The sequence below is a fragment of the Leptodactylus fuscus genome, chromosome 9, assembly GCF_031893055.1.
Source record: "Leptodactylus fuscus isolate aLepFus1 chromosome 9, aLepFus1.hap2, whole genome shotgun sequence".
Classification (NCBI taxonomy): Eukaryota; Metazoa; Chordata; class Amphibia; order Anura; family Leptodactylidae; genus Leptodactylus; species Leptodactylus fuscus.
The window spans coordinates 87,746,550-87,818,638 of NC_134273.1; the positions used below are offsets into that span (position 1 = coordinate 87,746,550).

The 72,089-nt window shown below is 44.5% G+C and overlaps 1 protein-coding gene across 1 annotated transcript; it reads right to left on the reverse strand.

Moving 5' to 3' along the window:
* Positions 1–366: 366 nt before the first annotated feature.
* Positions 367–47,778, reverse strand: LMCD1 (LIM and cysteine rich domains 1). Its single transcript, XM_075287691.1, has 6 exons — positions 47,696–47,778; positions 24,932–25,020; positions 17,815–18,070; positions 17,001–17,297; positions 16,559–16,774; positions 367–1,087 (listed from the first exon to the last, which is right to left on the reverse strand). Exons 1-6 carry the CDS (start codon positions 47,720–47,722, stop codon positions 926–928), a joined length of 1,047 nt encoding a protein of 348 aa, XP_075143792.1. The 5' UTR covers positions 47,723–47,778; the 3' UTR covers positions 367–925.
* Positions 47,779–72,089: the final 24,311 nt, after the last annotated feature.

A 72,089-nucleotide genomic window follows, 5' to 3' on the forward strand; every position in this document is an offset into this window, starting at 1 on the left:
CACGTTCCTCTAATACATAAAAAAAAATAATTAAGTAACTCTCAAATAGTTTCAATTCGGAAATCTCCCAAATGTCAATCACTCCCGTCTCCATAGTAACAGACTACAAACAAACCGTGCGTCCGATCCGGGAGCCGGGTCTTATTCTCCGCGGTGAATTATTACATCAAGGGCTGCGAAGACGGAAAGTTATACTGGACCTAAAAATGGGAAATCTAGAAATACATTTTTGATTCATTTCTATATTTCATAGGTTCGAAAATAATCTGTAGAATTTTATCATCTATGAAACATTGTAGCGAATACATATCCATAGAGATACGGAAACAATAACACATGAGCCGTCAGCGGCAGCCGACCACACGGGCTGGTTTTGTAGTCTGTTACCATAGAGGCACCTACATCTGTATAGAAGGTTTATGCACAAAATTGTAGGATTTGATTTTCTGCAGAAATTCTCAAACAAACGCTAATAACGCCGCGCCAATCCTTCCGGTCATATTAGTTATGTAGAAAGCTCCTCTGTCTTTGGCCAACACAAGGTCCCAGTTTTCGCCTTGTCTTTGGGATGTGTGTACACCCGCTGGTTACTTATGGTTGGCCTTGAGATGTTCATCTGGACTTGACACTTCGCGGCGCGCCGGCCGCACTAATAGCAAATATAACAATACAAAAATAAATACAACATCTGTTAGTTTTCCAGTATTCGGCAGTTACAGTCTGTAGTGACAGGCTGAGCAGTACAACGGACAGTCACAAGGATGACCGCAACGCCAGTGACAGCGCCGCACTATGAGATGTCATCTCTATGTTGTATCAATGCTGGAGACACCTGGAAAGTCCAGAGATGATGGTGGAAGAAGAAAACCGGGAACATCGAAAGAAACCGCTGATGGCCCCGAGGTCTGGAGGAAGAAACCTCGATCTAATGAGCGGCCCTGTCACTGCTGCAAGAGGTGCAGAGGAGAAGAGCGCGATCCAGAACCACAGGCTTATCAAGGAGCGACTGATCGCAACTCGTACAGGAAAAATGCTCCGAGTGCCAAGACTTCCCTCCATACTGCTGAAAGTGCTCCGAGAATATCATCTGCAAGGAAACACAGAAGGAGGCAGAAAGTGAATATTGTCCTTCAGATTCAGTATTATAGTAGTTATATTCTTGTACATAGGAGTAGTATTATAGTAGTTATATTCTTGTACATAGGAGTAGTATTATAGTAGTTATATTCTTGTACATAGGAGGTAGTATTATAGTAGTTATATTCTTGTACATAGGAGGTAGTATTATAGTAGTTATATTCTTGTACATAGGAGTAGTATTATAGTAGTTATATTCTTGTACATAGGAGTAGTATTATAGTAGTTATATTCTTGTACATAGGGGCAGTATTATAGTAGTTATATCCTTGTACATAGGAGTAGTATTATAGTAGTTATATTCTTGTACATAGGAGGTAGTATTATAGTAGTTATATTCTTGTACATAGGAGTAGTATTATAGTAGTTATATTCTTGTACATAGGAGTAGTATTATAGTAGTTATATTCTTGTACATAGGAGTAGTATTATAGTAGTTATATTCTTGTACATAGGAGTAGTATTATAGTAGTTATATTCTTGTAGATAGGAGGTAGTATTATAGTAGTTATATTCTTGTACATAGGAGCAGTATTATAGTAGTTATATTCTTGTACATAGTAGTAGTATTATAGTAGTTATATTCTTGTACATAGGAGTAGTATTATAGTAGTTATATTCTTGTACATAGGAGTAGTATTATAGTAGTTATATTCTTGTACATAGGAGGTAGTATTATAGTAGTTATATTCTTGTACATAGGAGTAGTATTATAGTAGTTATATTCTTGTAAATAGGAGTAGTATTATAGTAGTTATATTCTTGTACATAGGAGTAGTATTATAGTAGTTATATTCTTGTACATAGGAGGTAGTATTATAGTAGTTATATTCTTGTACATAGGAGTAGTATTATAGTAGTTATATTCTTGTACATAGGAGCAGTATTATAGTAGTTATATTCTTGTACATAGGAGTAGTATTATAGTAGTTATATTCTTGTACATATTAGCAGTATTATAGTAGTTATTAGAGATGAGCGAACACTAAAATGTTCGAGGTTCGAAATTCGATTCGAACAGCCGCTCAATGTTCGTGTGTTCGAACGGGTTTCGAACCCCATTATAGTCTATGGGGAACAGATACTCGTTAAGGGGGAAACCCAAATCCGTGTCTGGAGGGTCACCAAGTCCACTATGACACCCCAGGAAATGATGCCAACACCTCTGGAATCACACTGGGACAGCAGGGGAAGCATGTCTGGGGGCATCTAACACACCAAAGACCCTCTATTACCCCAACATCACAGCCTAACAACTACACACTTTACACACTCAATACCACCTCTCTGACAGTAGGAAAACACCTTGAAACATGTGTATTTGGCACTTGCAGTGAGGAGAGCTTGTCACCAGCAGTGAATTTGGCCCTTGTAGTAAGTTGAGGTTGGCACCAACATTTGTTTTGAAAATCAGGGTGGATTGAGCCTCTAACCAGCAGAGTTTGGGCAAATTCATGGTGGAGGGAGCCTCTAAAAACCCCAGTTTGGACCAATTCATGGTGGAGGGAGCCTCTAAAAACCCCAGTTTGGACCAATTCATGGTGGAGGGAGCCTCTAACCAGCCCAGTTTGGACCAATTAATGGTGGAGGGAGCCTCTAACCAGCCCAGTTTGGACCAATTAATGGTGGAGGGAGCCTCTAACCACCCCAGTTTGGACCAATTCATGGTGGAGGGAGCCTCTAACCAGCCCAGTTTGGACCAATTCATGGTGGAGGGAGCCTCTAAACAGCCCAGTTTGGGCAAATTCATGGTGGAGGGAGCCTCTAACCACCCCAGTTTGGACCAATTCATGGTGGAGGGAGCCTCTAAACAGCCAAGTTTGGACCAATTCATGGTGAAGGGAGCCTCTAAAAACCCGTTTGGACCAATTCATGGTGGAGGGAGCCTCTAACCAGCCCAGTTTGGGCAAATTCATGGTGGAGGGAGCCTCTAAACAGCCCAGTTTGGGCAAATTCATGGTGGAGGGAGCCTCTAACCAGCCCAGTTTGGACCAATTCATGGTGGAGGGAGCCTCTAACCAGCCCAGTTTGGGCAAATTCATGGTGGAGGGAGCCTCTAAACAGCCCAGTTTGGGCAAATTCATGGTGGAGGGAGCCTCTAACCAGCCCAGTTTGGACCAATTCATGGTGGAGGGAGCCTCTAACCAGCCCAGTTTGGGCAAATTCATGGTGGAGGGAGCCTCTAAACAGCCCAGTTTGGGCAAATTCATGGTGGAGGGAGCCTCTAACCAGCCCAGTTTGGACCAATTAATGGTGGAGGGAGCCTCTAAACAGCCAAGTTTTGGGAAATTCATGGTGGAGGGAGCCTCTAACCAGCCCAGTTTGGACCAATTCATGGTGGAGGGAGCCTCTAACCAGCCCAGTTTGGACCAATTCATGGTGGAGGGAGCCTCTAAACAGCCCAGTTTGGGCAAATTCATGGTGGAGGGAGCCTCTAAAAAACCCAGTTTGGACCAATTCATGGTGGAGGGAGCCTCTAATTAGCCCAGTTTGGACCAATTAATTGTGGAGGGAGCCTCTAACCAGCCCAGTTTGGACCAATTAATGGTGGAGGGAGCCTCTAACCACCCCAGTTTGGGCAAATTCATGGTGGAGGGAGCCTCTAACCAGCCCAGTTTGGACCAATTAATGGTGGAGGGAGCCTCTAAACAGCCAAGTTTTGGGAAATTCATGGTGGAGGGAGCCTCTAACCAGCCCAGTTTGGACCAATTCATGGTGGAGGGAGCCTCTAAACAGCCCAGTTTGGGCAAATTCATGGTGGAGGGAGCCTCTAACCAGCCAAGTTTGGACCAATTCATGGTGAAGGGAGCCTCTAAAAACCCGTTTGGACCAATTCATGGTGGAGGGAGCCTCTAACCAGCCCAGTTTGGGCAAATTCATGGTGGAGGGAGCCTCTAAACAGCCCAGTTTGGGCAAATTCATGGTGGAGGGAGCCTCTAACCAGCCCAGTTTGGACCAATTCATGGTGGAGGGAGCCTCTAACCAGCCCAGTTTGGGCAAATTCATGGTGGAGGGAGCCTCTAAACAGCCCAGTTTGGACCAATTAATGGTGGAGGGAGCCTCTAACCAGCCCAGTTTGGGCAAATTCATGGTGGAGGGAGCCTCTAAACAGCCCAGTTTGGGCAAATTCATGGTGGAGGGAGCCTCTAACCAGCCCAGTTTGGACCAATTCATGGTGGAGGGAGCCTCTAACCAGCCCAGTTTGGGCAAATTCATGGTGGAGGGAGCCTCTAAACAGCCCAGTTTGGGCAAATTCATGGTGGAGGGAGCCTCTAACCAGCCCAGTTTGGACCAATTAATGGTGGAGGGAGCCTCTAAACAGCCAAGTTTTGGGAAATTCATGGTGGAGGGAGCCTCTAACCAGCCCAGTTTGGACCAATTCATGGTGGAGGGAGCCTCTAAACAGCCCAGTTTGGGCAAATTCATGGTGGAGGGAGCCTCTAAACAGCCAAGTTTGGACCAATTCATGGTGAAGGGAGCCTCTAAAAACCCGTTTGGACCAATTCATGGTGGAGGGAGCCTCTAACCAGCCCAGTTTGGGCAAATTCATGGTGGAGGGAGCCTCTAAACAGCCCAGTTTGGGCAAATTCATGGTGGAGGGAGCCTCTAACCAGCCCAGTTTGGGCAAATTCATGGTGGAGGGAGCCTCTAAACAGCCCAGTTTGGGCAAATTCATGGTGGAGGGAGCCTCTAACCAGCCCAGTTTGGACCAATTAATGGTGGAGGGAGCCTCTAAACAGCCAAGTTTTGGGAAATTCATGGTGGAGGGAGCCTCTAACCAGCCCAGTTTGGACCAATTCATGGTGGAGGGAGCCTCTAACCAGCCCAGTTTGGACCAATTCATGGTGGAGGGAGCCTCTAAACAGCCCAGTTTGGGCAAATTCATGGTGGAGGGAGCCTCTAAAAAACCCAGTTTGGACCAATTCATGGTGGAGGGAGCCTCTAATTAGCCCAGTTTGGACCAATTAATTGTGGAGGGAGCCTCTAACCAGCCCAGTTTGGACCAATTAATGGTGGAGGGAGCCTCTAACCACCCCAGTTTGGGCAAATTCATGGTGGAGGGAGCCTCTAACCAGCCCAGTTTGGACCAATTAATGGTGGAGGGAGCCTCTAAACAGCCAAGTTTTGGGAAATTCATGGTGGAGGGAGCCTCTAACCAGCCCAGTTTGGACCAATTCATGGTGGAGGGAGCCTCTAAACAGCCCAGTTTGGGCAAATTCATGGTGGAGGGAGCCTCTAAAAAACCCAGTTTGGACCAATTCATGGTGGAGGGAGCCTCTAATTAGCCCAGTTTGGACCAATTAATTGTGGAGGGAGCCTCTAACCAGCCCAGTTTGGACCAATTCATGGTGGAGGGAGCCTCTAACCAGCCCAGTTTGGGCAAATTCATGGTGGAGGGAGCCTCTAAACAGCCCAGTTTGGGCAAATTCATGGTGGAGGGAGCCTCTAACCAGCCCAGTTTGGACCAATTAATGGTGGAGGGAGCCTCTAAACAGCCAAGTTTTGGGAAATTCATGGTGGAGGGAGCCTCTAACCAGCCCAGTTTGGACCAATTCATGGTGGAGGGAGCCTCTAAACAGCCCAGTTTGGGCAAATTCATGGTGGAGGGAGCCTCTAAACAGCCAAGTTTGGACCAATTCATGGTGAAGGGAGCCTCTAAAAACCCGTTTGGACCAATTCATGGTGGAGGGAGCCTCTAACCAGCCCAGTTTGGGCAAATTCATGGTGGAGGGAGCCTCTAAACAGCCCAGTTTGGGCAAATTCATGGTGGAGGGAGCCTCTAACCAGCCCAGTTTGGACCAATTCATGGTGGAGGGAGCCTCTAACCAGCCCAGTTTGGGCAAATTCATGGTGGAGGGAGCCTCTAAACAGCCCAGTTTGGGCAAATTCATGGTGGAGGGAGCCTCTAACCAGCCCAGTTTGGACCAATTAATGGTGGAGGGAGCCTCTAAACAGCCAAGTTTTGGGAAATTCATGGTGGAGGGAGCCTCTAACCAGCCCAGTTTGGACCAATTCATGGTGGAGGGAGCCTCTAACCAGCCCAGTTTGGACCAATTCATGGTGGAGGGAGCCTCTAAACAGCCCAGTTTGGGCAAATTCATGGTGGAGGGAGCCTCTAAAAAACCCAGTTTGGACCAATTCATGGTGGAGGGAGCCTCTAATTAGCCCAGTTTGGACCAATTAATTGTGGAGGGAGCCTCTAACCAGCCCAGTTTGGACCAATTAATGGTGGAGGGAGCCTCTAACCACCCCAGTTTGGGCAAATTCATGGTGGAGGGAGCCTCTAACCAGCCCAGTTTGGACCAATTAATGGTGGAGGGAGCCTCTAAACAGCCAAGTTTTGGGAAATTCATGGTGGAGGGAGCCTCTAACCAGCCCAGTTTGGACCAATTCATGGTGGAGGGAGCCTCTAAACAGCCCAGTTTGGGCAAATTCATGGTGGAGGGAGCCTCTAAAAAACCCAGTTTGGACCAATTCATGGTGGAGGGAGCCTCTAATTAGCCCAGTTTGGACCAATTAATTGTGGAGGGAGCCTCTAACCAGCCCAGTTTGGGCAAATTCATGGTGGAGGGAGCCTCTAACCAGCCCAGTTTGGACCAATTCATGGTGGAGGGAGCCTCTAACCAGCCCAGTTTGGACCAATTCATGGTGGAGGGAGCCTCTAAAAAACCCAGTTTGGACCAATTCATGGTGGAGGGAGCCTCTAAACAGCCCAGTTTGGGCAAATTCATGGTGGAAGGAGCCTCTAACCAGCAGAGTTGTGGGAAAGCAGGGTGGAGGGAGCCTCTAACCAGCAGAGTTGGTGGAAATCAGGGTGGAGGGAGCCTCTAACCAGCAGAGTTGGGGGAAATCATGTTGGAGGGAGCCTAGTATTAGCAGAATTGTGCAACGCTTATGGTGGATGAGTATGAGGATGCGGAGGAATTGGAGAGGTTGAGTACAGACATGGAGTTTCATGTTGGGGTGCTTTACACAGGTGGGCACAAAAATGAAGGCTCTATCCAGTGGTGGTTCATTTTTATCAAAGTGAGCCGGTCGGCACTCTCAGCTGACAGACGGGTGCGCTTGTCAGTGATGATGCCACCGGCTGCACTGAACACCCTCTCAGATAGGACGCTGGCGGCAGGACAGGACAGCACCTCCAAGGCATATAGGGCAAGTTCAAGCCACAGGTCCAACTTCGACACCCAATACGTGTAGGGCGCAGAGGGGTCGGAGAGGACAGGGCTGTGGTCGGAAAGGTATTCCCGCAACATGCGCCTATACTTCTCACGCCTGGTGACACTAGGACCCTCCGTGGCGGCACTTTGGCGAGGGGGTGCCATCAAGGTGTCCCAGACCTTAGACAGTGTGCCCCTCGTTTGTGTGGACCGGTGAGAACTTGGTTGCCTACTGGAGGAACTGCCCTCCCTGCCGCCAACGTCACATGCTGGAAACATCTCCATCATATTCTGCACCAATTGCCTGTGGCAAGCATTGATGCGATTGGCCCTCCCCTCTACCGGAATAAAAGACGAGATGTTGTTTTTATACCGGGGGTCAAGGATAGCAAAGATCCAGTACTGGTTGTCCTCCATGATTTTGACAATACGCTTGTCGGTTGTAAAGCACCCCAACATGAACTCAGCCATGTCTGCCACAGTGTTAGTTGGCATGACTCCTCTGGCCCCACCGGAAAGTTCAATCTCCATTTCCTCCTCATCCTCCATGTCTACCCATCCGCGCTGCAACAATGGGACGATTCGAAGTTGCCCGGAAGCCTCCTGTATCACCATCACATCATCGGACAACTCTTCTTCCTCCTCCTCCTCCTCCTCCTCCTCCTCCATTAAACGCAGTGAAGCGGACAGATGTGTGGACCTACTCTCCAGCTGTGACGGATCGGATGCTATCCCTAACTCCTCTGTGTGATCTGAGTTATCCCTGATGTCAATCAGGGATTCTCTCAGAACACACAAGAGCGGGATTGTAAGGCTCACCATCGCATCCTCAGAGCTCACCCTCCTTGTGGACTCCTCAAAGACCCGTAGGATGTCACAAAGGTCTCTCATCCATGGCCACTCATGGATGTGAAACTGAGGCAGCTGACTTTGTGGCACCCTAGGGTTTTGTAGCTGGTATTCCATCAAAGGTCTCTGCTGCTCAACCACTCTATTCAACATCTGAAACGTTGAGTTCCAGCGTGTGGGGACGTCGCACAAAAGCCGGTGTTGTGGCACATGCAGGCGTTGCTGGAGAGATTTTAAGCTAGCAGCGGCTACTGTCGACTTGCGAAAGTGGGCGCACATGCGCCGCACTTTCACCAGTAGCTCTGGAACATTGGGGTAGCTCTTTAGGAAACGTTGCACCACTAGGTTGAAGACGTGGGCCAGGCATGGAACATGTTGGAGTCCGGCAAGCTCCAGAGCTGCTACCAGGTTCCGGCCGTTATCACAAACGACCATGCCTGGGCCCAGGTGCAGCGGCTCAAACCATATTGCCGTCTCATCGAGGAGGGCATCCCTCACCTCGGAGGCAGTGTGCTGTCTGTCCCCCAAGCTGATCAGCTTCAGCACAGCCTGCTGACGTCTACCAACGCCAGTGCTGCAACGTTTCCAACTCGTAGCTGGGGTCAATCTAACAGCGGAGGAGGAGGCGGTGGCGGAGGAGGAGGCGGTAGAGGAGGAGGAGGAGGGGGGTGTTCTTCTCGTGTCCCTGCCAGGAATGTTAGGCGGGGAGACGAGGTACACCGGGCCAGTTTGGGAAGCAGTCCCAGCCTCAACTACATTCACCCAGTGTGCCGTCAGTGAAATGTAGCGTCCCTGTCCGCATGCACTTGTCCACGCGTCGGTGGTCAAGTGGACCTTTGTGCAAAGCGCGGAACTAAGGGCCCGCCTGATGTTGAGTGACACGTGCTGGTGCAAGGCGGGGACGGCACACCGGGAGAAGTAGTGACGGCTAGGGACGGCATAGCGAGGTGCCGCAGTTGCCATCAGGTCCAGGAAGGCGGGAGTTTCAACAAGCCGGAACGCCAACATCTCCTGGGCCAGCAGTTTAGCGATGTTGGCGTTCAAGGCTTGCGCGTGTGGGTGGTTAGCAGTGTATTTCTGCCGCCGCTCCAATGTCTGAGAGATGGTGGGTTGTTGTAAAGAAACGCCTGATGGTGCCTTTGATGGTGCAGGAGAAGGAGATAAGACAGGACCAGGGGAGGATGAGGTAGAAGTCAACAAAGTGGCGGAGGCAGATGAAGTGGTGTCCTGGCTCGTCCTCTGGAGTGCATCGCCAGCACAGTCAGCAGTGGCAGTGGCAGAGGCAGAGGCAGTGGCAGTGGCGTGAACGGCAGGCGGCCTTTGTCCTGCCGTTGCTGCCTGCCACTGATTCCAGTGCTTGGATTCCAAATGACGGCGCATTGAAGTGGTGGACAGGTTGCTCTTCTCAGAGCCCCTAATCAATTTCGAGAGGCAAATTGTGCAGACAACACTATATCTGTCCTCGGCGCATTCCTTGAAAAAACTCCACACCTTCGAGAAACGTGCCCTCGAGGTGGGAGTTTTTCGGGGCTGGGTACGAACTGGAACATCTTGGGAGATTCCGGGTGTGGCCTGGCTTCGCCTAAGCTGCTGACCTCTGCCTCTGCCTCTAGCTACCCTTTTTGGTGCTGCACCTGCCTCAACATCCACACTACTTTCCCCGCTTGACATCCCCCCTGTCCAGGTCGGGTCAGTGTCCTCATCATCCACCACTTCCTCTTCCAACTCCTGTCTCATCTCCTCCTCCCGCACAATGCGCCGGTCAACTGGATGCCCTGACGGCAACTGCGTCACATCATCGTCGATGAGGGTGGGTTGCTGGTCATCCACCACCAAATCGAACGGAGATGGAGGAGACTCTAGTGTTTGAGCATCTGGACACAGATGCTCCTCTGTTAGGTTCGTGGAATCGTGACGTGGAGAGGCAGGTTGAGGGACAATGAAAGGAGCGGAGAACAGCTCTGGGGAGCAGGGACAGTTTGGGTTATTGTTCTGTAAAGCTTCGGAATTTTGGGAGGAAGGAAGACAAGACTGTTGGGTAATAGGAGGAGAGGAGGCAGAGTCTGACTGGCTGCTGGACAATGTGCTGTAAGCGTTCTCTGACAGCCATTGCAAGACCTGTTCCTGGTTCTCGGGCCTACTAAGGTTTGTACCCTGCAGTTTAGTTAATGTGGCAAGCAACCCTGGCACTGTGGAGTGGCGCAATGCTTGCTGCCCCACAGGAGTAGGCACGGGACGCCCTGTGGCTTCACTGCTACCTTGCTCCCCAGAACCATTCCCCCGACCTCGCCCACGGCCTCGTCCACGTCCCTTTCCGGGAGCCTTGCGCATTTTGAATTCCTAGTTAGAAATTGGCACTGTATACCAGTAGTAAAAATTGTGGGTGCACGTAACCCCAATATATTCTTTGAATTCCCAGTCAGAAACTGGCACTATATGGCAGTAGCAAGAAATGAGGGTATTTGTATTCCCAATATACTCTTTGAATTCCCAGTCAGACAATGGCACTGTATACCAGTAGTAAAAATTGTGGGTGCACGTAACCCCAATATATTCTTTGAATTCCCAGTCAGAAACTGGCACTATATGGCAGTAGCAAGAAATGAGGGTATTTGTATTCCCAATATACTCTTTGAATTCCCAGTCAGACAATGGCACTGTATACCAGTAGTAAAAATTGTGGGTGCACGTAACCCCAATATATTCTTTGAATTCCCAGTCAGAAACTGGCACTATATGGCAGTAGCAAGAAATGAGGGTATTTGTATTCCCAATATACTCTTTGAATTCCCAGTCAGACAATGGCACTGTATACCAGTAGTAAAAATTGTGGGTGCACGTAACCCCAATATATTCTTTGAATTCCCAGTCAGAAACTGGCACTATATGGCAGTAGCAAGAAATGAGGGTATTTGTATTCCCAATATACTCTTTGAATTCCCAGTCAGACAATGGCACTGTATACCAGTAGTAAAAATTGTGGGTGCACGTAACCCCAATATATTCTTTGAATTCCCAGTCAGAAACTGGCACTATATGGCAGTAGCAAGAAATGAGGGTATTTGTATTCCCAATATACTCTTTGAATTCCCAGTCAGACAATGGCACTGTATACCAGTAGTAAAAATTGTGGGTGCACGTAACCCCAATATATTCTTTGAATTACCAGTCAGAAACTGGCACTATATGGCAGTAGCAAGAAATGAGGGTATTTGTATTCCCAATATATTCTTTGAATTCCCAGTCAGACAATGGCACTGTATACCAGTAGTAAAAATTGTGGGTGTATATAGCCCCAATTCTATTGCTAGGGGACTTGCAGGGTATTTCTGGGGTGAAGGTGGGGGGGCACACCGTTGGAACGGGTATCGGGGTATATATCGGGTATACGGGAATACACTGACAGTGTATTCCATTCAGGATCCTGGGAAAGCTGGGTTGCGGCGATTGAGCCCGTCAGTGCCACGTTACACTGACAAGCTTCTCCCTGGAATTTAGCTCTTACAAGAGCTGTTGGTTGTCTTCTCCTTCCTATCCTAGCCTGTCCCTGCCTACCCAGAATCTAAGCCCTAGCTAGCTGGACGGAAACCTCCGTCCTCGGTGAATTGCAAGCTCAGAATGACGCGAAGCTGGGCGTCGCTGTTCTTTTAAATTAGAGGTCACATGTTTTCGGCAGCCAATGGGTTTTGCCTACTTTTTTCAACGTCACCGGTGTCGTAGTTCCTGTCCCACCTACCCTGCGCTGTTATTGGAGCAAAAAAGGCGCCAGGGAAGGTGGGAGGGGAATCGAGTAATGGCGCACTTTACCACGCGGTGTTCGATTCGATTCGAACATGCCGAACAGCCTAATATCCGATCGAACATGAGTTCGATAGAACACTGTTCGCTCATCTCTAGTAGTTATATTCTTGTACATAGGAGCAGTATTATAGTAGTTATATTCTTGTACATAGGAGTAGTATTATAGTAGTTATATTCTTGTACATAGGAGGTAGTATTATAGTAGTTATATTCTTGTACATAGGAGTAGTATTATAGTAGTTATATTCTTGTACATAGGTGTAGTATTATAGTAGTTATATTCTTGTACATAGGAGCAGTATTATAGTAGTTATATTCTTGTACATAGGAGTAGTATTATAGTAGTTATATTCTTGTAAATAGGAGTAGTATTATAGTAGTTATATTCTTGTACATAGGAGTAGTATTATAGTAGTTATATTCTTGTAAATAGGAGTAGTATTATAGTAGTTATATTCTTGTACATAGGAGGTAGTATTATAGTAGTTATATTCTTGTACATAGGAGGTAGTATTATAGTAGTTATATTCTTGTACATAGGAGGTAGTATTATAGTAGTTATATTCTTGTACATAGGAGTAGTATTATAGTAGTTATATTCTTGTATATAGGAGTAGTATTATAGTAGTTATATTCTTGTACATAGGAGGTAGTATTATAGTAGTTATATTCTTGTACATAGGAGTAGTATTATAGTAGTTATATTCTTGTATATAGGAGTAGTATTATAGTAGTTATATTCTTGTAGATAGGAGGTAGTATTATAGTAGTTATATTCTTGTACATATTAGCAGTATTATAGTAGTTATATTCTTGTACATAGGAGCAGTATTATAGTAGTTATATTCTTGTACATAGGAGTAGTATTATAGTAGTTATATTCTTGTACATAGGAGGTAGTATTATAGTAGTTATATTCTTGTACATAGGAGTAGTATTATAGTAGTTATATTCTTGTACATAGGGGCAGTATTATAGTAGTTATATTCTTGTACATAGGAGCAGTATTATAGTAGTTATATTCTTGTACATAGGAGTAGTATTATAGTAGTTATATTCTTGTATATAGGAGTAGTATTATAGTAGTTATATTCTTGTGCATATTAGCAGTATTATAGTAGTTATATTCTTGTACATAGGAGCAGTATTATAGTAGTTATATTCTTGTACATAGGAGGTAGTATTATAGTAGTTATATTCTTGTACATAGGAGTAGTATTATAGTAGTTATATTCTTGTACATAGGAGTAGTATTATAGTAGTTATATTCTTGTACATAGGAGGTAGTATTATAGTAGTTATATTCTTGTACATAGGAGTAGTATTATAGTAATTATAGTCTTGTATATAGGAGTAGTATTATAGTAGTTATATTCTTGTACATAGGAGGTAATATTATAGTAGTTATATTCTTGTACATAGTAGCAGTATTATAGTAGTTATATTCTTGTACATAGGAGGTAGTATTATAGTAGTTATATTCTTGTACATAGGAGTAGTATTATAGTAGTTATATTCTTGTACATAGGAGTAGTATTATAGTAGTTATATTCTTGTACATAGGAGTAGTATTATAGTAGTTATATTCTTGTACATAGGAGTAGTATTATAGTAGTTATATTCTTGTACATAGGAGTAGTATTATAGTAGTTATATTCTTGTGTATAGGAGTAGTATTATAGTAGTTATATTCTTGTACATAGGAGTAGTATTATAGTAATTATATTCTTGTATATAGGAGTAGTATTATAGTAGTTATATTCTTGTACATAGGAGGTAGTATTATAGTAGTTATATTCTTGTACATAGTAGCAGTATTATAGTAGTTATATTCTTGTACATAGGAGGTACTATTATAGTAGTTATATTCTTGTACATAGGAGTAGTATTATAGTAGTTATATTCTTGTACATAGTAGCAGTATTATAGTAGTTATATTCTTGTACATAGGAGGTAGTATTATAGTAGTTATATTCTTGTACATAGGAGTAGTGTTATAGTAGTTATATTCTTGTACATAGGAGCAGTATTATAGTAGTTATATTCTTGTACATAGGAGTAGTATTATAGTAGTTATATTCTTGTACATAGGAGCAGTATTATAGTAGTTATATTCTTGTACATAGGAGTAGTGTTATAGTAGTTATATTCTTGTATATAGGAGATAGTATTATAGTAGTTATATTCTTGTACATAGGAGTAGTATTATAGTAGTTATATTCTTGTACATAGGAGCAGTATTATAGTAGTTATATTCTTGTACATAGGAGTAGTATTATAGTAATTATATTCTTGTACATAGGAGGTAGTATTATAGTAGTTATATTCTTGTACATAGGAGGTAGTATTATAGTAGTTATATTCTTGTACATAGGAGGTAGTATTATAGTAGTTATATTCTTGTACATAGGAGCAGTATTATAGTAGTTATATTCTTGTACATAGGAGCAGTATTATAGTAGTTATATTCTTGTACATAGGAGTAGTATTATAGTAATTATATTCTTGTACATAGGAGGTAGTATTATAGTAGTTATATTCTTGTACATAGGAGGTAGTATTATAGTAGTTATATACTTGTACATAGGAGTAGTATTATAGTAGTTATATTCTTGTACATAGGAGGTGGTATTATAGTAGTTATATTCTTGTACATAGTAGCAGTATTATAGTAGTTATATTCTTGTACATAGGAGGTAGTATTATAGTAGTTATATTCTTGTACATAGGAGTAGTATTATAGTAGTTATATTCTTGTACATAGTAGCAGTATTATAGTAGTTATATTCTTGTACATAGGAGGTAGTATTATAGTAGTTATATTCTTGTACATAGGAGTAGTATTATAGTAGTTATATTCTTGTATATAGGAGATAGTATTATAGTAGTTATATTCTTGTACATAGGAGCAGTATTATAGTAGTTATATTCTTGTACATAGGAGTAGTATTATAGTAATTATATTCTTGTACATAGGAGGTAGTATTATAGTAGTTATATTCTTGTACATAGGAGGTAGTATTATAGTAGTTATATTCTTGTACATAGGAGGTAGTATTATAGTAGTTATATTCTTGTACATAGGAGCAGTATTATAGTAGTTATATTCTTGTACATAGGAGCAGTATTATAGTAGTTATATTCTTGTACATAGGAGTAGTATTATAGTAATTATATTCTTGTACATAGGAGGTAGTATTATAGTAGTTATATTCTTGTACATAGGAGGTAGTATTATAGTAGTTATATTCTTGTACATAGGAGTAGTATTATAGTAGTTATATTCTTGTACATAGGAGGTGGTATTATAGTAGTTATATTCTTGTACATAGTAGCAGTATTATAGTAGTTATATTCTTGTACATAGGAGGTAGTATTATAGTAGTTATATTCTTGTACATAGGAGTAGTATTATAGTAGTTATATTCTTGTACATAGTAGCAGTATTATAGTAGTTATATTCTTGTACATAGGAGGTAGTATTATAGTAGTTATATTCTTGTACATAGGAGTAGTATTATAGTAGTTATATTCTTGTATATAGGAGATAGTATTATAGTAGTTATATTCTTGTACATAGGAGTAGTATTATAGTAGTTATATTCTTGTACATAGGAGGTAGTATTATAGTAGTTATATTCTTGTACATAGGAGCAGTATTATAGTAGTTATATTCTTGTACATAGGAGTAGTATTATAGTAGTTATATTCTTGTACATAGGAGTAGTATTATAGTAGTTATATTCTTGTACATAGGAGTAGTATTATAGTAGTTATATTCTTGTACATAGGAGTAGTATTATAGTAGTTATATTCTTGTACATAGGAGTAGTATTATAGTAGTTATATTCTTGTACATAGGAGGTAGTATTATAGTAGTTATCTTCTTGTACATAGGAGGTAGTATTATAGTAGTTATATTCTTGTACATAGGAGCAGTATTATAGTAGTTATATTCTTGTACATAGGAGTAGTATTATAGTAGTTATATTCTTGTATATAGGAGTAGTATTATAGTAGTTATATTCTTGTACATAGGAGTAGTATTATAGTAGTTATATTCTTGTACATAGGAGTAGTATTATAGTAGTTATATTCTTGTACATAGGAGTAGTATTATAGTAGTTATATTCTTGTACATAGGAGTAGTATTATAGTAGTTATATTCTTGTACATAGGAGGTAGTATTATAGTAGTTATCTTCTTGTACATAGGAGGTAGTATTATAGTAGTTATATTCTTGTACATAGGAGCAGTATTATAGTAGTTATATTCTTGTACATAGGAGCAGTATTATAGTAGTTATATTCTTGTACATAGGAGTAGTATTATAGTAGTTATATTCTTGTACATAGGAGGTAGTATTATAGTAGTTATATTCTTGTACATAGGAGTAGTATTATAGTAGTTATATTCTTGTACATAGGAGTAGTATTATAGTAGTTATATTCTTGTACATAGGAGGTAGTATTATAGTAGTTATATTCTTGTACATAGGAGTAGTATTATAGTAGTTATATTCTTGTACATAGGAGTAGTATTATAGTAGTTATATTCTTGTACATAGGGGCAGTATTAGTTACAATGGTACTTGTAGTTCCCATCCTCACCTCATCACATCCAGTGCAGCGAGGCCGTTCACTTTCACAGTAATGTCGTCCACACCACAGGCGGTTGCCTCTCCAGAAATATATGAGGTTCACCAGGGGTTCTCTGCACTGGCAGCACACAAAGCAGGCTGGATGCCATTGTTTCTTGCTCCCTGCCCAGTCAGCGTATACAGCTGGAGCATCAGCTGGCATCAGGTTTTGGCACAATTCACACAACTATAAAATGAAAACAGAAATATTTCAACATCTTTTCAAATCCAATGTCTTAGTTTGTCCTGTTTCTGGTAAAGCTGGGTGAGCATTGGTGCAGCCACGATGAAAGCACGTTCAGTATTTTCCCTATGTAGTATATAGATGTGGGGATTTATCAGTGTTACATGCAGGTGGGTGGCGATAACCCATTATATGTGATATACAGGACAGCGTCACCCACTGTACTTACATAATCCTTCTTGTCAGCCGGCTCGTCGGTTGTGCTGTTTGTGTTGTTTGGATCCTTTTCTTCTTGCTTGGCACTACATGGCAATGCCACCTCTGCCACCCCCATCACATTCTCCTTGTAGTACTTCACAAAGGCTTCCATGACAGACTTCTCACCCTCAGACAGCCCTTTGCAATATTGGGGGTCGTAGTCATAGGCGGGTAACTGCTTCAGCAGCTGCAGGCGTCGGTAATGAGCCCCTTCTGTGCCGGCTACCGGCTGCAACTTCTTAGGGATTAGCTCCATGTAGCGCATTGCCTGGAGGGATATAGATTATTATTACCATTATTATAAGAGGGCAAGCTCCTGGTGTGATGTAAGAGTTGTGTAAGCCAATCAGGTGTCTCCCTCCGGCTACACCCTCCCCCCTCTCACAGCATTCAGTTCCATATCATGGAGGTGAGAACCTGCAGCTGCATCTCCCTCCTCCCCCTCCTCATATTCGCTGCTGTTTGTAGACTGAAGTTTTGGTGATTTTGTGAACATTTGCACAAAAGATCTTGCAGGAGAGAAAATGATTTTGGAAGGTGAGGGGGATAACACCTACAGATCAAATAGGGTCCCAGCAGATCTCACCTTCATCCTCTGACCTATGGATAAATAATTCACGTTTATGGTTGCAATATCCCTTTAAGCGAGAACTAAACATTGTAACCTGACTGTACCAATGTATTACACAGCAGCGTTACAATGTATCAGTGCTAGGATCCCTCCAGCTCTTCTATCATTCCTGCTATATACAGTAATTATTAAGTCCAGGCATTATTGACTGTACCAGTTTTTGGTTGAGTCCAGGCGGTGCCCATTCATAGGTGACAGTGAGGAAGGTGGGGTCTTTTCGGGAGGTGATGGGGTTGGTGATGATCATGCGGTTCCTCTTGTAGACCCGCGCCCCATCGCTGCCCTTCACACGGGCTGTTAGTCCTGAGTATTTGGTATCGGAGAGCAAATGGCCAATCCTATAGTCTTCTTCTACTTCTGTGGGTAGAGCGTGGTCCTCCCGGGGGCAGTGGCAGAGCTCACACCGCTTCCTGCAATGAGATGGGATTGTAGTATAAGCTGTAATAACCAAGAGAGAGCAGAAGGTGTCTAGTTTTAGGAGTCAGGACAGGCTGCATGTGGATATAGCTGTATACAGTGTATTGTACTGGTGGGCCCTAGGAGCCCCATACTGGAGGGGCAGCAAGGTGTACTATTACTACTACTACTACTACTATTACTACTACTATTACTACTACTACTACCCTCAGTGTCCTTGAGTTCATTCAGCCCCTGCTATAAGGACAGTAGTTGAGGAGGTGGTCTGTATCCGCTCTGTATCCGCCGCGTCCATGAGGGTCTGCAATGACTTTACCATCCGTTCCCTATGCAATGACTTTCCCAGCCTCCAGTATAAGATCAGTGATGGCGGCATCGTCTGTCCTGGGGGGGGGGGGACACTGAAGCTTTGTGCTCCAGATTCCTGCAGCCTCCCACCACAGATACCAGTCCTGACCTTTATTTCTATCCAAAAATTCCAGACCTCAGACCCAGACGCTCTTTATATCCCCCTCACATTCTGCCAGAGCCGTCCTGGGTAATGCCTGGGCCTAATGCTTTAAGGATGTGTTCACATGGGCAGCTTTAGATCGTATCCCAGATCGAGGATCATGTCATAGCAGAATATAGTAACATGTTCTATAAGGGTTACATGGTTCTATAGAGTATACACTCACCGGCCACTTTATTAGGTACACCTGTCCAACTGCTCGTTAACACTTAATTTCTAATCAGCCAATCACATGGCGGCAACTCAGTGCATTTCGGCATGTAGACATGGTCAAGACAATCTCCTGCAGTTCAAACCGAGCATCAGTATGGGGAAGAAAGGTGATTTGAGTGCCTTTGAACGTGGCATGGTTGTTGGTGCCAGAAGGGCTGGTCTGAGTATTTCAGAAACTGCTGATCTACTGGGATTTTCACGCACAACCATCTCTAGGGTTTACAGAGAATGGTCCGAAAAAGAAAAAACATCCAGTGAGCGGCAGTTCTGTGGGGGGCGGAAATGCGTTGTTGATGCCAGAGGTCAGAGGAGAATGGCCAGACTGGTTCGAGCTGATAGAAAGGCAACAGTGACTCAAATAGCCACCCGTTACAACCAAGGTAGCCAGAAGAGCATCTCTGAACGCCGCACAGTACGTCCAACTTTGAGGCTACAGATGGGCTACAGCAGCAGAAGACCACACCGGGTGCCACTCCTTTCAGCTAAGAACAGGAAACTGAGGCTACAATTTGCACAAGCTCATCGAAATTGGACAATTGAAGATTGGAAAAACGTTGCCTGGTCTGATGAGTCTCGATTTCTGCTGCGACATTCGGATGGTAGGGTCAGAATTTGGCGTCAACAACATGAAAGCATGGATCCATCCTGCCTTGTATCGGTAACGGTTCAGGCTGGTGGTGATGGTGTCATGGTGTGGGGAATATTTTCTTGGCACTCTTTGGGCCCCTTGGTACCAATTGAGCATCGTTGCAACGCCAAAGCCTACCTGAGTATTGTTGCTGACCATGTCCATCCCTTTATGACCACAATGTACCCAACATCTGATGGCTACTTTCAGCAGGATAATGCAATGCCATGTCATAAAGCTGGAATCATCTCAGACTGGTTTCTTGAACATGACAATGAGTTCACTGTACTCCAATGGCCTCCACAGTCACCAGATCTCAATCCAATAGAGGAGCATCTTTGGGATGTGGTGGAACGGGAGATTCGCATCATGGATGTGCAGCCGACAAATCTGCGGCAACTGTGTGATGCCATCATGTCAATATGGACCAAAATCTCTGAGGAATGCTTCCAGCACCTTGTTGTATCTATGCCACGAAGAATTGAGGCAGTTCTGAAGGCAAAAGGGGGTCCAACCCGTTACTAGCATGGTGGACCTAATAAAGTGGCCGGTGAGTGTATATCCTTCACCTGGGGTAAAGACTCCTATCTATATAACAAAGTGGCTCCAGCAACCGGTCCGGATACCCCACAGCCCCTAACTACCCCAAATATACACCACCCTGGGGTAAAATACTGAATATTGGGTTTCTATACTCCAATAGGCACATTGCAACAATGTATCAGTCTATGGAGCTCACAGAGCATTGTCTAGACTGGATACAATTGTATTCACTTCTCTGTTAGCAGGAACAGCTATATACTGCAGTAACATGAGCGTTGTCACTGACAGCAAGCAGAGGTTGTGTACATGGCGGAGAAGTCAAACACTATGGGAAGAATTCATTAATATTTCATTATTTTTTGTGTACAATAGTCGGTAATTTTATCTGTGACTATTTCATAGCACTTGTGACTTAGGTTGTGGTGTTTTTGCAGTAGCCTCGCGGGTGGGGACAGGGGTGGGGGTGGGGGTGGTGGTGGTGGGGTGTCGATAGGGCGATCACATTATCATTTATGACACTTTTGTGATGTAATTGACAGCAAAAGCGACGCCTGGAAGGATCTGGCACTGATGTAAGATTCCTGGAGGATGAGCCTAACTCCGGAGTTGCAGCCTTGTCATGACTCCAGCGCGCCCCCCGCAGGCGCAGGGTGCACAATACCCTGTCAGTAACGAATCCCTCACAAACCTTATTACAAAGTTTCCGAACGTTTCGCTTGAATTACAAAAAAAATCTGAAAATTCCTTCAAAAAATGTTGAAGACCGATGATATTTACGATCTGTCACCCCTAGTTATCCTGACGCAACCCCTTCCATCTTCTTACATAGTCACAGCCCGCCAAACACGCGCAGACCCCAACCCTCTGCCCCCCGCCATATGATAAGACTGAAAGCCACGGCGTTAATTGAGGTGTTTACATGCGGCAATTAGCGGCGTCTGAAGACCTGGCGGGATTTTTTGAGCGTCCGCTCGCTCATTAGTTTGTAGTTTGGTGGGTTGATTGCTCGCTTTGCGTCAGTGATCAGCCGAGCGTTCAGCAGACCTTCTAGACAGCTGGCTGAGTACTTAACGCTGCAGATTAAAAAGGAGCAGGCAGGATAACAAGTCAATATGTTTCCCTCATTCGCAGAATTACTTCTAGAGCCAGATACGCTCCATAAATTGCTTCATTATTGAGCGGCGTGATTGATACAGAATATTCATTTGTTCTGAATGTTTATATTCGACATGAATAGGAGCTTGTTCCCACGTCTGCTACAGATGATCGCCATTAATAATTCACAAGGAGTCTGCTGAAGTAGCACCAGGATGGCGGCGGCGTTCATTTGTCATCGCGCTGCGCCTTTCTTATACTGTTTGTTTATTTCAGTTTAATTCTGTGCTCAGTCTTTGCTCCTATGGCGTTGTCTGTCTGTGTTATGTCTCCGCTCGCTGCTCAGCTCATCAATGTCTTGTGTAGACTGCCATTTATTCTCCACTTTCTTTCTGACAGCGCCCCCACCCCAGAAGCTTCTAGATATCCTCCCATTACACCTAATAGCAGAGCTAGGCTTGTATTACCCTGTGTACTGCCCCTCTGTATGGAGCATGGTCATATAGTGCAGATATAGCCATAGCCTACAATGTATATGTATCAGCATCATACAGTGCAGATATAGCCATAGCCTACAATGTATATGTATCAGCATCATATAGTGCAGATATAGCCATAGTCTACAATGTATATGTATCAGCATCATATAGTGCAGACATAGCCATAGTCTACAATGTATATGTATCAGCATCATATAGTGCAGATATAGCCATAGTCTACAATGTATATGTATCAGCATCATATAGTGCAGATATAGCCATAGTCTACAATGTATATGTATCAGCATCATACAGAGCAGATATAGCCATAGCCTACAATGTATATGTATCAGCATCATACAGTGCAGATATAGCCATAGCCTACAATGTATATGTATCAGCATCATACAGTGCAGATATAGCCATAGCCTACAATGTATATGTATCAGCATCATACAGAGCAGATATAGCCATAGTCTACAATGTATATGTATCAGCATCATATAGTGCAGATATAGCCATAGCCTACAATGTATATGTATCAGCATCATACAGTGCAGGTATAGCCATAGTCTACAATGTATATGTATCAGTATCATACAGTGCAGATATAGCCATAGCCTACAATGTATATGTATCAGCATCATATAGTGCAGATATAGCCATAGTCTACAATGTATATGTATCAGCATCATATAGTGCAGATATAGCCATAGTCTACAATGTATATGTATCAGCATCATACAGTGCAGATATAGCCATAGCCTACAATGTATATGTATCAGCATCATACAGTGCAGATATAGCCATAGCCTACAATGTATATGTATCAGCATCATACAGTGCAGATATAGCCATAGCCTACAATGTATATGTATCAGTATCATACAGAGCAGATATAGCCATAGCCTACAATGTATATGTATCAGTATCATACAGAGCAGATATAGCCATAGCCTACAATGTATATGTATCAGCATCATACAGAGCAGATATAGCCATAGCCTACAATGTATATGTATCAGCATCATACAGTGCAGATATAGCCATAGCCTACAATGTATATGTATCAGCATCATACAGTGCAGATATAGCCATAGCCTACAATGTATATGTATCAGCATTATACAGAGCAGATATAGCCATAGCCTACAATGTATATGTATCAGCATCATACAGAGCAGATATAGCCATAGCCTACAATGTATATGTATCAGCATCATACAGAGCAGATATAGCCATAGCCTACAATGTATATGTATCAGCATCATACAGTGCAGATATAGCCATAGCCTACAATGTATATGTATCAGCATCATATAGTGCAGATATAGCCATAGCCTACAATGTATATGTATCAGCATCATACAGTGCAGATATAGCCATAGCCTACAATGTATATGTATCAGCATCATACAGTGCAGATATAGCCATAGTCTACAATGTATATGTATCAGCATCATACAGAGCAGATATAGCCATAGCCTACAATGTATATGTATCAGCATCATACAGTGCAGATATAGCCATAGCCTACAATGTATATGTATCAGCATCATACAGTGCAGATATAGCCATAGCCTACAATGTATATGTATCAGCATCATACAGTGCAGATATAGCCATAGTCTACAATGTATATGTATCAGTATCATACAGAGCAGATATAGCCATAGTCTACAATGTATATGTATCAGCATCATACAGTGCAGATATAGCCATAGCCTACAATGTATATGTATCAGCATCATACAGTGCAGATATAGCCATAGCCTACAATGTATATGTATCAGCATCATACAGTGCAGATATAGCCATAGTCTACAATGTATATGTATCAGCATCATACAGTGCAGATATAGCCATAGCCTACAATGTATATGTATCAGCATCATACAGTGCAGATATAGCCATAGCCTACAATGTATATGTATCAGCATCATACAGTGCAGATATAGCCATAGCCTACAATGTATATGTATCAGCATCATACAGAGCAGATATAGCCATAGCCTACAATGTATATGTATCAGCATCATACAGTGCAGATATAGCCATAGCCTACAATGTATATGTATCAGCATCATACAGTGCAGATATAGCCATAGCCTACAATGTATATGTATCAGCATCATACAGAGCAGATATAGCCATAGCCTACAATGTATATGTATCAGCATCATACAGAGCAGATATAGCCATAGCCTACAATGTATATGTATCAGCATCATACAGAGCAGATATAGCCATAGCCTACAATGTATATGTATCAGCATCATACAGTGCAGATATAGCCATAGTCTACAATGTATATGTATCAGCATCATACAGAGCAGATATAGCCATAGCCTACAATGTATATGTATCAGCATCATACAGTGCAGATATAGCCATAGCCTACAATGTATATGTATCAGCATCATACAGTGCAGATATAGCCATAGCCTACAATGTATATGTATCAGCATCATACAGTGCAGATATAGCCATAGTCTACAATGTATATGTATCAGTATCATACAGAGCAGATATAGCCATAGTCTACAATGTATATGTATCAGCATCATACAGTGCAGATATAGCCATAGCCTACAATGTATATGTATCAGCATCATACAGTGCAGATATAGCCATAGCCTACAATGTATATGTATCAGCATCATACAGTGCAGATATAGCCATAGCCTACAATGTATATGTATCAGCATCATACAGAGCAGATATAGCCATAGCCTACAATGTATATGTATCAGCATCATACAGTGCAGATATAGCCATAGCCTACAATGTATATGTATCAGCATCATACAGTGCCTGAATAATAGCGCCATATGCTGGTAACTAACACACCTATATAATTATCTAAATAACAATCCTATATAGTGACCACACCATCATATACTGCAAAGAATATACTAAACACTAGCGATACCAATACATTACCACCATATAGTGCTCAGATTAGCTGCAACCATATAACACCATGATGCAAAAAGTGATGTACTGTAATAATAAGGCTATACAAGAGTCTCAGGTGGCCAAATGTGGTGTACCCATCAAAGTGCCCCAGGAAACGGCAGATAATGTACCCACAAGAGCTGGGATGTATTACATTATATCTGGGGGGGGGACAGTCCTCGTACATGTATCACTATGTATCTAAGTAAAGGTGACAACCCTTCCATTAGCTGCCGTATGTTGGTTGTCACTCGGCTTTCCAGTAAAAGGAAAAGATAGAAACCTTGCTGTTCTGGTGTTTTATAGATTTGTGCAGACAATTCATTGATGGATTTTTTGCTAATAGCATCAATTATGGATCCAGCTGAAATATGTCATCCGAGAGTTTCCTGGTTATTCCTCATTTGTCACTGTGTGATGACTTTACCTCCAGGAGTGCAGCTGAAATCCGGAGCACGTGCCCTTACACCTCACACATGGGGGGCCTCGCTCTGCGCTCTGCTGTCCCACCGCCATCTGGAAAACAAGAGGACACTTGTGTGGGATCGGTGCAGTAACAGGTGTCTGAGGTCGGCGTCACATCCTGAGATTTCATCAGGGTCATTGGAGGCATTTTGTGATAATTACACATTACAAGGCTTAGAAAAGTGAGAAAGTTATCGAGTCACCGAGCTAGCGAACTGTCCTCCATAATTATACCGTCCTGCACTTGTTTTTTTTATTTTTATTTTTTTAAATGTAGATTGTCAGCCCCACATAGAGCTCACAATGCACATTTTTCCCTATCAGTATGTCTTTGAAATATGGGATGGAAATCCATGCAAACACGGGGAGAACATACAAACTCCTTGCAGATGGTTTTATGCCCCTGGTGGGATTTGAACACCAGGACTCCAACACTGCAAGGCTGCAGTGCTAACCACTGAGCCACCGTGTGGCCCCTTCCGTCCTGCACTTGTTGCCCCAATACTCTCCTATGGTAATCTCCATCTGCGGCCTGTATCACCTGTGTTCTGCTCCTTGTTCTATCTGCTAATTGTTCATAGATCCCTGCACAGATTCACACAGTATATAGCAAAGTGTTTTGGGGCCTATTCACATGCCACAGCGGTGCGTGTGAGTTACCTAATCTTATCTGCTGCCACATGGTATCTGCTGCACATGCCCTGCTTTACTTTATTCTATTCGCTAACTAATTTGCCAATATTTTCATGGATTCTTGCACAGATTATTCAATTTGTAGCAAAGTGTTTTGGAAGCAACCTCAGTTGGGACCTACCTGCAAACACCATAGCAGTGTTGAGTTACCTATACCTGTCTGCTCCACCTACAGTCTGCTCCACCTGCATTCTGCTCCACCTGCATTCTGCTTCACCTGCAGTCTGCTCCACCTGCATTCTGCTCCACCTACAGTCTGCTCCACCTACAGTCTGCTCCACCTGCATTCTGCTCCACCTGCATTCTGCTCCACCTGCATTCTGCTCCAACTACAGTCTGCATCGCCTGCATTCTGCTCCGCCTGCATTCTGCTCCGCCTACAGTCTGCTCCGCCTGCATTCTGCTCCGCCTGCATTCTGCTCCGCCTACAGTCTGCTCCACCTGCATTCTGCTCCACCTACAGTCTGCTCCACCTACAGTCTGCTCCACCTGCATTCTGCTCCACCTGCATTCTGCTCCACCTGCATTCTGCTCCAACTACAGTCTGCTCCGCCTGCATTCTGCTCCGCCTGCATTCTGCTCCGCCTACAGTCTGCTCCACCTGCATTCTGCTCCACCTGCAGCCTGCTCCACCTACAGTCTGCTCCACCTGCATTCTGCTTCACCTGCAGTCTGCTCCACCTGCAGTCTGCTCCACCTGCATTCTGCTCCACCTACAGCCTGCTCCACCTGCATTCTGCTCCACCTGCATTCTGCTCCACCTGCAGTCTTCTCCACCTGCATTCCGCTCCACCTGCATTCCGCTCCACCTGCAGCCTGCTCCACCTGCATTCTGTTCCACCTGCAGTCTGCTCCACCTGCATTCTGCTCCACCTACAGTCTGCTCCACCTGCATTGTGCTCCACCTGCAGCCTGCTCCACCTACAGTCTGCTCCACCTGCATTCTGCTCCACCTGCAGTCTGCTCCACCTGCAGTCTGCTCCACCTGCATTCTGCTCCACCTGCAGCCTGCTCCACCTGCATTCTGCTCCACCTGCAGTCCGCTCCACCTGCATTCTGCTCCACCTGCAGTCTGCTCCACCTGCAGCCTGCTCCACCTGCATTCTCCTCCACCTACAGCCTGCTCCACCTACAGTCTGCTCCACCTACAGTCTGCTCCATCTGCATTCTGCTGCACCTGTATTCTGCTCCACCTGCAGTCTGCTCCACCTGAAGCCCTTTTTCATGACACCCAGCACATCCTATAGTAAAGTGTTTTGGGAGCGACTTGAGTTGGGGCCTCTCTGCAGACCCCATAGCGGTGCCCTTGATTTCTTTTGACCTCTCATATCATCCTCTTTAAGTGATACTTTGTAATCGCTCAAACAGTCCCTAATGTCAGGTGGAATAACAGTGATGGAAGGGGAAGGGAATGTTCCACCCATCATCCGCACTGCACCGGGACATCACTGTGAGCCTATTTTAAACGCAAGTGGATTAAATTGGTACCAGATACCCAGATAGGCATGTGCTAATCCGCCTCACCTGTCCCCCGCAGGAGGGAGGCGCTATTGTCAGACTATATTGTGTTAGTGGAAGGTATTCGCTCCCTGCAGGAGATCATCTGAATGCAGCCGGCTGGAAGCTCAAGCAGCACAGTCCTGAGTTCCCAAGGGCTTAGGCTGTGTAGCTGAGATATGTTGTGTCACATGAATTCATTGCAGCCGTCACCTCAGTCACAGCAGACAGAAATAAGCCTGGCAGCTTCTCCGAGACCTCGCAAGACTTCACCAAGCCAGGGAAATGGACAGAATTTTTTTTCCTATTAAATAAAAAAATTTCTCTGCTTGTACTTTGTGCATTCCTCGCTTATCACTGCCCTATAACTTGCCATGGAAAATGCAAGGAGGGGAGCGGGCGATAAGTGTATGTGAGCTGACGGGGAAAAGTGGATCAGAGCGTCACTTACAAGATGGAATGTAGCAAATGTAGCAACGTATCCGCTCGTGGGAACCTAAAGGGATCAGCGCCTGGAGGCTTCTTATTATCCTCTGTTCCCTTTATATAAAGTTCCTTTCTTGCAGCCACCACTTCTGTGTTTGGAGTCATCACTAAGGGGGATAAGGAGGTTACTAAAGATACATTTGAACCCCAATTATTGGGCCCAATGTAATTTCTATAATGGGGCCCTCCACCTATCACCTCATTTACTGCATTGCTGTTTTACCATATACCATTGACCCCTGCCCTCGCTTCCCCAACTGTTCCAAATTTGCTGAAACAGTCCCAGATAATCTGAATTTTTTTTTTAATACAGGTATGCCCTGGTCTAAAAATGGTGCATGGCTTATAATACTGCACCCAACGTAGAGGGTTCCACCAAGTATGGGGGAGAAGAGACTGCAAGTTACCCCTCTGGGACCGTAGTTATATTAAAAAGCCACAAGATTTTTAAATATTGCAGTACCATTGTTGTCCTGATGGGGACGCTCCAGGTTATCCTGCTTTCTTAGGGATATGCACATAATTATAGAGATAAAGAAGGATCCCAGCTACCTTAGGGGGGCGCTGCAGCTCGTGGCTCATACAGACATGAAATCGTTTTGTCCTAATCTTTCATCCTTGCAGAATTTCCTACTTAGAACTTGGGGCGACGCTACAGAATACGACCCTACGAAACGGTCAGAAGGATCAGCGAATAACAAGTGCGCTGAGCGAGCGGCCACAGTAACTCCGTTATAATAGGATTATCTTCGCCTGTCATTTATTTTTTCCCATTTGATAGGCTTTAAATAGCAGCCGCATAGGGCCTGGACGTGCCTGGCTTCTGCAGAAAGTATGTGCCCCCCTCACCTGAGCTAGGAAATCTATGGCCATTTTCCTAATAGACATATTATTTCAGGCCGGAGCCCACTGGCAGTGCCAGGCGCTGTGATAGAACGTACCATGCCATGGTTCTGATCACAAGAACTTGCAATCTAATCCAAAATATTACAGGAATGATTTTACAGGAACAGAAGGATTGCAGAAAACGGCTAGAGTCTTCCAGAAAAGATCTGGGGCTGAGATGTAATACCACACATGGCCCATGGACAAGAGGGGCGCTGTTGTCATCTCACAAAACACTTTATATGTGGTGGAATCCGGACACAATTTAGATACAATTAGAATAACACACAGGAAATAAGATACAATGTAACATCCTGATAGTGTCAGGGTCTGCAGGAACCCCAAGTTAAAGGGCTCCTCCATTTTTAGGAAATGCAGCTCAGTTGTTGAATAGCTAATAGTTTAGCGATTCATTTTCCATGTTACATGATGTCTGCTTGCCAGTTTTCCCTCAAAAAATGTGGAGAGAAAAGTCCTGCTCCGGACAAATTCCCCCAATGGAAAGCGAGCGCTGTGTGAATCTAAAAACTGCACCAAACTCCAAGGCACCATGTGAATGAAGCCTTATCCTGAATGCGCTTCGGCTGCTATCAGTATACAGAAAAGGAACTGACTCATGAACATGTCCTGCCTGTCAGTCCGCACCATGTCCCGGCCCTGGAGACCTCACTTGTATTCGCACATTATCAGGACTGATACCAGACTTTTCCACTTTTAAAGAGACATCCCCTATATAAGGCACAGTTGGGATGTTTGGCGTCCGTGCGCCCCTGTTAACCCCTCTTTCTGCTGTGACCTTATAATGAGTGCGCTCTAGGCTGCTGTCATCGCCTGCGCTCAGTCCACAGCAGCTCACAATACAGGAGGCTGGAAAAATAAACCGCAGATAGAGATCAAAGCCAAGTGTGAGCGACAAAGAAAGACTCAGCGATGGCTACAACCCTACAATAAGGACATAGACTCGTGCAGGGCTCAGCGATGGCTACAACCCTACAATAAGAACATAGACTTGTGCAGGGCTCAGCGATGGCTACAACCCTACAATAAGGACAGAGACTCTGCAGGGCTCAGCGATGGCTACAACCCTACAATAAGTACAGAGACTTGTGCAGGGCTCAGCGATGGCTACAAGCCTACAATAAGGACAGAGACTCTGCAGGGCTCAGCGATGGCTACAACCCTACAATAAGGACATAGACTCGTGCAGGGCTCAGCGATGGCTACAACCCTACAATAAGGACAGAGACTTGTGCAGGGCTCAGCGATGGCTACGCTACTACCCTACAATAAGGACAGAGACTTGTGCAGGGCTCAGTGATGGCTACAACCCTACAATAAGGACAGAGACTTGTGCAGGGCTCAGCGATGGCTACAACCCTACAATAAGGACAGAGACTCTGCAGGGCTCAGCGATGGCTACAACCCTACAATAAGAACATAGACTTGTGCAGGGCACAGTGATGGCTACAACCTTACAATAAGTACAGAGACTTGTGCAGGGCTCAGCGATGGCTACAACCCTACAATAAGGACATAGACTCTGCAGGGCTCAGCGATGGCTACAACCCTACAATAAGAACATAGACTTGTGCAGGGCTCAGTGATGGCTACAACCCTGCAATAAGGACATAGACTTGTGCAGGGCTCAGTGATGGCTACAACCCTACAATAAGTACAGAGACTTGTGCAGGGCTCAGCGATGGCTACAACCCTACAATAAGAACATAGACTTGTGCAGGGCTCAGTGATGGCTACAACCCTGCAATAAGGACATAGACTTGTGCAGGGCTCAGTGATGGCTACAACCCTACAATAAGTACAGAGACTCTGCAGGGCTCAGCGATGGCTACAACCCTACAATAAGGACAGAGACTCGTGCAGGGCTCAGCGATGGCTACAACCCTACAATAAGGACAGAGACTCGTGCAGGGCTCAGCGATGGCTACAACCCTACAATAAGGACATAGACTTGTGCAGGGCTCAGTGATGGCTACAACCCTACAATAAGGACAGAGGCTCTGCAGGGCTCAGCGATGGCTACAACCCTACAATAAGGACATAGACTCTGCAGGGCTCAGCGATGGCTACAACCCTACAATAAGGACAGAGACTCGTGCAGGGCTCAGCGATGGCTACAACCCTACAATAAGGACAGAGACTCGTGCAGGGCTCAGTGATGGCTACAACCCTACAATAAGGACAGAGACTTGTGCAGGGCTCAGCGATGGCTACGCTACTACCCTACAATAAGTACAGAGACTTGTGCAGGGCTCAGCGATGGCTACAACCCTACAATAAGGACAGAGACTCTGCAGGGCTCAGCGATGGCTACAACCCTACAATAAGAACATAGACTTGTGCAGGGCACAGTGATGGCTATAACCCTACAATAAGTACAGAGACTTGTGCAGGGCTCAGCGATGGCTACAACCCTACAATAAGGACAGAGACTCTGCAGGGCTCAGCGATGGCTACAACCCTACAATAAGAACATAGACTTGTGCAGGGCTCAGTGATGGCTACAACCCTGCAATAAGGACATAGACTTGTGCAGGGCTCAGTGATGGCTACAACCCTACAATAAGGACAGAGGCTCTGCAGGGCTCAGCGATGGCTACAACCCTACAATAAGGACAGAGACTCGTGCAGGGCTCAGTGATGGCTACTACCCTACAATAAGGACAGAGACTCGTGCAGGGCTCAGCGATGGCTACAACCCTACAATAAGGACAGAGACTCGTGCAGGGCTCAGCGATGGCTACAACCCTACAATAAGGACATAGACTTGTGCAGGGCTCAGTGATGGCTACAACCCTACAATAAGGACATACAGTAGACTCGTGCAGGGCTCAGTGATGGCTACAACCCTACAATAAGGACAGAGACTCGTGCAGGGCTCAGCGATGGCTACAACCCTACAATAAGGACAGAGACTCGTGCAGGGCTCAGTGATGGCTACTACCCTACAATAAGGACAGAGACTTGTGCAGGGCTCAGCGATAGCTACAACCCTACAATAAGGACAGAGACTCGTGCAGGGCTCAGCAATGGCTACAACCCTACAATAAGGACATACAGTAGACTCGTGCAGGGCTCAGCGATGGCTACGCTACTACCCTACAATAAGAACATAGACTTGTGCAGGGCTCAGTGATGGCTACAACCCTACAATAAGGACATAGACTCGTGCAGGGCTCAGTGATGGCTACAACCCTACAATATGGACAGAGACTCGTGCAGGGCTCAGCCATGGCTACAACCCTACAATAAGGACAGAGACTCGTGCAGGGCTCAGCGATGGCTACGCTACTACCCTACAATAAGGACAGAGACTCGTGCAGGGCTCAGCCATGGCTACAACCCTACAATAAGGACAGAGACTCGTGCAGGGCTCAGCGATGGCTACAACCCTACAATAAGGACATAGACTTGTGCAGGGCTCAGTGATGGCTACAACCCTACAATAAGTACATAGACTCGTGCAGGGCTCAGTGATGGCTACAACCCTACAATAAGGACAGAGACTTGTGCAGGGCTCAGCGATAGCTACAACCCTACAATAAGGACATAGACTCGTGCAGGGCTCAGTGATGGCTACAACCCTACAATAAGGACAGAGACTCGTGCAGGGCTCAGCAATGGCTACAACCCTACAATAAGGACATAGACTCGTGCAGGGCTCAGTGATGGCTACAACCGTACAATAAGGACAGAGACTTGTGCAGGGCTCAGCGATAGCTACAACCCTACAATAAGGACATAGACTCGTGCAGGGCTCAGTGATGGCTACAACCCTACAATAAGGACAGAGACTCGTGCAGGGCTCAGCAATGGCTACAACCCTACAATAAGGACAGAGACTCGTGCAGGGCTCAGCGATGGCTACACTACTACCCTACAATAAGAACATAGACTTGTGCAGGGCTCAGTGATAGCTACAACCCTACAATAAGGACAGAGACTTGTGCAGGGCTCAGCGATAGCTACAACCCTACAATAAGGACAGAGACTTGTGCAGGGCTCAGCGATGGCTACAAGCCTACAATAAGGACAGAGACTCTGCAGGGCTCAGCGATGGCTACAACCCTACAATAAGGACATAGACTCGTGCAGGGCTCAGCGATGGCTACAACCCTACAATAAGGACAGAGACTCGTGCAGGGCTCAGCGATGGCTACTACCCTACAATAAGGACAGAGACTCGTGCAGGGCTCAGTGATGGCTACTACCCTACAATAAGGACAGAGACTTGTGCAGGGCTCAGTTATGGCTACAACCCTACAATAAGGACAGAGACTTGTGCAGGGCTCAGTTATGGCTACTACCCTACAATAAGGACAGAGACTCGTGCAGGGCTCAGCGATGGCTACTACCCTACAATAAGGACAGAGACTCGTGCAGGGCTCAGTGATGGCTACTACCTTACAATAAGGACAGAGACTTGTGCAGGGCTCAGTTATGGCTACAACCCTACAATAAGGACAGAGACTTGTGCAGGGCTCAGCGATAGCTACAACCCTACAATAAGGACATAGACTTGTGCAGGGCTCAGTGATGGCTACTACCCTACAATAAGGACAGAGACTTGTGCAGGGCTCAGTGATGGCTACAACCCTACAATAAGGACAGAGACTCGTGCAGGGCTCAGTGATGGCTACAACCCTACAATAAGGACAGAGACTCGTGCAGGGCTCAGCAATAGCTACAACCCTACAATAAGGACATAGACTCTGCAGGGCTCAGCAATGGCTACAACCCTACAATAAGGACATACAGTAGACTTGTGCAGGGCTCAGCGATGGCTACACTACTACCCTACAATAAGAACATAGACTTGTGCAGGGCTCAGTGATGGCTACAACCCTACAATAAGGACAGAGACTTGTGCAGGGCTCAGTGATGGCTACAACCCTACAATAAGGACAGAGGCTCTGCAGGGCTCAGCGATGGCTACAACCCTACAATAAGGACATACAGTAGACTTGTGCAGGGCTCAGCGATGGCTACACTACTACCCTACAATAAGAACATAGACTTGTGCAGGGCTCAGCGATGGCTACACTACTACCCTACAATAAGAACATAGACTTGTGCAGGGCTCAGTGATAGCTACAACCCTACAATAAGGACAGAGACTTGTGCAGGGCTCAGTTATGGCTACTACCCTACAATAAGGACAGAGACTCGTGCAGGGCTCAGTTATGGCTACAACCCTACAATAAGGACAGAGACTTGTGCAGGGCTCAGTGATGGTGAAGGACATAGGGAGATTCATCTGTTACAATGTAACAGGGTAGATAAGACCTAGAGATTTGTGCTGCTGATGTATCCCAAAGGATTGTCTAGACTGGATACGTTGTAACAAATCCTCAGCTGTGTGAGCAGGACTAGGTGTGTTTGGACATTATGGCCATGCTACGTTTTTCTGACGTCTGGAATACGTCCATTCACTGACAGCAAGCAGAGATCTTTCAAATTGAATTCTATCTTAAAGGGGTTATCCAGAATTCTGATATTGATGGCCGACTACCCAGCTTTCCAGGAATCTTGCCACTCTTTGGGGTCATTAGTATTTGCCTAAGATGGAAGCAGTGAGGGCGGCTGCAGCCGGAGGTTTGGCAGATGCTCAGTGTTATTACAGCGCCGATCCTTCATCACCGGTGTCAGGTTCATGCAGTAATAAGAATTATATGGCTTTAAAGTGGACCTGACACTGATACAATGTAGCAGAGGCGACACGGCCACCACCTGGCCCCATGATAAGAGGGTGACGCTGGGTAGCAGTGATTGTCCTCCTATATATCCTGCCCTATAGATCTAAGCTCAGCCCTCATCTGTCTAATATATAGGAAACATCTATTCTTAGTGGGAACAGTCAGCAAGCAGGCACAATGTTATTTGCTGAGCTTATCACAACATTCTGTTTATTCTCATGAATCATCGGCCCCGCCACCTTATTAAAGGGATAGCTCCACAAAGTAAACTTTATAGCATTACAGATATTGTCACCCTGTCCCATGTAGGGTCGCTCTCTATAGTCCCCATCAGGGTGTCTTTGGAGTGTGGGGGGTAATCGGAGTACCCAAAGAACCCCCCCCCCCCACACACACACACATGGGGGAACTTACAAAGATACAAACTCCATGCAGGCGTCGTCCTGGGTTGGGATAGAGCTCAGAACCCCCGCACTGCTGAATGAGCCACTAAGGGGGTAGGGTATAGGCAAGGGGATAAAGGTTTGATCAGTGGGGTCCTATGACTAAGACCCCATAAATGATATGAATGAGGGGTCTAGAGTCCACCCATAGCGCCCAGCTTCCTACTGAGTGGAGGGATAGGGTGCAGGCATAGCCGTCTCTGCTATCAAAGGGTTGGGGGCTCAGGTCCCCAATTCCCAGTCTTCACCCCCAGACACTTACAGAAGTTTTCAAGCACTACACAGAGACACAAGATGACAACCAGATCCATAAACAGCATCTTGTTCACTGTCTCCTGAGAAAAGTAGCGTAAAAAAAACTTGAAAATCTAGTTGACTTTTGCATTTGTTGTCCCCGGGGTCAGCGCTAGTGATTCTAGGCGGGGGATCCCCTTAATGTCGGGCCATGGTAACGTCACTAAACACAGCGACTATTTACTGTAGCAGATTCAGGGTTAATATTTAACAGCAGATAAGAGGGATTTGTGTTCTCAGCTCACGTGTATCTATAGTGTATCTAAGCCTCCTATGCAGAGCCCAATCATTAGTAAGTGCCCCCCTACAATCCCACCGCCCGGGGTCCCAGTGTTGTGCCCACCGCTGACCCTGCACCAGCCCCTACAATAGGACCTGTGTGCTCCAGCCGAGAGAGGGGAGAATGCTCAGGGTTTCCATCTGGAATCAATTTCTGATAATAATGGAGCAGGGGGGACGTCCCTCCTCCAACCCTTCCTGGCAGCCGCTCAGCGCTGCATCCGGAATTGTGTACCTGGAGCTGCTGCAAATTCCTCCATAATTGAGACATCTAGCTGGAGGTTCCTGGTCTGAGGCCGCGGATTATCCGAAACATCACCGGCCTGGGAAGTTTCACATGACTGTCAGAGATATCAGAGATGTATGGGAGTATACAGGAGCCCACATAGAGTATATACAACCAGATGGCTTACAGATGAATACGGTCAGCTGATGTATCTAAGCCTGTCACGTGTCATACTGTCTGTATCCAATCCAATTATTTGTGATACTGCCTCAGAGACGCCATTGTACACTCATTCATACTGGGACTATAAATTTCATTATGTATATAGGGTAACTATAGGGTAACATCTGTTCCAGCGCTGCGGATACGTTGCCTGATCTTGTTTTCCATGTCTGACATGAGGTTTCTTGTTCTGTTCTTGCTTGAGGTTCCAGTTACAGAATCCTCTACATTCATCTTCATGGAGCAGCGGTATTTGGATAGGGTTCATTTACAGACTGGGTGCGGTTACCTGCCCCGCTGCATCACACCCCGAACTGCTGCAGAGCCAGTCTGTCTACATACCTGCCAGTCTGGGCTACTGGAGACTACAGGAATCTGTACCCAGAAGCTGCGAAACACCGGCGGCCATAAATCCACCTGCAAGATACTCACAGTCTGACCCTAACAGGGGTCTGCAGACACAATCACTGACCCTGTATAATACTCCAGAGCTGCGCTCACTATTCTGCTGGTGCAGTCACTGTGTACATATATTACATTACTTATCCTGTATTATACCCCAGAGCTGCGCTCACTATTCTGCTGGTGCAGTCACTGTGTACATATATTACATTACTTATCCTGTATTATACTCCAGAGCTGCGCTCACTATTCTGCTGGTGCAGTCACTGTGTACATACATTACATTATTTATCCTGTATTATACTCCAGAGCTGCGCTGACTATTCTGCTGGTGCAGTCACTGTGTACATACATTACATTACTTATCCTGTATTATACTCCAGAGCTGCGCTCACTATTCTGCTGGTGCAGTCACTGTGTACATACATTACATTACTTATCCTGTATTATACTCCAGAGCTGCGCTCACTATTCTGCTGGTGCAGTCACTGTGTACATACATTACATTACTTATCCTGTATTATACTCCAGAGCTGCGCTCACTATTCTGCTGGTGCAGTCACTGTGTACATACATTACATTACTTATCCTGTATTATACTCCAGAGCTGCGCTCACTATTCTGCTGGTACAGTCACTGTGTACATACATTACATTACTTATCCTGTATTATACGCCAGAGCTGCGCTCACTATTCTGCTGGTACAGTCACTGTGTACATACATTACATTACTTATCCTGTATTATACTCCAGAGCTGCGCTCACTATTCTGCTGGTACAGTCACTGTGTACATAACATTACTTATCCTGTATTATACTCCAGAGCTGCGCTCACTATTCTGCTGGTACAGTCACTGTGTACATACATTACATTACTTATCCTGTATTATACTCCAGAGCTGCGCTCACTATTCTGCTGGTACAGTCACTGTGTACATACATTACATTACTTATCCTGTATTATACTCCAGAGCTGCGCTCACTATTCTGCTGGTGCAGTCACTGTGTACATACATTACATTACTTATCCTGTATTATACTCCAGAGCTGCTCTCACTATTCTGCTGGTGCAGTCACTGTGTACATACATTACATTACTTATCCTGTATTATACCCCAGAGCTGCGCTCACTATTCTGCTGGTACAGTCACTGTGTACATACATTACATTACTTATCCTGTATTATACTCCAGAGCTGCGCTCACTATTCTGCTGGTGCAGTCACTGTGTACATACATTACATTACTTATCCTGTATTATACTCCAGAGCTGCGCTCACTATTCTGCTGGTGCAGTCACTGTGTACATACATTACATTACTTATCCTGTATTATACTCCAGAGCTGCGCTCACTATTCTGCTGGTACAGTCACTGTGTACATACATTACATTACTTATCCTGTATTATACTCCAGAGCTGCGCTCACTATTCTGCTGGTACAGTCACTGTGTACATAACATTACTTATCCTGTATTATACTCCAGAGCTGCGCTCACTATTCTGCTGGTGCAGTCACTGTGTACATACATTACATTACTTATCCTGTATTATACCCCAGAGCTGCGCTCACTATTCTGCTGGTGCAGTCACTTTGTACATACATTACATTACTTATCCTGTATTATACCCCAGAGCTGCGCTCACTATTCTGCTGGTACAGTCACTGTGTACATACATTACATTACTTATCCTGTATTATACTCCAGAGCTGCGCTCACTATTCTGCTGGTGCAGTCACTGTGTACATACATTACATTACTTATCCTGTATTATACTCCAGAGCTGCGCTCACTATTCTGCTGGTGCAGTCACTGTGTACATACATTACATTACTTATCCTGTATTATACTCCAGAGCTGCGCTCACTATTCTGCTGGTACAGTCACTGTGTACATACATTACATTACTTATCCTGTATTATACTCCAGAGCTGCGCTCACTATTCTGCTGGTGCAGTCACTGTGTACATACATTACATTACTTATCCTGTATTATACTCCAGAGCTGCGCTCACTATTCTGCTGGTACAGTCACTGTGTACATACATTACATTACATTACTTATCCTGTATTATACTCCAGAGCTGCGCTCACTATTCTGCTGGTGCAGTCACTGTGTACATACATTACATTACTTATCCTGTATTATACTCCAGAGCTGCGCTCACTATTCTGCTGGTGCAGTCACTGTGTACATACATTACATTACTTATCCTGTATTATACTCCAGAGCTGCGCTCACTATTCTGCTGGTGCAGTCACTGTGTACATACATTACATTACTTATCCTGTATTATACTCCAGAGCTGCGCTCACTATTCTGTCACTGGGTACATATAATACAGATGAATTACACCCCTAGAATTAGACAAAAAGTTTCCTGACTCTTCTCTGCATTAAAAATTAAACAAATTCCTAGCAATCTTTAATCTCCTGCTGGATCTCAGTTACCTTTGACCCCTGCCTGGCTGCTGAGGTCGGAGGTGCTGTAGGTATATATATATATATAGGACGTCCCTCCACCATGTACTTCTTAGGTCCCCTTCATCTGAATACATTGGACTTGTTGCCGCCCTTCAGGTGTAATGTTCTAGTTGTGCGACCTGCGGACACTTTAGAACTACAGAGCTGTGGACTATTACAGTGCGGTATTATTTATGCTTCTGCTGACAGCCTCTCCTGCTCTGAAGTGTTGTGCTGACATAGTGCAGGCTGCCGCCATTCATTTCACTAAGACAGCCAGGGAAACATGGAGGACGGCGCAGCCTCATCGCTTACTTATTATTACCGTGGAGTTTGGCTGAATTATTACACTGTTTATACCGCCATCTCTTCTTCTTACGTTATACGTGATCACACACCTGTATACAGTGTCACTGCTGCTGTGTCATACAGATGGGGGGGCACATACTTATACAGTGTCATACAGGGGGGCACATACTTATATAGTGTCATACAGGGGGGCACATACTTATACAGTGTCATACAGGGGGGCACATACTTATACAGTGTCATACAGGGGGGCACATACTTATATAGTGTCATACGGGGGGGGGGAACATACTTATACAGTGTCATACAGGGGGGCACATACTTATACAGTGTCATACAGGGGGGCACATACTTATATAGTGTCATATGGGGGGGCACATACTTATATAGTGTCATACAGGGGGGGCACATACTTATACAGTGTCATATGGGGGGCACATACTTATATAGTGTCATACAGGGGGGCACATACTTATATAGTGTCATACAGGGGGGGCACATACTTATACAGTGTCATATGGGGGGCACATACTTATATAGTGTCATACAGGGGGGCACATACTTATATAGTGTCATACAGGGGGGCACATACTTATATGGTGTCATATGGGGGGGCACATACTTATACAGTGTCATACAGGGGGGCACATACTTATACAGTGTCATACAGGGGGGCACATACTTATACAGTGTCATACAGGGGGGCACATACTTATACAGTGTCATACAGGGGGGCACATACTTATATAGTGTCATATGGGGGGGCACATACTTATATAGTGTCATATGGGGGGGCACATACTTATACAGTGTCATACAGGGGGGCACATGCTTATATAGTGTCATACAGGGGGGCACATACTTATATAGTGTCATACAGGGGGGCACATACTTATATGGTGTCATACAGGGGGGCACATACTTATATAGTGTCATACAGGGGGGCACATACTTATATAGTGTCATATGGGGGGGCACATACTTATACAGTGTCATACAGGGTGGCACATACTTATACAGTGTCATACAGGGGGGCACATACTTATATAGTGTCATACGGGGGGGGGCACATACTTATACAGTGTCATACAGGGGGGCACATACTTATATAGTGTCATATGGGGGGGCGCATACTTATACAGTGTCATACAGGGGGGCACATACTTATACAGTGTCATACAGGGGGGCACATACTTATACGGTGTCATACAGGGGGGCACATACTTATATGGTGTCATATGGGGGGCACATACTTATATAGTGTCATACAGGGGGGCACATACTTATACAGTGTCATACAGGGGGGCACATACTTATACAGTGTCATACAGGGGGGCACATACTTATACGGTGTCATATGGGGGGCACATACTTATACAGTGTCATACAGGGGGGCACATACTTATATGGTGTCATATGGGGGGCACATACTTATATGGTGTCATACAGGGGGGCACATACTTATATAGTGTCATACAGGGGGGCACATACTTATATAGTGTCATACAGGGGGGCACATACTTATATAGTGTCATATGGGGGGGCACATACTTATATGGTGTCATACAGGGGGGCACATACTTATATAGTGTCATACAGGGGGGCACATACTTATACAGTGTCATACAGGGGGGCACATACTTATACGGTGTCATATGGGGGGCACATACTTATATAGTGTCATACAGGGGGGCACATACTTATATAGTGTCATACAGGGGGGCACATACTTATATGGTGTCATATGGGGGGCACATACTTATATAGTGTCATACAGGGGGGCACATACTTATATGGTGTCATATGGGGGGCACATACTTATATAGTGTCATACAGGGGGGCACATACTTATACAGTGTCATACAGGGGGGCACATACTTATACAGTGTCATACAGGGGGGCACATACTTATATGGTGTCATACAGGGGGGCACATACTTATATAGTGTCATACAGGGGGGCACATACTTATACAGTGTCATACAGGGGGGCACATACTTATATAGTGTCATACAGGGGGGCACATACTTATATAGTGTCATATGGGGGGGCACATACTTATATAGTGTCATACAGGGGGGCACATACTTATATGGTGTCATACAGGGGGGCACATACTTATACAGTGTCATACAGGGGGGCACATACTTATACAGTGTCATACAGGGGGGCACATACTTATATGGTGTCATATGGGGGGGCACATACTTATATAGTGTCATATGGGGGGGCACATACTTATACGGTGTCATATGGGGGGGCACATACTTATACAGTGTCATACAGGGGGGCACATACTTATACAATTTCATACAGGGGGGCACATACTTATATAGTGTCATATGGGGGGGCACATGCTTATATAGTGTCATACAGGGGGGCACATACTCCAGAGCTGCGCTCACTATTCTGCTGGTACAGTCACTGTGTACATACATTACATTACTTATCCTGTATTATACTCCAGAGCTGCGCTCACTATTCTGCTGGTACAGTCACTGTGTACATAACATTACTTATCCTGTATTATACTCCAGAGCTGCGCTCACTATTCTGCTGGTGCAGTCACTGTGTACATACATTACATTACTTATCCTGTATTATACCCCAGAGCTGCGCTCACTATTCTGCTGGTGCAGTCACTTTGTACATACATTACATTACTTATCCTGTATTATACCCCAGAGCTGCGCTCACTATTCTGCTGGTACAGTCACTGTGTACATACATTACATTACTTATCCTGTATTATACTCCAGAGCTGCGCTCACTATTCTGCTGGTGCAGTCACTGTGTACATACATTACATTACTTATCCTGTATTATACTCCAGAGCTGCGCTCACTATTCTGCTGGTGCAGTCACTGTGTACATACATTACATTACTTATCCTGTATTATACTCCAGAGCTGCGCTCACTATTCTGCTGGTACAGTCACTGTGTACATACATTACATTACTTATCCTGTATTATACTCCAGAGCTGCGCTCACTATTCTGCTGGTACAGTCACTGTGTACATACATTACATTACATTACTTATCCTGTATTATACTCCAGAGCTGCGCTCACTATTCTGCTGGTGCAGTCACTGTGTACATACATTACATTACTTATCCTGTATTATACTCCAGAGCTGCGCTCACTATTCTGCTGGTGCAGTCACTGTGTACATACATTACATTACTTATCCTGTATTATACTCCAGAGCTGCGCTCACTATTCTGCTGGTGCAGTCACTGTGTACATATATTACATTACTTATCCTGTATTATACTCCAGAGCTGTGCTCACTATTCTGCTGGTGCAGTCACTGTGTACATACATTACATTACTTATCCTGTATTATACTCCAGAGCTGCGCTCACTATTCTGCTGGTACAGTCACTGTGTACATACATTACATTACTTATCCTGTATTATACTCCAGAGCTGCGCTCACTATTCTGCTGGTGCAGTCACTGTGTACATACATTACATTACTTATCCTGTATTATACTCCAGAGCTGCGCTCACTATTCTGCTGGTGCAGTCACTGTGTACATACATTACATTACTTATCCTGTATTATACTCCAGAGCTGCGCTCACTATTCTGTCACTGGGTACATATAATACAGATGAATTACACCCCTAGAATTAGACAAAAAGTTTCCTGACTCTTCTCTGCATTAAAAATTAAACAAATTCCTAGCAATCTTTAATCTCCTGCTGGATCTCAGTTACCTTTGACCCCTGCCTGGCTGCTGAGGTCGGAGGTGCTGTAGGTATATATATATATATAGGACGTCCCTCCACCATGTACTTCTTAGGTCCCCTTCATCTGAATACATTGGACTTGTTGCCGCCCTTCAGGTGTAATGTTCTAGTTGTGCGACCTGCGGACACTTTAGAACTACAGAGCTGTGGACTATTACAGTGCGGTATTATTTATGCTTCTGCTGACAGCCTCTCCTGCTCTGAAGTGTTGTGCTGACATAGTGCAGGCTGCCGCCATTCATTTCACTAAGACAGCCAGGGAAACATGGAGGACGGCGCAGCCTCATCGCTTACTTATTATTACCGTGGAGTTTGGCTGAATTATTACACTGTTTATACCGCCATCTCTTCTTCTTACGTTATACGTGATCACACACCTGTATACAGTGTCACTGCTGCTGTGTCATACAGATGGGGGGGCACATACTTATACAGTGTCATACAGGGGGGCACATACTTATATAGTGTCATACAGGGGGGCACATACTTATACAGTGTCATACAGGGGGGCACATACTTATACAGTGTCATACAGGGGGGCACATACTTATATAGTGTCATACGGGGGGGGGGAACATACTTATACAGTGTCATACAGGGGGGCACATACTTATACAGTGTCATACAGGGGGGCACATACTTATATAGTGTCATATGGGGGGGCACATACTTATATAGTGTCATACAGGGGGGGCACATACTTATACAGTGTCATATGGGGGGCACATACTTATATAGTGTCATACAGGGGGGCACATACTTATATAGTGTCATACAGGGGGGGCACATACTTATACAGTGTCATATGGGGGGCACATACTTATATAGTGTCATACAGGGGGGCACATACTTATATAGTGTCATACAGGGGGGCACATACTTATATGGTGTCATATGGGGGGGCACATACTTATACAGTGTCATACAGGGGGGCACATACTTATACAGTGTCATACAGGGGGGCACATACTTATATAGTGTCATATGGGGGGCACATACTTATATAGTGTCATACAGGGGGGCACATACTTATACAGTGTCATACAGGGGGGCACATGCTTATATAGTGTCATACAGGGGGGCACATACTTATATAGTGTCATACAGGGGGGCACATACTTATACAGTGTCATATGGGGGGGCACATACTTATATAGCGTCATACAGGGGGGCACATACTTATATGGTGTCATATGGGGGGGCACATACTTATATAGTGTCATACAGGGGGGCACATACTTATATAGTGTCATACAGGGGGGCACATACTTATATGGTGTAATATGGGGGGGCACATACTTATATAGTGTCATACAGGGGGGCACATACTTATATAGTGTCATACAGGGGGGCACATACTTATATGGTGTAATATGGGGGGGCACATACTTATATAGTGTCATACAGGGGGGCACATACTTATATAGTGTCATACAGGGGGGCACATACTTATATGGTGTCATACAGGGGGGCACATACTTATATAGTGTCATACAGGGGGGCACATACTTATATAGTGTCATATGGGGGGGCACATACTTATACAGTGTCATACAGGGTGGCACATACTTATACAGTGTCATACAGGGGGGCACATACTTATATAGTGTCATACGGGGGGGGGCACATACTTATACAGTGTCATACAGGGGGGCACATACTTATATAGTGTCATATGGGGGGGCGCATACTTATACAGTGTCATACAGGGGGGCACATACTTATACAGTGTCATACAGGGGGGCACATACTTATACGGTGTCATACAGGGGGGCACATACTTATATGGTGTCATATGGGGGGCACATACTTATATAGTGTCATACAGGGGGGCACATACTTATACAGTGTCATACAGGGGGGCACATACTTATACAGTGTCATACAGGGGGGCACATACTTATACGGTGTCATATGGGGGGCACATACTTATACAGTATCATACAGGGGGGCACATACTTATATGGTGTCATATGGGGGGCACATACTTATATAGTGTCATACAGGGGGGCACATACTTATATAGTGTCATACAGGGGGGCACATACTTATATAGTGTCATATGGGGGGGCACATACTTATATGGTGTCATACAGGGGGGCACATACTTATATAGTGTCATACAGGGGGGCACATACTTATACAGTGTCATACAGGGGGGCACATACTTATACGGTGTCATATGGGGGGCACATACTTATATAGTGTCATACAGGGGGGCACATACTTATATGGTGTCATATGGGGGGCACATACTTATATGGTGTCATATGGGGGGCACATACTTATATAGTGTCATACAGGGGGGCACATACTTATATGGTGTCATATGGGGGGCACATACTTATATAGTGTCATACAGGGGGGCACATACTTATACAGTGTCATACAGGGGGGCACATACTTATACAGTGTCATACAGGGGGGCACATACTTATATGGTGTCATACAGGGGGGCACATACTTATATAGTGTCATACAGGGGGGCACATACTTATACAGTGTCATACAGGGGGGCACATACTTATATAGTGTCATACAGGGGGGCACATACTTATATAGTGTCATATGGGGGGGCACATACTTATATAGTGTCATACAGGGGGGCACATACTTATATGGTGTCATACAGGGGGGCACATACTTATACAGTGTCATACAGGGGGGCACATACTTATATGGTGTCATATGGGGGGGCACATACTTATATAGTGTCATATGGGGGGGCACATACTTATACGGTGTCATATGGGGGGGCACATACTTATATAGTGTCATACAGGGGGGCACATACTTATATAGTGTCATATGGGGGGCACATACTTATATAGTGTCATACAGGGGGGCACATACTTATATGGTGTAATATGGGGGGGCACATACTTATACAGTGTCATACAGGGGGGCACATACTTATATGGTGTCATATGGGGGGCACATACTTATATAGTGTCATACAGGGGGGCACATACTTATATGGTGTCATATGGGGGGCACATACTTATATAGTGTCATACAGGGGGGCACATACTTATACAGTGTCATACAGGGGGGCACATACTTATACAGTGTCATACAGGGGGGCACATACTTATATGGTGTCATACAGGGGGGCACATACTTATATAGTGTCATACAGGGGGGCACATACTTATACAGTGTCATACAGGGGGGCACATACTTATATAGTGTCATATGGGGGGCACATACTTATATAGTGTCATATGGGGGGGCACATACTTATATAGTGTCATATGGGGGGGCACATACTTATATAGTGTCATACAGGGGGGCACATACTTATATGGTGTCATACAGGGGGGCACATACTTATACAGTGTCATACAGGGGGGCACATACTTATACAGTGTCATACAGGGGGGCACATACTTATATGGTGTCATATGGGGGGGCACATACTTATATAGTGTCATATGGGGGGGCACATACTTATACGGTGTCATATGGGGGGGCACATACTTATACAGTGTCATACAGGGGGGCACATACTTATACAATTTCATACAGGGGGGCACATACTTATATAGTGTCATATGGGGGGGCACATGCTTATATAGTGTCATACAGGGGGGCACATACTTATACAGTGTCATACAGGGGGGCACATACTTATATGGTGTCATATGGGGGGGCACATACTTATATAGTGTCATATGGGGGGGCACATACTTATACGGTGTCATATGGGGGGGCACATACTTATACAGTGTCATACAGGGGGGCACATACTTATACAATTTCATACAGGGGGGCACATACTTATATAGTGTCATATGGGGGGGCACATACTTATACAGTGTCATACAGGGGGGCACATACTTATATGGTGTCATACAGGGGGGCACATACTTATACAGTGTCATACAGGGGGGCACATACTTATACAGTGTCATACAGGGGGGCACATACTTATATGGTGTCATATGGGGGGGCACATACTTATACGGTGTCATATGGGGGGGCACATACTTATATAGTGTCATATGGGGGGGCACATACTTATATGGTGTCATACAGGGGGGCACATACTTATACGGTGTCATATGGGGGGGCACATACTTATATAGTGTCATATGGGGGGGCACATACTTATATGGTGTCATACAGGGGGGCACATACTTATACAGTGTCATACAGGGGGGCACATACTTATACAGTGTCATACAGGGGGGCACATACTTATATGGTGTCATATGGGGGGGCACATACTTATATAGTGTCATATGGGGGGGCACATACTTATATAGTGTCATATGGGGGGGCACATACTTATACGGTGTCATATGGGGGGGCACATACTTATACAGTGTCATACAGGGGGGCACATACTTATACAATTTCATACAGGGGGGCACATACTTATATAGTGTCATACAGGGGGGGCACATACTTATACAGTGTCATACAGGGGGGCACATACTTATATAGTGTCATACAGGGGGGCACATACTTATACAATTTCATACAGGGGGGCACATACTTATTACATATATGATAATTGATTCTTTCAGCTATTTCCTCGTTGTATCTGCTTCTGGGAAAGCTGGGTGACACATGACACAGGCAGCAGCACAGCTCCCATAGAGGTTGACACTCAGCTTTCTAGGGCTCCTGAATGACACGCGTGTTTAGTTATGCAGCACAGGAGAAGGCAATATAGCATGAGGGATCTGGGAAAGCTGGGTGCTCACCTGTGCGGGCGCCCGGACTACTCTGGCATATACAGTAGTTCCTCTATAGCCTGGGAGTCTGGTGCTGGGACTTGTAGTGCTACTTACTAATGACAGGAGAGTCTCAGGTTGTACAAGGTTGTGTTATCATGTGTGACATGGTGCTGGGACTTGTAGTTCCTGGCAGTCTGAGCCTACAAGTCCTTACATGCTGTGTGTTAGGCTGCTGGGACTTGTAGTTCAGGTTTCTTATATCAGCTCAGGTAACCTTGTGCGATGTCTTAAGTTCTGCTGGGACTTGTAGTTTCACAACAGCTGGAAATAACTCACCACAGCCTGTATCATAAAGGGGAACTGCACTCACCTTCTGGGTGCCTGCGCTGAGCTCCATCTCCTGGGTTGTCAGAGTTGTCAGGGTTGTCGCTGTCCCACCTTCAGCACCTCCTGTCCCAGCTGCAGCTCTCAGACTGTTTCATGCAACTTTAACCAAGAGCTGAAACTCCTAGTAAAAGTCCCTGAGCCAATGGGGTGCAGCGCCCGCCTCACAGCCAATGGGGCTCCGGCCTGGGTGTCACTTACTCTGCTGAACCAGGGAACACCCAGACGGTGCGAGAGAGCTGAGCCAGGCCGGAGGAATGCCTGATTCACCGTGTCTGCGCCCTGCGCCGCTCCTGCGCTGCCGCTTCCTGCTACATTTACTGTTCTTCCTTTAAAGGAATTGGAATTACAGAACTTGTGGTCAGTGGTGACCGGAGCCGACTACCTGCTGGGGGCAGTAGTGCGCAGTGTCACACATGATGGGCTTAGATACAGCAGATCAAGAGAAAGGATGCCAAAACGTAGAGGCTTAGCAGACAGTATCACACATGATGGGCTTAGATACAGCAGCTCGGGAGAAAGGATCCTAAGGCGTAGAGGCTCTATAGACAGTATCACACATGATGGGCTTAGATACAGCAGCTCGGGAGAAAGGATCCTAAGGCGTAGAGGCTCTATAGACAGTATCACACATGATGGGCTTAGATACAGCAGCTCGGGAGAAAGGATCCTAAGATGTAGAGGCTCTATAGACAGTATCACATATGATGGGCTTAGATACAGCAGCTCGGGAGAAAGGATCCCAAAACGTAGAAGCTTCACAGACAGTATCACATTAGATGGGCTTAGATACAGCAGCTCAGAAGAATGTATCCCAAGATGTACAGGCTCTATAGACAGTATCACGAATGATGGGTTTGGATACAGGAATCCAGTATAAAGTATGCCAGATTACAGGTTAAGAAGCCATAGCAGCAAATTATAGGTCAATACATAGAAGCTCCTCAGACGGTATCACACATGACAGACTTAGATACAGCAGCTCAGCAGATAGTTTTACACATTTGGAAGTTCTACAGACAGGATCATACGCAGCAGGCTTAGATACATAGCTCAGGGCTCGTTCACATCTGCGTTGTAGGGTCCTTATTGCAGGTTTCCGTTTCCTGCATAAAACAGATGCAGGAGACGGAAGCCTGCAGGAGACTTTCTCACCCATTCATTTGAATGGGTGAGAAAGCTGTTCGGGCGTTTTGCGCTCTCCGCCGCGAAACCGGGTTTTATAATCCGGACACAGAGTCGGACATGCACTACTCTGTGTCCGGATAAAAAAATCCGGTTTCGCGGCGGAGAGCCTAAAACGCTCACCGCCGCGCACGGCCGGACCCGGTCTATGGTTTCCGTCTTCTGCCATGCAGACCCTGAACGCAGGTGTGAACCCAGCGTTAGCGGACAATGTGTCACATATTTAGCGTATATTTAGATACAGTGTTGCAGACAGTATAACAAATAATAGGTTTAGCTAAATAGTTTAGCAAACAGTATCACACAGGATAGGATTAGATACGGCAGCTCAGCAGACAGTATCACACAGGATAGGATTAGATACACAGCTCGGTATACTGTATCACACAGGATAGGATTAGATACACAGCTCAGTATATGGTATCACACAGGATAGGATTAGATACACAGCTCAGTATACAGTATCACACAGGATAGGATTAGATACACAGCTCAGTATACAGTATCACACAGGATAGGATTAGATACACAGCTCAGTATACAGTATCACACAGGATAGGATTAGATACACAGCTCAGTACACAGTATCACACAGGATAGGATTAGATACACAGCTCAGTATACAGTATCACACAGGATAGGATTAGATACACAGCTCAGTATACAGTATCACACAGGATAGGATTAGATACACAGCTCAGTATACAGTATCACACAGGATAGGATTAGATACACAGCTCAGTATACAGTATCACACAGGATAGGATTAGATACACAGCTCAGTATACAGTATCACACAGGATAGGATTAGATACACAGCTCAGTATACAGTATCACACAGGATAGGATTAGATACACAGCTCAGTATACAGTATCACACAGGATATGATTAGATACAGCTCAGTATACAGTATCACACAGAATAGGATTAGATACACAGCTCAGCAGTCAGTATCGCACAGGATAGGATTAGATACACAGCTCAGTATACAGTATCACACAGGATAGGATTAGATACACAGCTCAGTAGACAGTATCACACAGGATAGAATTAGATACACAGCTCAGTATACAGTATCACACAGGATAGGATTAGATACACAGCTCAGTATACAGTATCACACAGGATAGGATTAGATACACAGCTCAGCAGTCAGTATCGCACAGGATAGGATTAGATACACAGCTCAGTATACAGTATCACACAGGATAGGATTAGATACACAGCTCAGTATACAGTATCACACAGGATAGGATTAGATACACAGCTCAGTATACAGTATCACACAGGATAGGATTAGATACACAGCTCAGTATACAGTATCACACAGGATAGGATTAGATACACAGCTTAGTATACAGTATCACACAGGATAGGATTAGATACACAGCTCAGCAGTCAGTATCGCACAGGATAGGATTAGATACAGCTCAGTATATAGTATCACACAGGAGAGGATTAGATACACAGCTCAGTATACAGTATCACACAGGATAGGATTAGATACACGGCTCAGTATACAGTATCACACAGGATAGGATTAGATACACGGCTCAGTATACAGTATCACACGGGATAGGATTAGATACAGCTCAGTATACAGTATCACACAGGATAGGATTAGATACACAGCTCAGTATACAGTATCACACAGGATAGGATTAGATACACAGCTCAGTATACAGTATCACACAGGATAGGATTAGATACACGGCTCAGTATACAGTATCACACAGGATAGGATTAGATACAGCTCAGTATACAGTATCACACAGGATAGGATTAGATACACAGCTCAGTATACAGTATCACACAGGATAGGATTAGATACACAGCTCAGTATACAGTATCACACAGGATAGGATTAGATACAGCTCAGTATATAGTATCACACAGGATAGGATTAGATACACAGCTCAGTATACAGTATCACACAGGATAGGATTAGATACACAGCTCAGTATACAGTATCACACAGGATAGGATTAGATACACAGCTCAGTATACAGTATCACACAGGATAGGATTAGATACAGCTCAGTATACAGTATCACACAGGATAGGATTAGATACACAGCTCAGTATACAGTATCACACAGGATAGGATTAGATACACAGCTCAGTATACAGTATCACACAGGATAGGATTAGATACAGCTCAGTATATAGTATCACACAGGATAGGATTAGATACACAGCTCAGTATACAGTATCACACAGGATAGGATTAGATACACAGCTCAGTATACAGTATCACACAGGATAGGATTAGATACACAGCTCAGTATACAGTATCACACGGGATAGGATTAGATACACGGCTCAGTATACAGTATCACACAGGATAGGATTAGATACACAGCTCAGTATACAGTATCACACAGGATAGGATTAGATACAGCTCAGTATACAGTATCACACGGGAGAGGATTAGATACACAGCTCAGTATACAGTATCACACAGGATAGGATTAGATACAGCTCAGTGTACAGTATCGCACAGGATAGGATTAGATACACAGCTCAGTATACAGTATCACACAGGATAGGATTAGATACACAGCTCAGTATACAGTATCACACAGGATAGGATTAGATACACAGCTCAGCAGTCAGTATCACACAGGATAGGATTAGATACAGCTCAGCAGTCAGTATCACACAGGATAGGATTAGATACAGCTCAGTATACAGTATCACACGGGATAGGATTAGATACACGGCTCAGTATACAGTATCACACAGGATAGGATTAGATACACAGCTCAGTGTACAGTATCGCACAGGATAGGATTAGATACACAGCTCAGTATACAGTATCACACAGGATAGGATTAGATACACAGCTCAGTATACAGTATCACACAGGATAGGATTAGATACAGCTCAGTATACAGTATCACACGGGATAGGATTAGATACACAGCTCAGCAGTCAGTATCACACAGGATAGGATTAGATACAGCTCAGTATACAGTATCACACAGGAGAGGATTAGATACACAGCTCAGTATACAGTATCACACAGGATAGGATTAGATACACAGCTCAGTATACAGTATCGCACAGCATAGGATTAGATACACAGCTCAGAATACAGTATCACACAGGATAGGATTAGATACACAGCTCAGTATACAGTATCACACAGGATAGGATTAGATACACAGCTCAGTATACAGTATCACACAGGATAGGATTAGATACACAGCTCAGTATACAGTATCACACAGGATAGGATTAGATACACAGCTCAGTATACAGTATCACACAGGATAGGATGAGATACACAGCTCAGTATACAGTATCACACAGGATAGGATTAGATACACAGCTCAGTATACAGTATCACACAGGATAGGATTAGATACACAGCTCAGTATACAGTATCACACAGGATAGGATTAGATACACAGCTCAGCAGTCAGTATCACACAGGATAGGATTAGATACAGCTCAGTATACAGTATCACACGGGATAGGATTAGATACACAGCTCAGTATACAGTATCACACAGGATAGGATTAGATACACAGCTCAGTATACAGTATCACACAGGATAGGATTAGATACACAGCTCAGCAGTCAGTATCACACAGGATAGGATTAGATACAGCTCAGTATACAGTATCACACGGGATAGGATTAGATACACAGCTCAGTGTACAGTATCTTACAGGATATGATTAGATACACAGCTCAGTATACAGTATCACACAGGATAGGATTAGATACACAGCTCAGTATACAGTATCACACAGGATAGGATTAGATACACAGCTCAGTATACAGTATCACATATAACAGGCTTAGATACAGTAGCTCAGTATACAGTATCACACATAACAGGCTTAGATACACAGCTCAGTATACAATATCACTTGTCATTGCAATAGATACAGAAGCTCAAGGGACAGTATCCTACATGATTGGCTTAGATACGCAGTTCAGCACTCAGCAGCACACGTGATTGGCTTAGATACAGCAGCTCTTCAGAAGTATCACACATGATGAGCTTAGATACAGTACAGTGCTCTCCCATACATATAACAATTTATTATCTTATCTAATATTCTGTTCCTTCTTAGTTGTATCTGCTTCTTGGAAAGCTGGGTGAACATGACATTGTCCCTATCACAGGTCCCATGGGGACAGTCGCTCATCCATACAGTATCTGTTACGTCATGTATTGATGTTGTAGTGGTGGATGCATTATTGGCCAGATTTGCCTTTCAGGATTCTAGGAAAGCTGGGTAGTGTAAGGAGTCTGTTATTGTGGTGGCAGGTTGCACAGATTTTCCTCCTCTTCCAGGTGTCCATCACTCGGGGGCTCTGGAGATTCCAGGGTCCAGCTCACAGCTCTGCAGATCTTATAGAGCGACTGCTCTGGAGGCTTCTCACTGCTTAAGGCTGAACACTGGACACTTTGTCTCTACTTTCGCACTTACTCCGAGTCTTTGCTCAGTTTAGTCATTTATAATGGTGGCAGCCGCAGCACCAGGTGCACCAGGAGGGGTTTACAAGGTGGCGATGTTCTAGGACCCCCACCCTATTAGGGGTTAATCGGCACACTGGGGTCTTTGTCCAGAACGTTGCAGACTGCTCCCAGAATCTTTCCTCTTCCCCTCGTCTCCTGTTACAACCACAAGGGCCAGACCTGCCAAATATGAGAGCAGGGGCCAAGGCAGAAAACAAGCGAGCATTCAGCGGGACATGGGCCGGGTGGCATTGTGTCTGCCTAGTGCCCAATGATTACAAAGAGACATGCCCAGGGGTAGGCGGGGGTCTCCAAACAAGCTCTATTTGGATATTTATTAACTATATCTGTTCTTGGGAAAGCTGGGTGAATGATAATATAACCATATTCTGTTCTGTATGGGACATGGGTTAGGTGGTATTGTTTTGTCTGATGTCCATTGCCCTGCCCAAGGATTACAAAAGAGACATGCTCAGGCGATAATTAGCCATGTATTAACTAGATCTGTTCTTGGGAAAGCTGGGTGAAGGATAACATGGCTGCATTGAGCTGGACATGGGCCAGGTGACATTGTTATTGTCTAATAATTCTGTGACCCCGGTGATAAACACATTTTTAGGAATTGCTCTTCATGCATTTGCCTATGTCCAGGTTCACCACAGGTGGCGCCGCAGCTTCCAGTCCGTGTGCAGTCGGTTTTGTGTTTGGTTTAGATCTCGTGTTGTTTAATCCTGTTTAGGACAATAGTATTTCACATCTGACGGGGTATAAACAGGCGAGCGTGCGAGTGCACCGTGTGTGTACCAGCAGCTCCAGCAAGAGTCAACATCTCCCACATGTTTATATCCCGCCGTGTTTCATCTCGTTACGCCACTTCTAAAAATCAAGGCGAAGCGGTGCTGGAGCGACGTCATGCGAGAAGGAGCGGGCACTGAATGCAGAGAAATCATCCGACATCTCACACAACGTCCCCTCTGTATTATATAACGAATAGCCTATTGCGGTCGTCACCCAGCTTTCCCAGACTCCTGAGCTCCTTGTATCGATGTGTTATGATACTTTGTGTCACCGCGTACTATTCTGTGTTACAACCTGATACTTTGTTGCAAAAGTTCTAGGAGATTGAAGGACCAGTGTGACATAGCACCCACACCAGGGGCCCCTGTATTGCACAGGGATCGGCCGCTGCTTGCCGGGGAGGGGGGTCAGCTACTTTGCCCCTTCCCAAAATCATTTCTCTATGTGCCAGGAGTCACCCCCATCACGCAGGGGAACTGGGGTGACCTGCAATTCCCATCACTAATTGCTTTGTACCAGTTCACATTAATCTCTTCTTAATGGGAGAATTCATCACAGCCCGGCGTGCTGCAGCTCCAGGGCGCCGGTGACTCCACTTTTCCACTTGCCCCTTCCCCTGCAGGAGGTGGGGGCGTAAAATGATTTATAAATAGGGTGAGACAGAGCCTGCAGTATTGAGGGCTGAGAGACAGGCGGCCATTAATCAGTCCCACCTGGATGACTGTGCAATGCTCTGTGTGCTCTTGTAATGCTCTGCATGGCTGGAGATGTATTGGCTGCTGTCAGGGTGCGATGCTCTGCAGAGTATTCTGTATTGATTACAATCCTGACCCAAATCTCACGTGATATCAACAGGAAAAGAGATCGATACAATTAGGAGGAAGGATCTGTGTGACAAACCTCCATATAACACAGTCAGGCGAAGCTCACACCTGATCTACACTCGGGGGGTCAGTCCATGAACCCGCTTAAGCCTAAAACTCCACGTGCGGAAACGCAGGCTTTCTTGTTGCAGATTTTGTTGCATTTTTTTGAGTCAAGGTCAGGAGAGGATTCAGCAGAAGACAGGCTGGGTTCACACTACCATAGGTGTCTGTAGCGAATGTCCATGCAAGATTTTAGCAACGGACACCAGCGGTGTCTCTTTACACTTTCCATTATTTTAAATGGGATATTATGTTGTGTCTTTAAGTGTCTGTGTGTGTCCTTAAGTGGGCGGCACGGTGGCTCAGTGCTTAGCCTTGCAGCGCTGGAGACCTGGGTTCAAATCCTGCCAAGGACAACATCTATAAGGAGTTTGTATGTTCTCCCTGTGTTTGCGTGGGTTTCCTCCGGATTCTCCAGTTTCCTCCCGCACAGCAAAGACCTACTGATAGGGAATGTAGATTGTGAGCCCTGTATGGGACAGTGACTGACAATGTCTATATAGCGCTGCGGAATATGATGGCGCTATACAGGTAAGTATAATAAAGAAATAATACGTTTATGACCATGTCCGATAACTCAAGCAGACAGCAAAATCCTAAAATGTGGAGAGAAAAGTCCTGCAAACGGAAACCTAAAGGATCCCATTATACAGTAGTCAATGAGCTCCGTGAATTTCTGTGAGTAAGATAAGATAAGATAATCCTTTAATAACCGCCTCTTAAGCAGTTTAGCTTTCTGTTTTTTGGGTTGCCAAAGAGAACTGAAGAACGGAAAACGAATGCAGGTGTGAAAGTAAGGGGCAGTTCACATGGAGTAAACTGGCGCACAATCTGGCTTGTATACGCGTGTTAGAGTTTGCGCGCTCAAAAAAGGTCCCATGGATTTCAGTGCGGATTCCGATCGTATAACGCGCGTTATTTTGTTCCCGTAATTTTGCAGCCCTGACACTTCTCCCTGCCATGCTATCCACTAGATCTATTCCGATGAAGGTCTAGCTACTGAGTGATCTAGTTTGCCTTTCCAAACCATTATTTTGCATTGTGTCCATGGCGTATGTTCTATTGTAGAATAAATCCTTATATCCCTTCATTACTACTTTTGTGTGCAGCAGGATTTATCTTCCTATACTTATTTTGCAGGGGGCGGCTCCTTACTGAACGTTCCCGTCCTCACACAGCGGCGCAGACTTTATAGTATTTCTCCTTCCATTATCAATGCGTTGGTGTGAAGGAAAGTGAATGGACATTTCTAGGACAAGACTGTGAGGTTGAGCGTAGACATAACTAACATCTGAAATAGAACATTCCAGCAGCTCTTGGGGGATTGCATATGATTTGCTCCTTGGCGCGGTGCCCTGTAAGCTGCCAGTCTGGAGCAGGGCCCTGCGCTCATGATGGTCCACAAGCCGCGCTCGCCTCCTCAGGATGTGAGTCAGTGTTTATTGGTCCTTCCTTCCTCTCATCTCTCCGCACCTTCTATATCTCAGGAGAAGTCTATAAACTGAGACGTTACAATACATCCTCGGCCTCTGGGCAGGGGCGCTGCTGGGTCCGGGTTGGCAGCTTTGGGTCCTAATTATAGTAACATTCCTCCAAGCCTCGGAATTTGGGAAATTAGCTGAATGTCCAAAATAAATGTTTTCCCTGCACCGATGGAGGAGAAACTATTTCTCCAGACCTAAGCCATAGACCAGAGCAGTAAAGCTCGTGCAGGGCACCGTGGGGGCGCCGCTAATACCATGCTCTTATATGGGGCAGTCTCCATGGGGATAGTATCAGAATACACAGGTCGGTGGCCGGGTGCCTGGACTAGGGGGTGCAGGAGGAATGTGGATGGTGGAAGTGGAGCCGAAGTTACGTTTCCAGGAATTTCATCCTTGGACCTGGAGAAGTTCTTTAAGTCTTCTAATTTCTATGGAATCCTTTTCCATAATTCCTTACAGACGCCGAGTGTCGGCCGGCCGAGGGTCAGACACTGAGCGAAACAATTAGGAAACGTTCAGCCATTTACTACATCAGCTAAGAATAAAGAACAGTCACTGTCTGAGCATGTCTGGGAGTCTTCAGACGTCATCGAAGGAATCTTGGCTGTCAATCATCTTGGGAACTTTGTCTGTCAATCATCGTGTCAATCTTAACTATCAATCATTCTGGGAATCTTGACTGTCTCGAATCTTGTGGATCTTCTCCGTCAATCATCTTATGAAGCTTCTGTCCTCTGTCCTGTCACCTGTCATGTATAGCGAGTCTATCAATCATCTTATGAAGCTTCTGTCCTCTGTCCTGTCACCTGTCACGTATAGCGAGTCTATCAATCATCTTATGAAGTTCTTGTCAGTCCTCACTTCCAGAGCGCCGTCTTCTTCTCCTCATACACCTATATTCTAGGAATATAAGAAATTGGGTTTATATCTCATACACTGAGTGGACAGAATATGAGACGTTAGTCCCAGCTCGGGTCATACATAGGGGGCGCTCTCTTCTATGTGCAGATACAAACACTATAAATCATGATCACTCTCCCCTGTAATAAATCCATCACTTTACTGTCACAAGAGAGAGCGTCTGCTCAGACCGCAGGGAGAAGTCAGAGAGTCTAGAGAAGATACAGCGAGCCCAGGAGTCACATGCGTCTTCAGTGATGCTGAGAGTGGGCGGAGCTGTGACAACCCCTCACTCAATGTCTTGTAACTGTTGTTCACCGCCTAGTCCTGTCTTTAAAGAGCTTTGTCCGGCTTGTTATCTGTTATTGGAAACAGTCAGCAGGCAGGTATACAAACCAGGTTTGCCCTAGTGTCCAATCATTACTTGTTTGCTCTGCCTAGTGCAGGATCTGACACAAGAACACCAATGGGAGAATCCCTGTGTCTTGCCCCGCCCCTCAGACTCTAGTCATAGCTGTTATACGGTTAGAGTGCCCCTTTAAGGAAATTAACTCTTCGCCCCGAGCGTGTGAACTCTGAAAGCTGAATATTTTCTAGCCCATATGTATGTGAGATTCCATGTGTTACTTATTAAGTCTTTTAATATACTTGGAATATGAGAGAATTCGCTGTAGAGAGGAGGTGCTGCAGTACTCATGGCTGGCTTTGTAGGGTAGTCTGAACTAAGATCTATCCCAGCGCTCGCCTCTGGTGGGACTACAAGTGCAAGCAACAACCTGCAACTCTCAGACCAGCAACGCCTGCGACTTCCAGGGACAGAGGCCAAGGGATGGAAGAGGAGTGTAAGGACCTGCCGCTGAGCCTGTGCTCACTGGTGTCTGTCTGCCCCCTAGAGGTTGACAAGTGAACTGCACACACACACCATCTGTTATCTTTGATGCTTTGCAGGTGTCTTCTTTGTGCTCCTTACAATCTTCAATAAACTCCAGATCTAAAGGGAACATGCCAGTAATGAAAAGATATTACTAGTCACTTGTTACCTGTCCTGATATTGTTACAATGTGTCAGTGCAGGAAATACGAAACAAATAACTCACCGAGGATTGTCAAACCCAGATACAAGTGTAGCGATCCCTCTGTAACTATAAAGTCATGACCGGTTCTCAGCCCCGAAATGTTCCGAATTATTGACAGCAAACAGAGGTGGTGACATGAGGGAGCGAAAGCCAAAATCTGCTAGAAAGCCGAAATACATAAGATGTCACATTGACCCGTAATCCCCGCTTCCCAAGGGTAGGTGACGTAAGTGCTGTACCCCCAATATCTAGTATCCTTCCTCCCAGCCCCCTTATATCCCCTTATGATTAGTGATCACTGAGGTTGTAAATATCTGTATATATATATATATGTGGTTATATCTCCCCTGCCCCCTGTGTGACCTGCGTGGATGGCAGTAATAGTCAGTGGGTGTTATGTCTCATGTAATTGGGTGACTGACCACTGGGGGCGCAGTAGTACAGGGTGATATTGGTGGTTATACCTCCCCCGCCCCCTGTGTGACCTGCGTGGATGGCATGCTGCTCAGCAGTGCGGTGTGCGGAGCGTGGATCAGCCGCGTTGTTACTGTGTAATTATTCAGTGATTCTTCGCAGCCGTGTGATTGATATATAAAAGCTTATTTTTAGCCGTATCTGCGAGCCGCGTGTTACACGTTCTGTTCCTCCTCCTTTTATCACATCTGAAGCCGCCTCTGAATCTCTCCATGTTTCCTGCATTTCTTATTGTCTTTTGCTTTTTTAAAGAAACAGAAGATCTACAAGGTGAAAATCAAGATACACGCCAGATCTATAGGGGACACAGGGTCATATACACGCCAGATCTATAGGGGGCTCAGGGTCTTATACATACCAGATCTATAGGGGGCTCAGGGTCTTATACATGCCAGATCTATAGGGGACACAGGGTCATATACACGCCAGATCTATAGGGGGCTCAGGGTCTTATACATACCAGATCTATAGGGGGCTCAGGGTCTTATACATGCCAGATCTATAGGGAGCTCAGGGTCTTATACACACCAGATCTATAGGGGACACAGGGTCATATACACGCCAGATCTATAGGGGGCTCAGGGTCTTATACATACCAGATCTATAGGGGGCTCAGGGTCTTATACACACCAGATCTATAGGGAGCTCAGGGTCTTATACATGCCAGGTCTATAGGGGACACAGGGTCATACACACACCAGATCTATAGGGGGCTCAGGGTCCTATACACACCAGATCTATAGGGGACACGGAGTCTTATACACACAAGATCTATAGGGGACACAGGGTCTTATACACACCAGATCTATAGGGGACACGGGGTCTTATACACTCCAGATCTATAGGGGGCTCAGGGTCTTATACATGCCAGATCTATAGGCGGCTCAGGGTCTTATACACACCAGATCTATAGGGGGCTCAGGGTCTTATACATACCAGATCTATAGGGGGCTCAGGGTCTTATACATGCCAGATCTATAGGGAGCTCAGGGTCTTATACACACCAGATCCATAGGGGGCTCAGGGTCCTATACATGCCAGATCTATAGGGGGCTCAGGGTCCTATACATACCAGATCTATAGGGGGCTCAGGGTCTTATACACTCCAGATCTATAGGGGGCTCAGGGTCTTATACATGCCAGATCTATAGGGAGCTCAGGGTCCTATACATACCAGATCTATAGGGGGCTCAGGGTCTTGTACACTCCAGATCTATAGGGGGCTCAGAGTCTTATACATGCCAGATCTATAGGCGGCTCAGGGTCTTATACATACCAGATCTATAGGGGGCTCAGGGTTTTATACACTCCAGATCTATAGGGGGCTCAGAGTCTTATACATGCCAGATCTATAGGCGTCTCAGGGTCTTATACACACCAGATCTATAGGGGGCTCAGGGTATTATACACACCAGATCTATAGGGGGCTCAGGGTCTTATACACACCAGATCTATAGGGGACACGGGGTCTTATACACTCCAGATCTATAGGGGGCTCAGGGTCTTATACATGACAGATCTATAGGCGGCTCAGGGTCTTATACACACCAGATCTATAGGGGGCTCAGGGTCTTATACATGCCAGATCTATAGGGCACTCAGAGTCCTATACACACCAGGTCTATATGGGGCTCAGGGTTTTATACACACCAGGTCTATAGGGGACTCATGGTCTTATACATGCAAGCTCTATAGGGGACTCAGGGTCTTATACATGCCAGATCTATAGGGGGCTCAGGGTCTTATACATGACAGATCTATAGGGGGCTCAGGGTCTTATACACGCCAGATCTATAGGGGACTCAGGGTCTTATAGACACCAGATCTATAGGGGGCTCAGGGTCTTATACACACCAGATTTATAGGGGACTCAGGGTCTTATACATGACAGATCTATAGGGGGCTCAGGGTCTTATACACGCCAGATCTATAGGGGGCTCAGGGACTTAAGGGCTGGTCATGGTGCCCTCAGAGTCACAATATTATAGGGGCCGGTGTGTGATTAAGGGTCACCCTAACCTTAAAGGGCTTGTCCAAGAATTATAGCAAATTTGTGATGGGTGCAAAAAATGTGTTCTATAGTCATCGGAGCATCAGCGCCCCTCGGAGGAGCATCAGATGGCAGACTCATTCATGTGCATGGGCCTACAAAAGCGGATACTATGTGCCACTATGTAATACAGTTACTATGGAAGATCATAAGATCAGCCAAATCCGTCCGTCCCATCAGGGCGGGGGCTCCAAACTGCAGCTGTTACAAAAGCTACAACTCCCAGCATTTTGTGACAAATTTCTTAGAATTTGTTGAACCATTGAACAATGTCCAGTATTTTTATTGTTGCATCTGGCGAGGGGGATAATATTGAAATGTGGGTGAGATTCAGGAATGGCTGGATTATTGCCATGGATCTGTGACTGCTGAGGGGCAGTGAAGGGGTTAAGCGCGTCCCCCTCTTGTGCCTGTTGCTGATCTCCGGCCCCTGGCGATGTCGCAGCCTCCACTAATGGACACAATTTATGAGCTCTCACTAGAAGAGATTCCTCCTGATACCCGGAGCCTTTTACAGACTGAGAGCAGGGACATTATTGCTGCAATGTTATGACAGGCACGGCGGGCGGGCGGGGAGGGCGAGGGGCTGCCACTGTGCCATCTCCAATCTGACCTCCACATAGATCCAGTACATAGCGCTTTATTGATCTGTCACCGGTAGGGACATCACTAGGCCATTGAAGGGAATGTGTCACCACAAAATGTCCTATGTATCTAAAAACATAATATAATATATCCCACGGGGGTTCTGTGACCTGATATAAAGCAGAGATTTGGGTGAAAAACTGCAAAATAAAAATCTTCACCAAACACCGACATGAGGACAGAGATTTCAGTATATAGTCAATGGCTTTGTGTTTCCTCCAGATCTCTGCTTGTGTCAGTGAATAAGAACTCTCTTGTTTCCACTTAGAGGCAGTAACACTGGAGAGAACCGAAAAGAATCTAAAAAGAGGGGCTTGGCCAAGACTGAGAAGTGGATACAATTGTATCCAGTGTAGGCAACGCTCTGTGAGCTCAACCCATCCCCTGCAGCAGAATCCTCTCTAGCTTGTTACAATGTAACCGGGACCGGTCACATCCAAAAATAACTACACAGATTGCTCAGGAACGGTGGGGGCTACAGGAAATATTCCAGTGGAAGAAGAGGCCAGTAAAGGATGGAGGAAGTGAAAGGGGAGGAATTGAGACACAAAGGGAGTTTAAGGATTATTTCATTCTATGGAGATTAATCCCAATTAACAAGAAACCTCTTCAGTCCATCCTAAGATTATTTATTATATTCTCACTCCTCAAGGTGCACAGAATATAAGGAGTGCTTAATCCCACACATATCCAGTAGGGGGCAGCCATGTAACACCAGATTCTCCTTCTCCCTGTGTCGCTCGGCTTTCTATCACCCAGGACAGCTCTCATGTCTGCTCCAATGTTCCAGGCACATCAAGATATTTGTTACTTTGCCCACATTAAATCACTGTTGGTTAGATGATGGCGCAGGCGGTGCAGGGTGATGTGTATTTCTGTGCATGTTCAATTCATAAACTGCATCTGAAATGACTACAATATGGTCTAATACAGAGGATTCATGGCAGAGACTGTACAGAGGAGATTGCTGTGTTTATAGCTCTGCACAAAGATACATTGTTACTTATAGCCCAGGATTAATGAGATGTGAGGAGGCGAAACTGATACAATGTAACAGAGCTAAGAGCGTGCTGATGGATAGTACATGGAAAAGAGATCATTATATACAAACACTATCCTGTACCCCGAGTGATATGTCCTGTACCCCAAGTATCAGCCTGTCACTATCCTGTACCCCAAGTATCAGCCTGTCATTATCCTGTACCCCAAGTATCAGCCTGTCATTACCCTGTACCCCAAGTATCAGCCTGTCATTATCCTGTACCCCAAGTATCAGCCTGTCATTATCCTGTACCCCAAGTATCAGCCTGTCATTATCCTGTACCCCAAGTATCAGCCTGTCATTATCCTGTACCCCAAGTATCAGCCTGTCATTATCCTGTACCCCAAGTATCAGCCTGTCATTATCCTGTACCCTGAGTATCAGCCTGTCATTATCCTGTACCCCGAGTATCAGCCTGTCATTATCCTGTACCCCAAGTATCAGCCTGTCACTATCCTGTACCCCAAGTATCAGCCTGTCATTATCCTGTACCCCAAGTATCAGCCTGTCATTATCCTGTACCCCGAGTATCAGCCTGTCATTATCCTGTACCCCGAGTATCAGCCTGTCACTATCCTGTACCCCGAGTATCAGCCTGTCATTATCCTGTACCCCAAGTATCAGCCTGTCATTATCCTGTACCCCAAGTATCAGCCTGTCATTACCCTGTACCCCAAGTATCAGCCTGTCATTATCCTGTACCCCAAGTATCAGCCTGTCACTATCCTGTACCCCAAGTATCAGCCTGTCACTATCCTGTACCCCGAGTATCAGCCTGTCACTATACTGTACCCCAAGTATCAGCCTGTCATTATCCTGTACCCCAAGTATCAGCCTGTCATTATCCTGTACCCCAAGTATCAGCCTGTCATTATCCTGTACCCCGAGTATCAGCCTGTCATTATCCTGTACCCCAAGTATCAGCCTGTCATTACCCTGTACCCCGAGTATCAGCCTGTCACTATCCTGTACCCCGAGTATCAGCCTGTCATTATCCTGTACCCCAAGTATCAGCCTGTCATTACCCTGTACCCCAAGTATCAGCCTGTCACTATCCTGTACCCCGAGTATCAGCCTGACATTATCCTGTACCCCAAGTATCAGCCTGTCATTATCCTGTACCCCAAGTATCAGCCTGTCATTATCCTGTACCCCAAGTATCAGCCTGTCATTATCCTGTACCCCGAGTATCAGCCTGTCATTATCCTGTACCCGGAGTATCAGCCTGTCATTATCCTGTACCCCAAGTATCAGCCTGTCATTATCCTGTACCCCGAGTATCAGCCTGTCATTATCCTGTACCCCGAGTATCAGCCTGTCATTATCCTGTACCCCGAGTATCAGCCTGTCATTATCCTGTACCCCGAGTATCAGCCTGTCATTATCCTGTACCCCAAGTATCAGCCTGTCATTATCCTGTACCCCAAGTATCAGCCTGTCATTACCCTGTACCCCAAGTATCAGCCTGTCATTATCCTGTACCCCAAGTATCAGCCTGTCATTATCCTGTACCCCAAGTATCAGCCTGTCATTATCCTGTACCCCGAGTATCAGCCTGTCACTATCCTGTACCCCAAGTATCAGCCTGTCATTATCCTGTACCCCAAGTATCAGCCTGTCACTATCCTGTACCCCAAGTATCAGCCTGTCATTATCCTGTACCCCGAGTATCAGCCTGTCATTATCCTGTACCCCGAGTATCAGCCTGTCATTATCCTGTACCCCAAGTATCAGCCTGTCATTATCCTGTACCCCAAGTATCAGCCTGTCATTATCCTGTATCCCGAGTATCAGCCTGTCATTATCCTGTACCCCGAGTATCAGCCTGTCATTATCCTGTACCCGGAGTATCAGCCTGTCATTATCCTGTACCCCAAGTATCAGCCTGTCATTACCCTGTACCCCAAGTATCAGCCTGTCATTATCCTGTACCCCAAGTATCAGCCTGTCATTATCCTGTACCCCAAGTATCAGCCTGTCATTATCCTGTACCCCAAGTATCAGCCTGTCACTATCCTGTACCCCAAGTATCAGCCTGTCATTATCCTGTACCCCAAGTATCAGCCTGTCATTATCCTGTACCCCAAGTATCAGCCTGTCATTATCCTGTACCCCAAGTATCAGCCTGTCACTATCCTGTACCCCAAGTATCAGCCTGTCATTATCCTGTACCCCAAGTATCAGCCTGTCACTATCCTGTACCCCAAGTATCAGCCTGTCATTATCCTGTACCCCGAGTATCAGCCTGTCATTACCCTGTACCCCAAGTATCAGCCTGTCATTATCCTGTACCCCAAGTATCAGCCTGTCATTATCCTGTACCCCGAGTATCAGCCTGTCATTATCCTGTATCCCAAGTATCAGCCTGTCATTACCCTGTACCCCAAGTATCAGCCTGTCACTATCCTGTACCCCAAGTATCAGCCTGTCATTATCCTGTACCCCGAGTATCAGCCTGTCATTATCCTGTATCCCAAGTATCAGCCTGTCATTATCCTGTACCCCAAGTATCAGCCTGTCACTATCCTGTACCCCAAGTATCAGCCTGTCATTATCCTGTACCCCGAGTATCAGCCTGTCATTATCCTGTATCCCAAGTATCAGCCTGTCATTACCCTGTACCCCAAGTATCAGCCTGTCACTATCCTGTACCCCAAGTATCAGCCTGTCATTATCCTGTACCCCAAGTATCAGCCTGTCACTATCCTGTACCCCGAGTATCAGCCTGTCATTATCCTGTATCCCAAGTATCAGCCTGTCATTACCCTGTACCCCAAGTATCAGCCTGTCATTATCCTGTATCCAGTCTGTTGTTGTCTTTAATCCCAGGTATTAGGGGGTGCAGTGTTATTAGGGAGCCTTCACACGGTGTAACGCTGCGCTCATTCTGATCGTAAAAACACGTTCAGAATGAGCACGTAAAAAGCAGCTCCCATTGACTTGAATGGGAACCAGCATACATGCGCTTCCCATTGAAATCAATGGGAGGCATTTTTCCCTATGTTTTCAATGTATTAAACGCGTAATTCAAGTCAATGGGAGCTGCTTTTTACGTGCTCATTCTGAACGTGTTTTTACGATCAGAATGAGCGCAGCGTTACACCGTGTGAAGGCTCCCTTAGGGAGAGCCACAGGTTGCAGTATATACTGACACTGTCATGGGTTTAGGTGATGGTTTCTCCTTAGCTTCACAGGACAAGTCTCTGCAGCTCATTTGGTCTGTGCTGTGACTGCTGCAGCTTACACTTTATCACCTGGAGTGCGGCGCGTGGCGGCTCCTCTGGAGTTCTGTGAATCCCTTTGTATTTTGAAATCATCAATGCAGAAGATGAACAGATATAATGTATGGAGGACAATAATGTGTATACAGAGGAGAGGAAGTCTGAAATGCTGGAGATACCTGCAAAGGGAAATGTCACTGACTGTGCAGAGGATAGATAACACCGCATAACTGTGAGTGTATAATAGTGTGCAAGAGCGTGCGAAAGAATCAGCGGAAAATACTGACCCAACAGGGAGCAAACACTATATATATATACAGAAGAGGAGGAAACAGTCACCACAACAACAGCCACAGAGGAACAGATATCATACTGACACATAGGGCGGTATTATAGTAGTTATATTCTTGTATATAGGAGCAGTATTATAGTAGTTATATTCTTGTACATAGGAGTAGTATTATAGTAGTTATATTCTTGTATATAGGAGGTAGTATTATAGTAGTTATATTCTTGTACATAGGAGGTAGTATTATAGTAGTTATATTCTTGTACATAGGAGTAGTATTATAGTAGTTATATTCTTGTACATAGGAGTAGTATTATAGTAGTTATATTCTTGTACATAGGAGTAGTATTATAGTAGTTATATTCTTGTACATAGGAGCAGTATTATAGTAGTTATATTCTTGTACATAGGAGTAGTATTATAGTAGTTATATTCTTGTACATAGGAGTAGTATTATAGTAGTTATATTCTTGTACATAGGAGTAGTATTATAGTAGTTATATTCTTGTACATAGGAGGTAGTATTATAGTAGTTATATTCTTGTACATAGGAGTAGTATTATAGTAGTTATATTCTTGTACATAGGAGCAGTATTATAGTAGTTATATTCTTGTACATAGGAGTAGTATTATAGTAGTTATATTCTTGTACATAGGAGTAGTATTATAGTAGTTATATTCTTGTATATAGGAGTAGTATTATAGTAGTTATATTCTTGTACATAGGAGGTAGTATTATAGTAGTTATATTCTTGTATATAGGAGCAGTATTATAGTAGTTATATTCTTGTACATAGGAGTAGTATTATAGTAGTTATATTCTTGTATATAGGAGCAGTATTATAGTAGTTATATTCTTGTACATAGGAGTAGTATTATAGTAGTTATATTCTTGTACATAGGAGGTAGTATTATAGTAGTTATATTCTTGTATATAGGAGCAGTATTATAGTAGTTATATTCTTGTACATAGGAGTAGTATTATAGTAGTTATATTCTTGTACATAGGAGTAGTATTATAGTAGTTATATTCTTGTACATAGGAGTAGTATTATAGTAGTTATATTCTTGTACATAGGAGCAGTATTATAGTAGTTATATTCTTGTACATAGGAGTAGTATATAATAGTTATATTCTTGTATATAGGAGCAGTATTATAGTAGTTATATTCTTGTACATAGGAGTAGTATTATAGTAGTTATATTCTTGTACATAGGAGTAGTATTATAGTAGTTATATTCTTGTACATAGGAGCAGTATTATAGTAGTTATATTCTTGTACATAGGAGGTAGTATTATAGTAGTTATATTCTTGTATATAGGAGGTAGTATTATAGTAGTTATATTCTTGTACATAGGAGTAGTATTATAGTAGTTATATTCTTGTACATAGGAGTAGTATTATAGTAGTTATATTCTTGTATATAGGAGGTAGTATTATAGTAGTTATATTCTTGTACATAGGAGTAGTATTATAGTAGTTATATTCTTGTATATAGGAGGTAGTATTATAGTAGTTATATTCTTGTACATAGGAGTAGTATTATAGTAGTTATATTCTTGTACATAGGAGTAGTATTATAGTAGTTATATTCTTGTACATAGGAGTAGTATTATAGTAGTTATATTCTTGTACATAGGAGTAGTATTATAGTAGTTATATTCTTGTACATAGGAGTAGTATATAATAGTTATATTCTTGTATATAGGAGCAGTATTATAGTAGTTATATTCTTGTACATAGGAGCAGTATTATAGTAGTTATATTCTTGTACATAGGAGTAGTATTATAGTAGTTATATTCTTGTACATAGGAGGTAGTATTATAGTAGTTATATTCTTGTACATAGGAGCAGTATTATAGTAGTTATATTCTTGTACATAGGAGTAGTATTATAGTAGTTATATTCTTGTACATAGGAGCAGTATTATAGTAGTTATATTCTTGTACATAGGAGCAGTATTATAGTAGTTATATTCTTGTACATAGGAGGTAGTATTATAGTAGTTATATTCTTGTATATAGGAGTAGTATTATAGTAGTTATATTCTTGTACATAGGAGGTAGTATTATAGTAGTTATATTCTTGTACATAGGAGTAGTATTATAGTAGTTATATTCTTGTACATTGGATGTAGTAGTATAGTGGTTATATTCTTGTACATAGGAGCAGTATTATAGTAGTTATATTCTTGTACATAGGAGCAGTATTATAGTAGTTATATTCTTGTACATAGGAGCAGTATTATAGTAGTTATATTCTTGTACATAGGAGGCAGTATTATAGTAGTTATATTCTTGTACATAGGAGGTAGTATTATAGTAGTTATATTCTTGTACATAGGAGCAGTATTATAGTAGTTATATTCTTGTACATAGGAGCAGTATTATAGTAGTTATATTCTTGTACATAGGAGCAGTATTATAGTAGTTATATTCTTGTACATAGGAGGTAGTATTATAGTAGTTATATTCTTGTACATAGGAGTAGTATTATAGTAGTTATATTCTTGTATATAGGAGTAGTATTATAGTAGTTATATTCTTGTACATAGGAGGTAGTATTATAGTAGTTATATTCTTGTACATAGGAGCAGTATTATAGTAGTTATATTCTTGTACATAGGAGTAGTATTATAGTGGTTATATTCTTGTATATAGGAGTAGTATTATAGTAGTTATATTCTTGTACATAGGAGTAGTATTATAGTAGTTATATTCTTGTACATAGGAGTAGTATTATAGTAGTTATATTCTTGTACATAGGAGTAGTATTATAGTAGTTATATTCTTGTACATAGGAGTAGTATTATAGTAGTTATATTCTTGGGTTCAGTGTTGCAATTTATTTTTGACCAATGAAACCTAACCATTTACCATCTTTTGCTCCTTTGTATTACTTGGTGTTTTTTTATTATTTTACCTTTCACATGTTTCCAGTCTTAGATTTGTCTGTAGGGAATCGGATATCTTTGGTATATATATATTATATTTTCTTGGTCTCTCGTCTCCCTTTATATTTATGAGGGGTTAATCTCGGATGTGCCGGCGTTGCAGTAAACTGCTGTGAATTGGTGTATAAGTCGTCGTCTATCTTAGATTCTCTGTTATTCCTTCTTCTAATGGCTTTTTATAGTCAGTCAATTTATTTTCAAATGAAAAGGCCAATAAAATGTATATTTTTTCTCTTTATCATATGAGTTCTGCTCTTCGGCCGCATTCGGTGATTTATTATTGGGCCAATCAGGAAAAGAACTATCAACCTCTAAATCACATGCAGGCGCTGTATGAAATATATTATCAGGGGCATAAGTAACACTCAGCAGTAATTTGCACAGCATTGGGGGATATTTCAGCTTCTCTCCGGGATATACGACCGCTGCTGAGGTGTGAAGAATAACTATTAGGCGTCTCCTTGTAGGAAAACCTCATAAAGGGCCAAGATCAGCCGAGACATATACAGCCTGTCATTATCCTGTACCCCGAGTATCAGCCTGTCATTATCCTGTACCCCAAGTATCAGCCTGTCATTATCCTGTACCCCAAGTATCAGCCTGTCATTATCCTGTACCCCAAGTATCAGCCTGTCATTATCCTGTACCCCGAGTATCAGCCTGTCATTATCCTGTACCCCAAGTATCAGCCTGTCATTATCCTGTACCCCAAGTATCAGCCTGTCATTATCCTGTACCCCAAGTATCAGCCTGTCATTATCCTGTACCCCGAGTATCAGCCTGTCATTATACTGTACCCCAAGTATCAGCCTGTCATTATCCTGTACCCCAAGTATCAGCCTGTCATTATCCTGTACCCCAAGTATCAGCCTGTCACTATCCTCTACCCCGAGTATCAGCCTGTCACTATCCTGTATCCCAAGTATCAGCCTGTCACTATCCTGTACCCCAAGTATCAGCCTGTCATTATCCTGTACCCCAAGTATCAGCCTGTCATTATCCTGTACCCCAAGTATCAGCCTGTCATTATCCTGTACCCCGAGTATCAGCCTGTCATTATCCTGTACCCCAAGTATCAGCCTGTCATTACCCTGTACCCCAAGTATCAGCCTGTCATTATCCTGTACCCCGAGTATCAGCCTGTCATTATCCTGTACCCCGAGTATCAGCCTGTCATTATCCTGTACCCCAAGTGTCAGCCTGTCATTATCCCGTACCCCAAGTATCAGCCTGTCATTATCCTGTACCCCAAGTATCAGCCTGTCATTATCCTGTACCCCAAGTATCAGCCTGTCATTACCCTGTACCCCAAGTGTCAGCCTGTCATTACCCTGTACCCCGAGTATCAGCCTGTCATTACCCTGTACCCCGAGTATCAGCCTGTCATTATCCTGTACCCCACCCCGAGTATCAGCCTGTCATTATCCTGTACCCCAAGTATCAGCCTGTCATTATCCTGTACCCCAAGTATCAGCCTGTCATTATCCTGTACCCCGAGTATCAGCCTGTCACTATCCTGTACCCCAAGTATCAGCCTGTCACTATCCTGTACCCCAAGTATCAGCCTGTCATTATCCTGTACCCCAAGTATCAGCCTGTCATTATCCTGTACCCCAAGTGTCAGCCTGTCATTATCCCGTACCCCCAGTATCAGCCTGTCATTATCCTGTACCCCAAGTATCAGCCTGTCATTATCCTGTACCCCAAGTATCAGCCTGTCATTATCCTGTACCCCAAGTATCAGCCTGTCATTATCCTGTACCCCGAGTATCAGCCTGTCACTATCCTGTACCCCAAGTATCAGCCTGTCACTATCCTGTACCCCAAGTATCAGCCTGTCATTATCCTGTACCCCAAGTATCAGCCTGTCATTATCCTGTACCCCAAGTATCAGCCTGTCATTATCCTGTACCCCAAGTATCAGCCTGTCATTATCCTGTACCCCGAGTATCAGCCTGTCATTATCCTGTACCCCAAGTATCAGCCTGTCATTATCCTGTACCCCAAGTATCAGCCTGTCATTATCTTGTACCCCAAGTATCAGCCTGTCATTATCCTGTACCCCAAGTATCAGCCTGTCATTATCCTGTACCCCAAGTATCAGCCTGTCATTACCCTGTACCCCAAGTGTCAGCCTGTCATTATCCTGTACCCCGAGTATCAGCCTGTCATTACCCTGTACCCCGAGTATCAGCCTGTCATTATCCTGTACCCCACCCCGAGTATCAGCCTGTCATTATCCTGTACCCCAAGTATCAGCCTGTCATTATCCTGTACCCCGAGTATCAGCCTGTCACTATCCTGTACCCCAAGTATCAGCCTGTCACTATCCTGTACCCCAAGTATCAGCCTGTCATTATCCTGTACCCCAAGTATCAGCCTGTCATTATCCTGTACCCCAAGTATCAGCCTGTCATTATCCTGTACCCCAAGTATCAGGCTGTCACTATACTGTACCCCAAGTATCAGCCTGTCATTATCCTGTACCCCAAGTATCAGCCTGTCATTATCCCGTACCCCAAGTATCAGCCTGTCATTATCCTGTACCCCAAGTATCAGCCTGTCATTATCCTGTACCCCAAGTATCAGCCTGTCATTATCCTGTACCCCGAGTATCAGCCTGTCATTATCCTGTACCCCAAGTATCAGCCTGTCATTACCCTGTACCCCAAGTATCAGCCTGTCATTATCCTGTACCCCGAGTATCAGCCTGTCATTATCCTCTACCCCGAGTATCAGCCTGTCACTATCCTGTATCCCAAGTATCAGCCTGTCATTATCCTGTACCCCAAGTATCAGCCTGTCATTATCCTGTACCCCAAGTATCAGCCTGTCATTATCCTGTACCCCAAGTAT

What these genes read in the sequence shown, in the direction of transcription:
- LMCD1 (XM_075287691.1), bottom strand. Translation starts at nt 47,722, where the DNA reads ATGGAGCTCAGCGCAGGCACCCAGAAG. An exon ending in TCAGCGCAGGCACCCAGAAG is followed by an intron (nt 25,021 to 47,695) that starts GTGAGTGCAGTT and finishes CTTGTTTTCCAG; the next exon opens with ATGGCGGTGGGACAGCAGAG. An exon ending in TTTCAGCTGCACTCCTGGAG is followed by an intron (nt 18,071 to 24,931) that starts GTAAAGTCATCA and finishes ATCTCATTGCAG; the next exon opens with GAAGCGGTGTGAGCTCTGCC.